Consider the following 72,089-nt stretch of genomic DNA (forward strand, 5'->3'; position numbering starts at 1 on the left):
TCGCAGTTGCGACCCAAAAAAACAACTATTTTCAACTCCCAGCTGCTCCCAACCCATCCGTTCTTGGCATTTAAAATCACTCCCCTTAACTCTGTTTCTTTCTCCACAGATGCTGCCTGATTTACTGAGTATGTCCAGCATTTTCTGTTTTTATTACTCCCCTCAACTCCTCCCAACCTCCTGTCCTACCCTCACCCTCTCATTCCCCATCCTCTCTCAAGCCCTTCGACCTTCTCCTCAATTCAATCAGCCCTCCCTCCTAATCGAACTCCCCATCCTTCTCATTGACCCTCCACTCCCTTCAGCTCCTCATTTCCAAACTGCATGAAGTCGCTGTTACTGCGCATGCCCATCGCCCTTACCAACATGGCGGCCGGATGCGGATGCCGATGGGACGTGGCAAACTACGGACCCACTTCCGGTGTAAAGGCCCTCATAGTGAGCGGGAGACAGCAAATAGGCCGCGGACCCTCGATCCGGAAAGGTAACCGGGGTGAGGGGGGAAAAGAGGACAGAACAGAGACAGAGGACCGGGACCGCAGGAAGGGGAGCTGGGCGATAGGCCCCAGTGAGAGTGAAATAGGTGGACCGGCGATAGGGACCCTCAGGGGGAGGGAGAGTAACTGAGAGCAGGGACCCAGAGAGACTGGGGATGGGAGTTCAGGATCCCATAGAGGGAGAGATGAGGGACACGGGCCAAGAGAGAGGCTGACTGGGGAAGAAGAGTTTTACAGCCAATGAAGTAGTTTTGCAGTGTCGTCTCCATGCATGTTGAGCTTGTGATGGTGGAGGGCAGTTCAGTGAGGGAAAGATTGGTTGACGTAGTATCAGAATAGAGAAAGGACTTGCATTTATACAGCGCCTTTCATGACCTCAGGACGTCCCAAAGTGCTTTACAGCCGATTGAAGAACTTGAGGTGTAGTCACTGTTGTAATAGAGGGAAACACAGCAAGCTCCCACAAACAGCAATGAGATTAGGATCAGATAATCTTTTTAGTGATATTGGTTGAGGGACACCGGGGAGAACTCCCCTGCTTTTCTTCGAATAGTGCCATGGGATCTTTTACATCCACCTGAGAGGGCAGACGGGGCCTCGGTTTAACGCTGCATCTGAAAGACGGCAACTCCGACATTGCAGCACTCCCACAGTCCTGCACTGGGAGTGTCAGCCTAGTACTTGGAGTGGAGCTTGAAGCCACAACCTTCTGACTCCAGAGGCAAGAGTGCTACTATTGAGCCAGGGCTGACACCTCAGGGGGAAGCAAGAGAAAGGCAATGGAGAGATTAACTAAGTTAGGGAGCAATACTGTGCATTGGTACTCCGTTGTGGGTGAGTAGAAATGAGGAAGATGGAAACAAATAGCCAGACCACTTCATTCCTGCCAGTTAGTGGAGTCAGTTGAGTACCGGCATCAGCTGATGATCTGCAAGTGGCCTAATGTGCTTGTTAGCTGGAGTGTATCTGGGTGTCACCTGTCTCCCCTGCCTCTCCCTCCTCCCTCCTCCCTAGTAACAATCCTGAACTTGAGTGAATGTGGAATGTTTTGCTTTTCAGGGATGCCATGTCCCTACAGAAGATTCTCTCTGAGAGGATCGGCGAAGCCTGGGAGTTGCTGGAGAGGGCAGAGGCGCTGTCCCGCTCTCGCGCGGGCGGTGTGCAGGGCGGGCCCAAGCTCTGCGGCAAGCTGAAGGCAGAGCTGAAGTTCTTGCGGAAGGTAGAAGCGGGCAAAGTTTCAGTGAAGGAGTCGCACCTCCAGAGCACGAACCTCACCCACCTGAAGGCGGTGATCGAGTCAGCAGAGAGTCTGGAGGATGTGGTCAGCCTGTTGCACGTTTTCAACTATCAGGAGCACTCTGGCGAAAAGCAGTCCCTGGTGGTGGATGTCGTCGCAAATGGCGGTCTCACCTGGGTCAAAGCCATCGGTCGGAAAGCTGAGGCACTGCACAGTATCTGGGTGGGGAGAGGCCAATATGGAGACAAAAGTATTGTCGAGCAAGCAGAAGATTATTTGGAAGCAAGCAAGCAGCAGCTGGTGCAGTACAGTAATCCACACATCGTGTTTGCATTTTACAATGGCATTTCTAGCCCCATGGCAGAAAGACTGAAAGAAATGGGGCTGTCTGTACGGGGAGACATAGTAGCTGTGAATTCAATGATTGCTTTCATGGAGGAGGCCGATGATAATTCATCCGACTCTGACGAAGATTTGGAGGAGCCTCTGCAGGTGACTAAAGTAGACCGGTCTACAATCGTTGCCAGTGTTGCCTTTCCCACTGAAGTTAAAGTGGATTTCTGCAACCGTGTCAATTTAGACATAACTACCCTGATCACCTTTGTTTCGGCAGTAAGTCATGGAGGTTGCTGCTTCATCTTTAAGGAGAAAGTACTGACTGAGCAGGCTTCCCAGGAAAGGGAGGAGAGCGTCTTGCCCAAGCTGCAAGCCTTCATGAAGGACAAAGAGCTGTTTGCGTGCGAGTCAGCAGTGAAAGATTTTCAAGCCATTCTAGAGACGTTGGGCGGCCCCGGAGAAAAGGCCCGGGCACAGAAGCTGCTGCAGGGAATCACGGTGGTACCAGACCAGCCTTCCGAACGAGCCTCGAAATTAGAAGCCAGTGCAAAAATTAACAGTCGATCTATTACTATCTTTGGCACCGGAGATGCTTTGAAGGCAATCACAATGACTGCAAACAGTGGGTTTGTTCGAGCCGCAGATAACCAAGGTGTGAAATTCAGTGTATTTATCCATCAGCCTAGAGCTTTGACAGAGAGCAAGGAACCAACAGCGACTCCTTTACCTGGGACTGCCCTTCATGAGATAGTCTGCGGTGGCGGTTTAGTAAGATAAAGTGATCTTTTGTAATGGAACGTGTACATTGTCGTGTCTTAAAGACTATGGGGGGTCATTTAAACTGTGGGCGCTGGTGTAAAAGTGCCGATGTTGAATTTACGGCCATTATTCGCCCCACCTCGATTTTTCCTTTCCATTGACAGCAAATAATGCAGGGTGTATAATGGGCGGCCAATTCGAAATTGTCAGTTTTACACCATCGCCCACAGTTGAAATTACCCCTGTCTCTCTATAGTGAGAGCCAAGTACCAACCAACAATAAATGAGTATTCAGACTGGCAGCTAACAGCCATTTTGGGCAGTCATTGACGTTCTCAATGTGCTTTACTCTATTTACCTCCATTGCAGCTCTCCGTCAATCAGTCAAAATAAATGAGGATCCAAATCGAATGATCATCCTACATGGTGGAAGATACAACTCCACTGCGGGTTGCTGAGGCCTACCTGTATGTCTGAAATAGTTAATTGAGGATACAAAAGGCTTTAAAAAAATGACTCCGCTATTCAAGCGAACTTTGATGATGCTTCACCAGAGTATAAAATATTTTGAATGATTTTGCAATTGCTAAAGTTGTGATGGAAGCAGATAGCTCCTTTCATGACCCATTTTCTATTACCGAAAAGTCAGCCCCTATTCAGTTCGATGAGGGGGGTATCAAGCTCAGTGGAATACCAGCTATGACCTTGAAACTGATTGGCAAGGAAAATCCTGGCTTGGACGTCTGATAGCAGAATGGATTAGTTTCCCATTACAGAGTGTGGGCACTGTCCTTGTTATTTGGTTCTAGCTGATGCCTTCACGTTCTGCTGGGAAGCAAAAGAAGTGTGGCAGGAAAAAAAGTAAAATAAACAATATTTAAGTACAAAGAACAATTTTTTTTTTGTTTGGGGGGGAAATTAAAGGATACAAATACAACAACTTGCATTAATGTAGTATCTTTAACGTAGTAAAATGTCCCAAGACACTTCACAGGAGCGTTATCAAACAAAATTTGACACTGAGCCACAGAAGGAGATATTAGGACAGGTGACCCAATGCATGGTCAAAGAGAGGTTTTAAGGAGCATCTTAAAAAGGAGGAGAGGGGGCGGAGAGGTTTAGGGAAGGAATTCCAGAGCTTAGAGCCTAGGGAGAGCAAAGTAGGAAAGGAGGAATTAAGAATAGGATTCAGTGGATTTAAAAAAAGAACAGCAAATAAAATGGCAAAAGAGTGGAAATGAAACTGGGGAGTGGGAGGTGTGTGGGCTAGCAAAATTGCAGGTAGAAGAAAAATATATAGTTAAGGAGGGAAAAATATAAAAAAGGGGAACTGAACTCTTACAAAATTTTTTTTGTTTATGGAGCAAGGAGGTACTGTTGGTAGAGTTAGGAGCAGGAATTTATTCAGTATGGATTTAGCTCCTAATATGATCGATATTCCTGTTTCCAATATGCGTGTAACAAGCTGAAGCAGGCTCTGGATCCAGTGGTCAATTAGACACGTAGACTGGAGCTTAATGTTCAAAACAAGTGAGGTTTACTCACCCACAACAGTTGTGTCTAAGTGCAGCAATGAACAAACTAAGTGCAGCAATGAACAAACCAGTAACAGGGATTACCTTCCAGCATACACTTTTAGCTTCTCCCTCCAACTGAACTATTTCCCTGCCTTTTATCCTTCCGGGCTGGGAGTCGTTTCTAATTGACCTTAATTACCTTTAAAGATTTCATATGTCTATAACTGCCTTGCCTTGGTTGTTCTGACATTTTATATAATTTCTTAAAGTTGTACCCCCTATAGTGGATACAGAGCTCTCAAAAGCCTACGGCTCAGATATCGTCCCTCTGTTACAGTGCACAATAAAAGTTTATCATATACATTGCAAAATTGGTGATGGTAGACAGTTACAATCTCTGTTGTTGCCCTATAATATCCACAATATCCATAGATCAATGCCACAAATCCTATGGAGTTGAACTTTTCCTACCATCTCTGAATATTCTGGATGCTGAAGAGGGGAGTCCCATTTCCCTGCCCCCCACCCCCAGCCTCAGTCCTCTGGCACAAGTTTCCAGAGCCTCTGCTATTCCCCAGCTTTCCTGCAGACCCTCTGTTCCAAACCAACAGGTCCTGGTGATTTGTCTACTGTCAGTCTAAGTAATTTCTTTAGTATCCTCTCTCTGAATAATAACCTCCTGCACTCACCTCTGATGGTTCTACAATCCCTGTGTCCATCACTTCTGTGAAAACTGAGGTAAAGCACTTATTATGTGACATTCCCTCGCTCTCCACTGCAAGTTTGCCTCCTTCATCTCTTAGTGATCTTGACTATCCTGTTACTACTGTGCCTATCAGTCTTTTTATTGCCCTTTATGTTTTTTTTCTTATTTTCTCATCTTTTTTTGTAACTTTTCAATGTTCTTGATATTTATCCTTGCTCTTTTATTACCTAAATGTTTTTCCATGGAGCCCCAGCCTTTGATACACATTTTTTCCTTTTGAAATGTACTTGACCAGTACATTTTTCATCTGTTCAAATATTTGCCAAATTTTCCTTCCATTTTAATCTTGGTACGGTCCTTTTTAAAATTTCACTGTAATTTGCTTTTTTTCCCCAGTCAAGTACCTTTATTGCCAACTTTTTTATACTTAATACTGAACCTAATTATATTGTGGCCACTGTTTCAAAATGTTCTACATTCCACCACCTTTTAGGTTGCATACTTCCTTTGCTTCAGTACATGGGACCAGATCAAGTAATGCTTGCTTCCTTGTTGGAATAGCAATATATTGATTGAGAAAGCAGTCTTAAGCACCCTTTGAAAGAAAAACAATTCTACCTTTTCACCACAATATTTTTCCTATCCCATCTATTTGGGATAATTAAAATCTAGAATTCCAGCTGATGTGTTTATACGTGACCTGTAGGTAACTGCTTCCAGTAGCTGCTATCCAAAGTCTTAGAATTTGTACAGTAAGGTTCAGGATACAGAACTTCTAGGCATAAATGTCCTTCAGCCCATATGTGAGATCCAGGACTAAGCTGAGAGGTGGATTTGTGGCATTAAGAGGAAATTGTGCAGGGAAGCATTCCATCTTGCACTGACCTGTTGCAGAGCCTCTTGGAGGAGGAATTAGCCTGCTGGAGGAGAAGTTAGCCCCCTGGAGGAGGAGTTGGCCTCCAGGTGGAGGAATTAGCTGCTTGGAGGAGGAGTTAGCCCCATAGTGGGCATGTCTCTTAGTCAAAGTTCTGACATGAGTTCCTGGTATGCAGCAATAAGCTTGACGATCTAGAATGTCGAAGTGGCTGCCATTGCAAGCTGTCCACACAAAGTAGCTGTCCATCATAGCTGATAAACAACAAATCTCTATCTATAGCTAAGTGCCACATCAGGCAATGCATTTATCCACTGTCATCATAGGAATGCAAAACAGTCTTATCTATTGGGATAAAAAAATGAAAATGCTGGAAATACTCCAGGTGAGACAGCATCTGCGGAGAGAAAAGCAGAGTTAACGTTTCAGGTCGATGACCTTTCATCAGAACTGGAAGAAGTTTAAGATTATAACAGTTTTTAAGCAAGTACAGAGCCGGAGGGAGGGGAGGAAAGAACAAAAGAAAAAGTCTGTGGCGGGCAGGAGTGATTAAATGACAAAAGGGATGATGGTGCAAGGAGGGTGGTAATGAGACAAGTAAAGAAACAAAAGATGGGTCTGGCGGAGCTGTAAATGGCAGCAGCAGAACCATTACCAGCACCTGCTGACTGAAAAAATGGGAACAGTGATTATGACCTGAAGTTATTGAAAGCAGTGTTAAGTCCGGAAGGTTGTAAAGTGCCTAATCAAAAGATGAGGTGCTGTTCCTTGAGCTTCCATCGAGCTTCATTGGAACAGTGTAGGAGGCCGAGGGCAGAGTGGGAGTGGGATAGAATTAAAACGGCAAGTGACCGGAAGCTTAGGGTCACACTTGTGGACTGAACGGAGGTGTTCAGCAAAGTGATCACCCAATCTGCATTTGATCTCCCCAATGTAGAGGAGACCGCATCGTGAGCAGCGGATACAGTTTACTAAATTGAAAGAAGTACAAGTAAATCGCTGTTTCACCTGGAAGGAGTGTTTGGGTCCCTGCATAGTGGGAAGGAAGGAGGTGAAAGGGCAGTGTTGCATCTCCTGCGCTTGTACGGAAGGAGCTGTGGGAAGGGGAATGGGTATTGGGGGTGATGGAAGAGTGGACCAGAGTGTCGTGGAGGGAACGGTCCCTTCGGAATGCTGAAAGGGGAGGGGAAGATGAGTTTGGTGGTGGCATCCCGCTGGGGGTGGTGGAAATGGCGGAGGACAATACGTTGAATGCGGAGGCTGGTGGGGTGGAACAAGGGGGACCCTATCGTGGTTTTGACAGGGGAAGGGATGAGGGCAGAAGTGCGGGAAATGGGACGGACACGGTCGAGGGCCCTGTCAACTACAGTGGAAAGGAATCCTCGTTTGAGGAAAAAGGAAGACATATCGGAAGTACTGGTGTGGAAGGTGCCATCGTCAGAACAGACACGACGAAGACGGAGAAACTGGGAGAATGGAATAGAGTCCTTACAGGAAGTGGGGTTGGAGGAAGTGTAATCAAGGTAGCTGTGGGAGTCAGTGGGCTTATAGTTAATATTGATTGACAGCCTATCCCCAGAAAAGGAGATAGAGAAGAGTCAGAGATGGACCATTTACAGGAGAGGGAGGGGTCGAAATAGGAAGCAAAGTTGATGAAATTTTCCAGTTTGGGGCAAGAGCAGGTAACGGCATAGATACAGTCATCAATGTACCGGAAAAAGAGGTGAGGGAGGAGACCTGAGGACTGGAGCAAAGAATGTTCCACGTATCCCATGAAAAGGCAAGCATAGTTAGGACCCAAAAGGGATGCTGAGCTCTTTCAACCCTTACCATGGGTTTCAGCTTAGCGACTTAAGCCTGTACTAAGTTTGGTTCCAGTAGTATCAAGACAGTGGCCATTGTCCTTGATGTCAAAGGCGACCAGCAACCAGTACCCAGAGATGGAACATAGTTTGATTCCAGTTAGCATTAAGTATCACCAATCATCAATCGAGGGTGCAGATGGCAAGGTTATGCTGGAGCTCAGTATCCAGGTTAATAAAGGTTAACTGGGGTGCTGAGCTCTGGTAGCATCAGGCAAAAGCACAGTAGACCTTGTCAGCAAGTTACATGCTATCTTAACCCATCAGTTCATGAGAGCTGGCTCCAGCTCTTGATGCTACTATTTCAACTATGTTTCAAAGCTAAAATCCATAAGCTGAATCTGAATTGGAAATTTCTTAATTGTGACTGGCATCAAGCATCAATACTTGAAGGATCTGTGCATCAGAAATTCACCAATCCTGCATAAAAAAAGTGAATGTAGGCTTTTCTATAAAAGATCCAGCACATGAGACTTTGTTAATTGCAAATCAGTGTTTACAAGCAAGCAAGGGGCTGCCTATAATTAGAGCAGTCCATGTTTATAAAGTGCCCATATCCATAGCTTTTGTAATTTGTCTGACAGACTCTTTGGTAGACTTCCATCTGCAACTCACGTTTGAAAAATTACCTCTCCAGTCAAAAATCTAGCTCCCGCAGGCCATGGAGAAGGTGCAGAGGAGATTTACTGAAATTATAAAAAGGTTTGAGGCACTTCAGTTATGTGGAGAGACTAGAAAAGCTGGGATTGTTCTCCTTGGAGCCTTGGAGCAGAGACAGTCAAGGGGAGATTCAATAGAGGTGTTCAAAATTATCAGGGGTTTTGATAGAGTACATAAGGAGAAGCTGTTTCCATTGGCAGTAGGTTTGGTAACCAGAGGTCACAGATTTAAGATAATTGGCAAAAGAATCAGAGGGGATATGAGAAGATTTTTTTTTACGCAGCATTATTATGATCTGGAATGAACTGCCTGAAAGGGTGGTGAAAGTAGATCCCATGTTTACTTTCAAAAGGGAATTGAATATATATTTGTAAAGGAAACATTTGCAGGGTTGTGGGGAAAGAGTAGGGTAGTGGGGCTAATTGGAATGCTCTGTCAAACAGCCAGCACAGACATGATGGGCCGAATGGCCTGTACTGTATGATTCTATGATAATTCAAATGGTTGCATAAATTTCAGAACAAAAAGAGTCATTTGGCCCAACAAGCTCACTCCATTCAGGTCAGTGTATCATTATTCAATCATGGACTTTCCTCCTACACCACCTATGAATTCTCTACTTTAGGGAAAGTTAAATTCCTTCCCCTAAAAAGTGAAATCAAGCATTGCTATTAATATCTCTAAATTCCTCATTCCCCCTTCCTGATGGAGATCGATCCATTTCCATTTTAAAGGTATCAATTCACCTTGAATCAATTAACTCTGGGAGTCTTCTCCACTTGAAGGAAAAAAGTAACCTTACTCGATGTTTGCGAATTGTGCCCTCAAATACTGTGCTTATCAACCAAGTTAAATAGCTTGCTTACTTCAACCTCATCTGTATTCTGTTGTTTTGAAGTCACGTGTTGTGTCTTCCTTCTATTTTGGCTTCAGAAAAAATAAATTTAATTGCTTGACTTTTTCTTCATAATTTAGTCTCCTCAGACCATCTCCAACAAGAGAGAGTCTAACCACCTCCCCTTGACATTCAACGGCATTACCATCACCGAATCCCCCACCATCAACATCCTGGGGTCACCATTGACCAGAAGCTTAACTGGAACAGCCATATAAATACTGTGGCTACAAGAGCAGGTCAGAGGCTGGGTATTCTGCAGCGAGTGAGTCACCTCCTGACTCCCCAAAGCCTTTCCACCAAGTACAAGACACAAGTCAGGAGTGTGATGGAATATTCTCCACTTGCCTGGATGAGTGCAGCTCCAACAACACTCAAGAAGCTCGACACCACCCAGGACAAAGCAGCCCGTTGATTGGCACCCCATCCACCACCCGAAACGTTTACTACCTTCACCACCGCGCACTGTGGCTGCAGTGTGTACCATCCACAGGATGCACTGCAGCAACTCGCCAAGGCTTGTTCAACAGCACTCCCGAACCCGCGACCTCTACCACCCAGGAGGTCAAGAGCAGCAGGCACATGGGAACACCACTACCTGCACGTTCCCCTCCAAGTCACACACCATCCCGACTTGGAAATATATCGCCGTTCCTTCATCGTCGCTGGGTCAAAATCCTGGAACTCCCTTCCTAACAGCACTGTGGGAGAACCTTCACCACACGGACTGCAGCGGTTCAAAAAGGCGGCTCACCACCACCTTCTCGAGTGCAATTAGGGATGGGCAATAAATACTGGCCTCGCCAGCGACGCCCACATCCCATGAACGAATAAAAAAAAATACAACCTTTTCATGTTAAAAACGTGATGTCTCTTAGGCATTACCCTTGATTTACCCACAATTAAATCCAGTGGCCAAATCTCAGCCAATAATTGGTCCAAGACTCTGAAGATGTTCTCCTTTCTGCTCATTATCTCATGTAGTTGTGTGTCAACAGCAAATTTCATGCTGCAGACACCCTGTCCCATATCGTGAATCAGCAGGGGTCTCAGAACAGACCTGTGTGATATGAAAAGGCCCGATTTTGCTAAAAGCATATCGAGCATGATATGGTGTCTACGCTGTTTCTCCAGGGTTTCTGCGGATCTTCTGTGGAAGTTATGGATGGTGATTGGGAGAATCCCCGAGGAAATTCAACTCCGTGGTATTCAGAGATTCATTTCAAGCATCCTGTCAAATGCCCTCAATCATTTTTCCCACTTTGGATAGAATCATAGACTCATAGCATGGAAGGAGGCCATTTGGCCCATCGAGTCTGCACCGGCTCGATGCAAGAGCAATCCAGTTAGTCCCACTACCCCGCCCTATCCCTGTGGCTCTGCAAATTTTTTCCTTTCGAGTACTTATCCAGCTCCCTTTTGAAGGCCATGATTGAATCTGCCTCCACCACCCCCTCGGGCAGTGCATTCCAGATCCTAGCCATTCATTGTGTAAAAAATTATTTCCCCATGTCACCTTTGGTTCTTTTGCCAATCACCTTAAATCTATGTCCTCTGGTTCTTGACCCTTCTGCCAATGGGAACAGCTTCTCTCTATCTACTCTGTTTAGACCCTTCATGATTTTGAATACCTCTATCAAATCTCCTCGCAACCTTCTCTGTTCCAAGGAGAACAACGCCAGCTTCTCCAGTCTATCCACATAACTGAAGTCCCGGATGTTAGGATAGCCAGCCTGTAATTCCCAGATTTTCTGCCTTACTCCTTTTTTTGAATATTGTGTTCTAATCCCTCACCCCTCCCTATCTCTGTCATCTCTTCCAGCCTACAACCCGCCAAAACTCTGCGTTCCTCCAACTCTCGCCTCTTGTGCATCCTTCACTTCCTTCACCCTACCATTGGCAGCCATGCCTTCAGCCGTCTAGGCTCTAAGCTCTGGAATTCCCTTCCTAAACCTTTCCACCTCTCCTCCTTTAAGATGCTCCTAAAAACCTACTTTGACCAAACTTTTGGCCACCTGTCCTAATATATTTTTCTTTGGCTCAGTGTCAATTTTTGTCTGAAGCACATTGGGACATTTTCCTATGTTAAAGGCGCTATATAAATCCAAATTGCTGTTGGAACCATGTTTGCCATTGTCTAGTTCTCAAGTACTACTCCTTATTTCTGGGACGTATCACAGCTAACCCAGCTAACCCAGGAAGCAGGTGGATATTTAATCCTTCCAGTTTCTGCATAACTTTCTTCACTAAATTCTGTATGTGCTAAGGGTCCCTTATTTACTACGACTACAATGTGTCTACAGACTTCCTTTGTGAAAACTGATATGAAGAATCCATTTAATATATCTGCCATCTCTGGATATTCAGTAATAGTTTTACCCAATTTATCCTTTCATGGACCACCTCTTTGCCTTCTACAGTCTACTCTTAATTTAAATTATCTGTTAATCTGAATTGAAATTGTGCAAAAATGCTTTATTTAAATTGCTTAATTCGAACTACTGGGCACTCAATTTTGAGCAAGAAACAACTGAATTAACAGGATACAAGGAAACAAAAATGAGGATCTGGGATTCATATAAAAGGCAACTGAAGAGAGCTAAATAAAGTACATATTACAAAAAGTAAAATAGACAAATCTTCCCAGGGCAGGAAGAGGTAGTTGAAAACATTTTATAATTATAATAATACTAAAATTGTAAAACATTTGCTGCCCTCAGATTTGTCTCTCTATTTTACTTTTTCTAATATTTTCTTTAACTTTCCTCAGTTTCCTCCTCCTCTTTGTAGGCCTACCCTTGCATGCATTCTCAGTTTCACCCCTTGGCCTTGTATTGCCATCATCTGTGCCTCTGAGCTGCCAATAATATTCTCGCTAGTTGTGAGAATATTCATGTAAAGGATTTTCTCATCAACAATTGGAAAGGACCCTAATCTCTGGTAAGGCATCCCCCTCTTCGGAAACGGGTGTTGGGATGATGCTATTGGCTTAGCATTTAGCCAGAGTGGGCAATGAGGTAATATTCTAATCACTGGACCTATTCCTTGGAGATTGCAGATCTCTCTTGAAGTTGGAGTACCTACTTGTAATATATCCCAATGGCTCCGCTTTAGAGACAGGAACTACAGAACACAAACTCCGGTGGTCTACTTCTCTCAAAGAAGAACAGATTCTTGCATGTATTCCCTCTGTTTCTAATCAGGGTTGATTTTTTGGAGGGGGGGATGGTGAGGATAAATTTTAACATGACGGTGGGAACTCAACGGGGAATGAATAGTCGTGTGAGAAACCCGGAAAAATCTTGCGTGCGTTGGCTCGAGCGATTGCTACTCAATTGAAAGCCCTTAATGTGACTTCCGGGTTTCACGTCTCCAAGCTGCGCAGTGGGCATACTGCGCACCCGTATGACGTGCTGGGAACTGGAATATTTAAAGGGCCGTTGCAACTATGGATTTTGAGGGAGAAAGGAGGAATTTGAAGAAATGGAGCATCAAAGGACTAAGCCAGCACCCCGGTTTAATGATTCTTTGCTTGAGTTGCTACTGGCCGTGTGGAGAGCAGTGGGGATGCACTGTACCCGGGTGATAGGAGGAAGTGCCCTGCCTCTGCCACCAAAAAGGCCTGGCTCCAGGTGGTAGGGGAGCTGAGCAGCAGGAGCACGGTGGCAAAGTCATGGGTGCAGAGCAGGAAGCACTTTAATGACCGAACCAGGTCAGGAAAAATGAGTACAGTTACAGATTCATCTACATCCTGTGGTGTACATCACCCCCCCTCACTCTGTCTTGCCAAGCCTACTCCATCACATCACTCCTCACACCCACTAAGTCTCATTATCAACTTACCTTCACTTTCTGTGCACTTCCTCACCTCCCCATTTGTGAACCCACTCCCACTCACCCCAATCATGAATCTGTCTGATACTCATCCTCTGATGCATCTCTTTCGTTGGCAGCCTCACCCAAAGCAATGCATCCATCAGGTGACCACATCTCCCTCACTCAGGCCTCTGTACTTCTTCCCCTTGTAGAAGAGAGCGCAAAATACATGGGAGAGTAGGTCTGAAGGGGGCCACCACAAGTAGTGCCGCTGACAAAGGTGTTGGAGCTCAGCCACACGGTGGAATGTCTGGGCTTTGGAGATGCTGAGACTGGCACCCCGCAAAGATCTGGTGACAGAACTTTAACATCCTTCACACACATCATAAATTGATGTTATCAATGATTGACCTGTTGCACACCTCAGTATACTCATTGCAAACTAACTTCTGTGATGATTCTTAATATTGCTTTATGTTCTCTTCCAGGGCCTTCAAGGATCAATGAGGAGGCACGCGCCATGGAAGAGGGTGATTCCTCAGAGGAGCTCCATTTCTCTGAGGGCGAACCATCACATTATATCCAGCTATGCACCAGCGCAGACACTCGCACTTTGGTGGGCCCTGTTAGGCAGATAATTGGGTTGTCACCTGGTGATTCACCATTCACAAGTGTGCACAAGCAGATACTGGTGGCAGGGGCAGCTGTGGAGAGTCTGCTTGGGGGGGGGGATGCACTCCTCTCCAAGCTCTGCTCAGCTGGACGCTGATGCTGAACCCTGGGGGCCATCGTTGAAATTGAGAATGATAGACGTACAGCTGCACCTTTGCGAGGTACGGGAAGATGTGCCACGCACAATCTCCACAATAGCGGAGAGGATGGAGGCGTTCACCTCCAGTATTAATGGATTGGTGGCGCAGGTAAGTGCGGGAATGTCTGCGACGGAGAGAATGGCAGTCTTCATTGAGCGTCAAGCATGGCTCACAAATGAGTCCATTCAGGCCATGATAATGTCCGTGCAGACTCTGGATCCCAACATGTCTGCCGCCTTAAACAGGCAGACAAATACTTTAGCCGTGGCTTTGAACGCATCACAGATGTGCTCCATGCTGTTGTCCAGCAGAGTGGTGGGAGTGATGTTGCGCTGGGCACTGGAGAGGGATGATGGCGAAAGGGGACATGGAAGTGGGGACCCCACTCAATGTGCTCCCATGTCTCACCCGTTGCTCCCCCCTCAACCAGTATCCGCAATGGTGTCTTCCCTCCCGATAGCCTAGTCTGCCCCTGTACTGGTGCAAGTGGAGCAGTCTTTGGCGGGGCCCTCACTGCCTCCAAAACCCAGAGCGCGTAGGCCCAGAGCATCTCAGCATTAAGGGGCCGGAGTTAACTGCACTACCTCTGCAGGAGCCACAGGGGATGCACCGTGTAGAAGCTGTGGGAAGAGGAAGGCTAAGGTTTTGTAATCACTAAAGATATGCACAAGAGTGTATGAGGAAATGTAATGTTTTTCACTTATTTTTATTTTTATTACATGCACATTAAATATTATAATTGTCACCACTACTGCCACGTCTTGTCCATTCTTGAGTCCCTTTTGTGAAAGCACTCTTTCATGGGCTTCATCACGAATGGCAAGACTTGATGCCACCCATTGGACGTGTTTACAATGGGTGTATGTGTGGTTGAAGGACTGGTTTGTGCAAGCGGAGTGGGGTCCTGGTGTTGGTGGTTGTTCCAGGTGGTCTGAGTAGTTCACTATCTTTAGTTTGCAGTTCTCCTTATGAGAACCTGTTAGATAAGAGTGACTCCCTGGCATCACGAGCAGCCATGTGTGCCGCTCCTCCGCTGATGGGTTACCCATCTTCGCATCATCCTTTTTTTATTCCTTCATGGGATGTGGGCGTCACTGGCAAGGCATTTATTGCCCATCCCTAATTGCCCTTGAGAAGGTGGTGGTGAGCCGCCTCCTTGAACCACTGCAGTCCGTGTGGTGAAGGTTCTCCCACAGTGCTGTTAGGTAGGGAGTTCCAGGATTTTGACCCAGCGACGATGAAGGAACGGACTTGGAGGGGAACGTGCAGGTGGTGTTGTTCCCATGTGCCTGCTGCCCTTGTCCTTCTAGGTGGTAGAGTTTGCGGGTTTGGTAGGTGCTGTTGAAGAAGCCTTATCGAGTTGCTGCAGTGCACCTGTAAATGGTACACACTGCAGCCATGGTGCACCGGTGGTGAAGGGAGTGAATGTTTAGGGTGGTGGATGGGGTGCCAATCAAGCGGGCTGTTTTGCCCTGGATGGTATTGAGCTTCTTGAGTGTTGTTGGAGCTGCACTCATCCAGGCAAGTGGAGAGTATTCCATCACACTCCTAACTTGTGCCTTGTGGATGGTTGAAAGGCTTTGGGGAGTCAGGAGGTGAGTCACTCACCGCAGAATACCCAGCCTCTGACCTGCTCTCGTAGCCACAGTATTTATATGGCTGGTCCAGTCAAGTTTCTGGTCAATGGTGACCCCCAGGATGTTCATGGTGGGGGATTTGGTGATGGTAATGCCGTTGAATGTCAAGGGGAGGTGATTAGACTCTCTCTTGTTGGAGATGGTCATTGCCTGGCACTTGTCTGGCGCGAATGTTACTTGCTACTTATCAGCCCAAGCCTGGATGTTGTCCAGGTCTTGCTGCATGCGGGCTCGGACTGCTTCATTATTTGAGGGGTTGCGAATGGAACATTGTGCAATCATCAGCAAACATCCCCATTTCTGACCTTATGATGGAGGGAAGGTCATTGATGAAGCAGCTGAAGATGGTCCTCATCATCTTCTTCAATGTTGCCGGCAGATGCTTCATGAGCGCAAGGGAGCTCCTCCACCTGTAACCCGCTCTGCTGAGCGATGTTGTACAGGACCCAACACATGACTATTATTCTACACACCCTCACTGGTGAATACTGAAGGGCTCCCCCAGATCGATGCAGGCACCTGAAGTGCATGTTCTACATTCCAATGGCTTGTTCAATGACAGACCTGGTGGTGATATGACTGTCATTGTACCGCTGCTGTGCCTCTTTGGTGATGTTTCTCACGGGTGTCATGAACCACCTCTGCAGAGGGTATCCCTTGACTCCAAGGAACCAGCCCTTAAGTCTGTCTTGTGTGTGGAAGAGGGCCGCGATGTTGGACTCAGGAAAAATGAAGGAATCATGGCAGCTGCCAGGGAATTTGGCACACACCTGCAGAAACCTCTTCTGATGGTCACAAACCAGCTGCACATTGATGGAGCGATATCTGTTTCGGTTGATGAACAGTCCTGGCTTATGTGCAGGTCCTCGGATTGCTACGTGTGTGCAATCAATTGGGCCCTGCACCCGTGGGAAGCCAGCCAGAGAGTGGAAACCTACTGCCCTCTCTGTTTGGCTGATGTTGATGTGGGGCAAGTTGATGTAGTCGGGTGCCCTGGCAAACAAGCCACCTGTGACCTGTCGTATACACTCACGTGCAGACGACTAAGAGACCCTGGTGATGTCATTGGTGGTGTTCTGGAAGGATCCAGAGGTGAAGAAATTGGTTACTTTGAGTGTGATGGGCAATGCATGGCCACCAGGCCAAGCCGAGAGCAGTTCTGCATGAAGGAACATACAGAGGTCTGTGACCACCTGATGACTCAATCTCAGCCTGCGTAGGCACTGCTCCTCAGAGAGGTGCAGGAAGCTCAGCCTCTGCCTGTTCACCCTCTCACATGGGTAGTGCGACCTCGACTCCTCTGTTGGTCCCCTCTCTGCTTCTCTGCAGGTCCCTGTGGCGCACCTCTGTCTTGTAGACCTGCAACTCCCAGAACTGCACACTGTGCCTGCTGCAGACGGTGATGTGCCTCCTCCTCAGAAGTACTGTGGAATAAATCCATTGCACCCCCAATCCTGATGTTGTCAGTTTGAGGGAGTCCAAAATGTAGGGAAATATGTTTGAACTGAGTGTGAAGAAAGAAATCTCAGTCTAAACACAAAGAACTCCCAGCCAAAGGTCACTGATCGTGGGTACGATATTCCATTATTCTAAGGTCACTGATCGTGGGTACGATATTCCATTATTCTATGGTCACTGATTGTGGGTACAATATTCCAGTATTCTATGGTCACTGATTGTGGGTACGATATTCCATTATTCTATGGTCACTGATTGTGGGTACGATATTCCATTATTCTATGGTCACTGATCGTGGGTACAATATTCCAGTATTCTATGGTCACTGATCGTGGGTACAATATTCCGTTTATTCTATGGTCACTGATTGTGGGTACGATATTCCGTTTATTCTATGGTCACTGATCGTGGGTACGATATTCCATTATTCTATGGTCACTGATTGTGGGTACAATATTCCATTATTCTATGGTCACTGATTGTGGGTACAATATTCCAGTATTCTATGGTCACTGATCGTGGGTACGATATTCCGTTTATTCTATGGTCACTCATTGTGGGTACAATATTCCGTTTATTCCATGGTCACTGATTGTGGGTACAATATACCATTATTCTATGGTCACTGATCGTGGGTACGATATTCCGTTTATTCTATGGTCACTGATTGTGGGTACAATATTCCATTTATTCTATGGTCACTGATTGTGGGTACAATATTCCATTATTCTATGGTCACTGATTGTGGGTACGATATTCCATTATTTTATGGTCACTCATTGTGGGTACCATATTCCATTTATTCTATGGTCACTGATCGTGGGTACAATATTCCATTATTCTATGGTCACTGATTGTGGGTACGATATTCCATTATTCTATGGTCACTCATTGTGGGTACAATATTCCATTTATTCTATGGTCACTGATCATGGGTACAATATTCCATTTATTCTATGGTCACTGATCGTGGGTACAATATTCCATTTATTCTATGGTCACTGATTGTGGGTACAATATTCCATTATTCTATGGTCACTCATTGTGGGTACAATATTCCATTTATTCTATGGTCACTGATTGTGGGTACAATATTCCATTATTCTATGGTCACTGATTGTGGGTACGATATTCCATTATTCTATGGTCACTCATTGTGGGTACAATATTCCATTATTCTATGGTCACTGATTGTGGGTACGATATTCCATTATTCTATGGTCACTCATTGTGGGTACAATATTCCGTTTATTCTATGGTCACTGATCGTGGGTACAATATTCCAGTATTCTATGGTCACTGATTGTGGGTACAATATTCCATTATTCTATGGTCACTGATTGTGGGTACAATATTCCATTATTCCATGGTCACTGATTGTGGGTACGATATTCCATTATTCTATGGTCACTGATCGTGGGTACAATATTCCAGTATTCTATGGTCACTGATTGTGGGTACGATATTCCGTTTATTCTATGGTCACTGATTGTGGGTACAATATTCCATTATTCTATGGTCACTCATTGTGGGTACGATATTCCATTATTCTATGGTCACTCATTGTGGGTACAATATTCCATTATTCTATGGTCACTGATTGTGGGTACGATATTCCATTATTCTATGGTCACTCATTGTGGGTACAATATTCCGTTTATTCTATGGTCACTGATCGTGGGTACAATATTCCAGTATTCTATGATCACTGATTGTGGGTACAATATTCCATTATTCTATGGTCACTGATTGTGGGTACAATATTCCATTATTCCATGGTCACTGATTGTGGGTACAATATTCCATTATTCCATGGTCACTGATCGTGGGTACAATATTCCATTATTCTATGGTCACTGATTGTGGGTACAATATTCCATTATTCTATGGTCACTGATCGTGGGTACAATATTCCATTATTCTATGGTCACTGATCGTGGGTACAATATTCCAGTATTCTATGGTCACTGATCGTGGGTACAATATTCCATTATTCTATGGTCACTGATTGTGGGTACGATATTCCGTTTATTCTATGGTCACTGATTGTGGGTACAATATTCCATTATTCTATGGTCACTGATTGTGGGTACAATATTCCAGTATTCTATGGTCACTGATTGTGGGTACGATATTCCAGTATTCTATGGTCACTGATCGTGGGTACAATATTCCAGTATTCTATGGTCACTGATCGTGGGTACAATATTCCATTATTCTATGGTCACTGATTGTGGGTACGATATTCCGTTTATTCTATGGTCACTGATTGTGGGTACAATATTCCGTTTATTCTATGGTCACTGATTGTGGGTACAATATTCCATTATTCTATGGTCACTGATTGTGGGTACAATATTCCAGTATTCTATGGTCACTGATTGTGGGTACGATATTCCAGTATTCTATGGTCACTGATCGTGGGTACAATATTCCATTATTCTATGGTCACTGATCGTGGGTACAATATTCCATTATTCTATGGTCACTGATCGTGGGTACAATATTCCATTATTCTATGGTCACTGATTGTGGGCACAATATTCCATTATTCTATGGTCACTGATCGTGGGTACGATATTCCAGTATTCTATGGTCACTGATCGTGGGTACAATATTCCAGTATTCTATGGTCACTGATCGTGGGTACAATATTCCATTATTCTATGGTCACTGATCGTGGGTACGATATTCCGTTTATTCTATGGTCACTGATTGTGGGTACGATATTCCAGTATTCTATGGTCACTGATCGTGGGTACAATATTCCATTATTCTATGGTCACTGATCGTGGGTACAATATTCCATTATTCTATGGTCACTGATTGTGGGTACAATATTCCATTATTCTGTGGTCACTGATCGTGGGTACGATATTCCAGTATTCTATGGTCACTGATCGTGGGTACAATATTCCATTATTCTATGGTCACTGATCGTGGGTACAATATTCCATTATTCTATGGTCACTGATCGTGGGTACAATATTCCATTATTCTATGGTCACTGATCGTGGGTACAATATTCCATTATTCTATGGGCACTGATTGTGGGTACAATATTCCATTATTCTGTGGTCACTGATCGTGGGTACAATATTCCATTATTCTATGGTCACTGATTGTGGGTACAATATTCCATTATTCTATGGTCACTGATTGTGGGTACGATATTCCGTTTATTCTATGGTCACTGATTGTGGGTACAATATTCCAGTATTCTATGGTCACTGATTGTGGGTACGATATTCCGTTTATTCTATGGTCACTGATCGTGGGTACGATATTGCGTTTATTCTATGGTCACTCATTGTGGGTACAATATTCCATTATTCTATGGTCACTGATTGTGGGTACGATATTCCGTTTATTCTATGGTCACTGATTGTGGGTACAATATTCCAGTATTCTATGGTCACTGATCGTGGGTACGATATTGCGTTTATTCTGTGGTCACTCATTGTGGGTACAATATTCCAGTATTCTATGGTCACTGATCGTGGGTACAATATTCCATTATTCTATGGTCACTGATCGTGGGTACGATATTCCATTTATTCAATGGTCACTGATTGTGGGTACGATATTCCATTATTCTATGGTCACTGATCGTGGGTACGATATTCCATTATTCTATGGTCACTGATCGTGGGTACGATATTCCATTTATTCAATGGTCACTGATCGTGGGTACAATATTCCATTATTCTATGGTTACTGATCGTGGGTACGATATTCCATTATTCTATGGTCACTGATCGTGGGTACGATATTCCATTATTCTATGGTCACTGATCATGGTTACGATATTCCATTTATTCTATGGTCACAAAGTGGGGGAGCCTCTTCACCGCCAGAACGAGTGGGAGACCTGCGCACTCTGCCAGTCGGTCACCCAGAAGTCAAACTACTTTCCTGGCATGTTATAGTTACAGTGGAGTTAACTCATTCAAAACTAACAATTTAACAACCGTGTGAAAATAGCGCACACAAAAATGTGGGCGTCGCTTTTAGCTTTTGGGCAGCTGAGTGGTGGAGTGCATTTGCTGGCAGCCAAGAGGCCGAATCCATTTTGAGGCCCAGACCTCTTTTCAATAGCACTGGCGAGCTGTCTGCGCCAAACAGGCATCCCAACATAGCTTGCCGGATTCCAGCTGGCCCAATATTTGGCAGCCCGGAGGCTGCCAGGTGAGTCCAGGGAGGGAGGCATTGTGATGGCAGGGGAGGGGGAGAGCTCAGGGCGTCAGCGACTCAGGTTATTTTTGGTGGGGCCCAGAGGACTGCTCCTGCTCCTCCCGGCAGCACAAAAATTATTTAAAACTTAATCTTTTCGGGGCCTCTTCAGCTGTACTGCCAGTAAAACTGGTCAGGGGTGCCCGGTGCATGCTCCAACCACTTCTGTCCTAAAATGGCAATCAGGGCCCGGTGTGTGTCGTAGGACTCCGATTTGTATATTAGAAGGGGCCTACTGCCTGAAACAGGCAGGTGCTTCAGTCGCCCATCGGTAGGACCCTGTAAAAGTGGCAGCGGGCACAGTGTCAATGTTAACAGGGTGGTGAGTTTACTGAGCCCATTACCACCCTCTTAACACCTCATTAAAATCGACTGCATCCAGCCATATTTGGTCCTGTGCAGAGGAGTGACAAGGCGATGTCGCTAGATTATCCTGGGGTTTAAACATAGCAGAAAAATGGCACATCAGGATTTTTTGCAAAATTGTGAATAGTTAAAAACAAAAGGGGTAGATTTCTGTCTTCACTGACTGGGCGTTAAGCATTGTTTAAGGGGGGTTCGCAGGAAGGAAAAATCTGGTGAGGGAGGATTGCATGCCGGTAACAGAAGCCACCAGATGTTGTATTCTACACTCTGCCCAGTTATCTCTGTAACCTCCTCCAGCCCTACAACCCTCCACAATCTCTGCGCTCCTCCAATTCCGGCCTCTTATGCATCCCGATTTCCATCATTGGTGGCCGTGCCTTCAGCAACCTGGGCCCTTAGCTCTCGAATTCCTTCCCTAAACCTCTCCGCCTCTCTACCTCTCTCTCCTCCTTTAAGATGCACATTAAAACTTACCTCTTTGACCAAGCTTTTGGTCACCTGTCTTAATATCTCCTTATGTGGCTCAGTGTCAAATTTTGTTTGATAATGCTCCTGTGAAGTGCCTTGGGACGTTTTACTACGTTAAAGGCTCTATATAAATGCAAGTTGATGTTGTGGTTAAGACGAAAATTTACCACACAGTTACTTGTAAACTTAACCCTGAGGCATTCGGATTCTTAAATAACGGGACTCGGGGGACATCACTGTTTTACTTTTTCTTTATTCCGGCACGAGCAGTGAAATGAATAACAATGATCACAGAACCACACATCGATACAGTACTTAGGTTACGACGCCTATCCTTAATGTTGAATTTATTTTGGTGCACATTCCACTTAATCGGAATAAAACGTGCCAGACTGTTGCTGCAAGGATAAGTAGAGGCCATGGCTTTAGATTAACTGATATAACATTTAATTTCACCTGTTAAAAGACCTGCAAATCCCTGTGTCGATTATATAGAACAGAGTGGAAAAGCATCTTCCGGCCAGTAGGTGGAGGAGTATTGTCCCTTGAGCATCATTCTGGATTTTATAATCTTTAATGCACGGTACATTACAAACACAGTTTCTCAGATTCGTTTTGGCAATAAAGCAACAGGATTTGTTCAAAAACAGAGCCAGCAGGAAGTGCTGGAGGCAGAAGCAGCGACACACAGGGTGAGGAGACTTGAGAGGAGTTACATAATTAAAGCAGGGTCACTTACACTGCATCACTGAAAAGACAGCTCTTCAGCCATGTGGGTGTATGAAGGAAATCAATTTGCAGCAATTTGCAGTAAACATATCAAAGATTAATAAGTATACATAGATTATTTGACTACTTGATAAACTAGTGAACTGTGATGCATTGCAACAAATTTACATAGTGCACAGTGCAAAACATAAATTTGTCGTCTGGATTACACTAGCATTATACTGATAGTAAGGGGTTCATTCAAGAATCACCATTAACTCCAGGAGAACACAATTAAACATGGTGTTGCACTTTGCTAAACAAATACATATTCATTTCCATAGCTGGTTCAAAACAGTTATATTGAGGTCAATGCCATGCTCCCTGTGTCTTCAGCTAATAAACGCCTCCTCTCTTCATTGTTGGTGTTCATTAGATGCTTTTAACCTTGCTGATTAACTTTTCAACTCAGATATTACACTTTGAAGATTCCAAGGACACAACTGCGCTGTGGGAGACCATGTGGTTTGGAGAGCAGAGTCCTGCTTTTTCTAAAAATTTCCACACAGACAGACAGCGGCTGAAGTCTATTCCAGTTGCTGAGTGAAATTTTTGGGGAACAATCCTTTCGCGGTGTTGGCAGCACCATACTGTAACCAGTCCAACTCCCTTATACCTGTCAGCCACCCAGCATCCTGCAAGGGAAAAGAACACATTCACAGCAGTCATCATCAGTTCATTAGTGAGGAAGTGATGCTTCAGTTATACAGAACCTTGGTCAGACTTCATCTGGAGCACTGTGTTCAGCTTTGGGCACCGAACCTCAGGAAAGATATATTGGTCTTGGAGAGGATACAGTGCAGATGCACCAGAATGATACCTGGGCTTAGAGGATTAAATTATGATGACAGGTTGCATAAACTTGCTTTGTATTACCTTGAGTTTAGAAGGTTAAGGGGTGATCAAATCAAGGTGTTTAAAATGATGAAAGGATTCAACGAGGTATATACAGAAAAACGATTTCCTCTGGTGGGGAAATCCAGAACAAGAAGGCATAATCTTAAAGTTAGAGCTAGTCCATTCAGGAGTGGAATCAGGAAGCATTTTTTCACACAAAGGGTAGTGGGAATCTGGAACTCTCTCCCTCGAAAGGCCGTGGATGCTGGGTCAATTGAAATTTCCAAGACTGAGATCGATAGATTTTTGTTAGGTAAGGGTATCAAGGGATCTGGAACAAAGGCAGGTAAATGGAGTTGAGGTAAAGATCAGCCATTATCTAATTGAACAGGCTCGAGGAGTTGAATGGTCTACTGTTCCTATGTTCCTATGGGTGCAAGGTGGGTTGGTCCATTTGGTACTTCAGGGCATTCTCCCCAGAGAACAGCAGTGTATCCACCCTGGCAGCAGGTGGTGCCAAACTGAAAGTTGTGTCCACCATCTGCAGAACCTGGATGCAGAAGAATACAGCACACTTTAAGGAATCTGGCAAGACTAATGGGTAAATGGCACAAGATTCCATGGCACAAAGTATGCCCTGCCAACCTATTTCACACTGACTGCTTGTGCATGCCAAACCTTCATACACCTTTACAGCACTTACATCTCATGTCGACCCATACATCTGTAGGGCACACATTCAAGATGCAACATACAACAGAATGCCTTGTCACAGTCACGAGACAAGAATCCTGCCCCTTTAATAATAGTCACTCATGCTCACTCAAACACACCCCTTTATCCCTCAGATACACACCCCTATAATAATAGTGAATCACACTCACTCAGATACACATCCCTTCAATAATAGTCACTCACACTCACTCAGATACAGGGAAAGGGCGGAGGAGTGGGACTAGCTGGTGTTCTGGCGAATATTTATCCCTCAACCAAAATCAGTAAATCAGGTTGTCTCATGATTTGTTTCGTGATTTATCTCATTGCTGTTTGTGAGACCTTACTGGTTGCAAATGTGCTGCCACAGATCACGCAGCACAGTGATTACCAATTTAGCACCAAATAGGACAATTCTGCACTCTTGTGCTTTCCACAGGCAACAGAACTTCTGTAGTGCACATGACGGGAAGCACATGAAGGAAAATCATAGATGCATAGTCCATGACTTCCTACCATAGGCACCCTACAAGCGCTGCTCACCGCTGGAAGTGTGGAAGGTGAGACTGTACAAATTCATTTCACAAAGGACTTGGGTTGAGACTGTGTAAGAAAACTGTGGCAAATGGATTTCAATGTAGGCAAGTGTGAGGTCATCCACTTGATCTTAAAAAGGATACATCAGAGTACTTTCTAAATGGTGAAAAGCTCAAAACAGTGGAGGTCCAAAGAGACTTAGGGTCCATATGCATAGATCATTAAAATGTCATGGACAGGTACAGAAAATAATCAAAAAGGCTAATGGAATGCTGGCCTTCATATCTAGAGGACTAGAATACAAGGGGGTAGAAGTTATGCTGCAGCTACACAAAGCCCTGGTTAGACCACACCTGGAGTACTGTATTCAGATCTGGGCACCGCAGCTTAGGAAGGATATACTGACCTTGGAGGGAGTGCAGCATGGATTTACTAGAATGATACCTGGACTCCAAGGGTTAAATTACGAGGAGCGATTACACAAACTAGGTTTGTATTCCCTGGAATTTAGAAGATTAAAGGGTGATTTGATCGAAGTTTTCAAGATATTAAGGGGAGCTGATAGGGTAGATGGAGAGAGACTATTTCTGCTGGTTGGGGAGTCCAGGACTGGGGGACATAGCCTAAAAATTAGAACCAGGAGTGAAGTTAGGAAACACTTCTGCATGCAAAGGGTGGTAGAAATTAGGAACCCTTTTCCACAAAAGGCAGTTGATGCTAGTTCAATTGTTAATTTTAAATCTGAGAATGATAGATTTTTGTTAACCAAAGGTATTAAGGGATATCGGGTTAAGGCGGGTATATGGAATTAGGTCACAGGTCAGCCATGATCTCATTGAATGGCGGAACAGGCTCGTGGGGCCAAATGGCCAACTCCTGTTCCTATGTTCCGAGAATATCGTTTAAAACTAGGAATAGTCAAGTATCCCAGCTCGCATAGGGCTCCCTAGCATCTAAGCAAGAGGACGGATGTTGGATGGGGGTGTTGTCATGTCTCGGGTGTGAACAAAGACAGCTTGTAAAAGATCGAGAATGCTGAAACTTCAGAACTGTAAAACACCCAAAGATAAGAGATGTGGTTGCTAAAAGACCGACATAGGTGGGGCTGTACTCAGATAAGAGCCACGAATTCCTCAAAGGAACAAACAGCTTGTAAACAGAGATGATGGTTGCAGTCATTAGCCATGTTATGTAAAACTGCTTATCTTGAGTTGCTAAGGTGGCATCAGCACGGTGGGATGACTTATGACTTGGAGATCAGACCAGAAATGCTTATAAGCAGAACAAAGCAGCCGAATAGTATAAAGATAGGGCATGCTCCCTCCCAAAGGTTAGAGCTGTTGAGAGGACAGTCGGAAATCCACCGCCCAGGCAGCCTATTGAGGTCAGATCTAGAAGTTTACAACATGGAAACAGGCCCTTCGGCCCAACATGTCCATGTCGCCCAGCTTATACCACTAAGCTAGTTCCAATTGCCTGCACTTGGCCCATATCCCTCTATACCCATCTTACCCATGTAACTGTCCAAATGCTTTTTAAAAGACAAAATTGTACCCGCCTCTACTACTGCCTCTGGCAGCTCGTTCCAGACACTCACCACCCTTTGAGTGAAAAAATTGCCCCTCTGGACCCTTTTGTATCTCTCCCCTCTCACCTTAAATCTATGTCCCCTCGTTATAGACTCCCCTACCTTTGGGAAAAGATTTTGACTATCGACCTTATCTATGCCCCTCATTATTTTATAGACTTCTATAAGATCACCCCTCAACCTCCTACTCTCCAGGGAAAAAAGTCCCAGTCTTTCTAACCTCTCCCTATAAGTCAAACCATCAAGTCCCGGCAGCATCCTAGTAAATCTTTTCTGCACTCTTTCTAGTTTAATAATATCCTTTCTATAATAGGGTGACCAGAACTGTACACAGTATTCCAAGTGTGGCCTAACTAATGTCTTGTACAACTTCAACAAGACATCCCAACTCCTGTATTCAATGTTCTGACCAATGAAACCAAGCAAGCTGAATGCCTTCTTCACCACCCTATCCACCTGTGACTCCACTTTCAAGGAGCTATGAACCTGTACTCCTAGATCTCTTTGTTCTATAACTCTCCCCAACGCCCTACCATTAACGGAGTAGGTCCTGGCCCAATTCGATCTCCCAAAATGCATCACCTCACATTTATCTAAATTAAACTCCATCTGCCATTCTTCGGCCCACTGGCCCAATTTATCAAGATCCCGTTGCAATCCTAGATAACCTTCTTCACTGTCCACGATGCCACCAATCTTGGTGTCATCTGCAAACTTACTAACCATGCCTCCTAAATTCTCATCCAAATCATTAATATAAATAACAAATAACAGTGGACCCAGCACCGATCCCTGAGGCACACCGCTGGTCACAGGCCTCCAATTTGAAAAACAACCCTCTACACCCACCCTCTGTCTTCTGTCGTCAAGCCAATTTTGTATCCAATTGGCTACCTCACCTTGGATCCCGTGAGATTTAACCTTATGTAACAACCTACCATGCGGTACCTTGTCAAAGGCTTTGCTAAAGTCCATGTAGACCACGTCTACTGCACAGCCCTCATCTATCTTCTTGGTTACCCCTTCAAAAAACTCAATCAAATTCGTGAGACATGATTTTCCTCTCACAAAACCATGCTGACTGTTCCTAATCAGTCCCTGCCTCTCCAAATGCCCGTAGATCCTGTCTCTCAGAATACCCTCTAACAACTTACCCACTACAGATGTCAGGCTCACCGGTCTGTAGTTCCCAGGCTTTTCCCTGCCGCCCTTCTTAAACAAAGGCACAACATTTGCTACCCTCCAATTTTCAGGCACCTCACCTGTAGTGGTGGATGATTCAAATATCTCTGCTAGGGGACCCGCAATTTCCTCCCTAACCTCCCATAACGTTCTGGGATACATTTCATCAGGTCCCGGAGATTTATCAACCTTGATGCGCGTTAAGACTTCCAGCACCTGAGTCCGCGGGCAAACCAGGTTGTATTAATTGCTTGCCGTTTAATGTAATTTGAAGACAGTTGTACTGTTGTGAGTCAATCTATTAAAGCTCGTTGTTTAATAACCACTCAGGCCCGAATCACATGCAGAAGTTATTGTTGAAGGATTAACAACCCTTTTGCTGTGACAGTAACGGAAATAGCTGCTAACAAATGGCATCTCTGGATGGGCACGAGAATTAAAGGTTTTAAAATAATTAGTGTTAAGAGATTGACTGAGTAATCCTGATAACACCAACCCCCACCCGCCCCCACACCACCTCCTCAGCAGTTAAAAGAATAGACCATGATGAATGCACCTGATGGTTTATGTTGGAGCAGAAAAGAAGGAAAGAAATTGTGCAGGAGGATGAGGGGTTAAAATACAGGAACAAAAACTGAAAATGCTGGTAATTCTCAGCAAGTCAGGTGGCAACTGTGGAGAAAGAAACAGAGTTAACGTTTCAGGTCGATGATCCTTCGTCAGAACTGGAAGAAGTTGAAGATTAAACAGTTTTTAAGCAAGTACAGAGCCAGGGAAAGGTTGGAGGGAGTGGAGGAAGGGAGAGGGGAGGAAAGAACAAAAGGGAAGGTCTCTGATAGGGTGGAGGGCAGGAGTGATTAAATGACAAAAGGGATGATGGTGCAAGGCAAGGAGGATGGTAATGGGACCAGTATAGAAACAAAAGATACCCTCTTTACAAAAGATAAAATGGCAAGCGACCAGCAGGTCAGGGTCACGCTTGCGGACTGAGCGGAAGTGTTTAGCAAAGTGATCAGCCAATCTGCATTTGGTCTCCCCAATGTACAGGAGACCACATTGTGTGCAGTGAATACAATATACATTTTAATTCCCCATTCCACTCCCACTCTGACCTCAGCCTCTTACACCATTCCAATGAACTCAACCGTAGCTCGAGGAACAGCACCTCATCTTTCGATTAGGCACTTTACAACCTTCCGGACTTAACAATTATTTCAATAATTTCAGATGATAACCACTGCTCCCATATTTTCCGACAGTGAGTGCTGGTATTGATTCTAATGTTGCCATTTACAGCTCCTCCAGACCTATCTTTTGTTTCTTAACCTGTCCCATTACCACCCTCCTTACCTTGCACCATCATCCCTTTTGTCATTTAATCACTCCTGCCCTCCATCCTATCACAGACCTTCCCTTTTGTTCTTTCCTCTCCTCCCCTTCCCCCCACCCCTGCCCTTCCCCCGGCTCTGTACTTGCTTTATACTGTTTAATCTTCAACTTCTTCCAGTTTTGACAAAGGGTCATCGACCTGAAACGTTAACTCTGTTTCTTCCTCCACGGATGCTGCCTGACTTGCTAAGTGTTTCCTGCATTTTCTGTTTTTATTTCAGATTTCCAGCATCCGCAGTATTTCGCTTTTGATTTGGTTTTAAAATACAGGAGTTGGAGGAAAGGTTGAAGCAAAAGAGAAGTGGGAAAGAAATTGTGCAGGAGGATGAGGAGTTAAAATGAGTCCTTTCACAGCGGACAAAGGCTATAAATGAATTATGTAAAAATCAGTAGAAAGTTACAAGCTACAGAATTCTTTTGTTTTCAGTTTATTGTTTGTGATAGAAGCCTGTAAGTGTTTTCTTTTCCCTTTTTCATGCTATGCCCCCTTTTCAATGTTTGCTTTGTGTTCTCTTTTGTGTTATGTTACAAAGATTTTGTTTAACGATGAAGGCTAATTCATCCTGTCTCTATGACAACAATAAAATAAAGAAAAAAATGTATTGCATCAATAACCAGACTGTAAACACTCTCTTAGATAGTAAAGTTCCTCCAGGGCTCATGAATGAGATGAAATGGTAATATAATGGGATGTGTAAAATTGGATGAGAAGAAGTGATTGAGAATATAAGATAGAAACAGGGAAACTACACCACCAAATGGGAATTTCTCTAAAGTCATTGACCTGGTTGATTATGGATAAATAAATCACCTGGGCATGATTTACCAAAAGATATCAATCTGGTTTAACATATAATCTAGTGAAAGTCAGGAAAGTGTAGTTGAGAATAGTTAATTGATAGGTTTCTCTTGGAGATGTTTGTGTCCTTGCCTGTACTAAACAATGAGAAAACTGCATTTGATATCCTGGCCACTACCTGAGATATCAGGACTATGCGGGGGGAGATAAGCAAAGTCCTCCAGACCCCCCACCCCCAATCTTTTGATAAGATAACCTGAAAGCCCACATATGAAGCATGCCATGGGAAACACATTCGTCAATACCATGAGGAAAAATAAATTGGCCGGCAGAAAGTTAATGTGATATGTTGTGTGTGAGGCATCTAGTATGCGGAAATGTGTGATGAAGATACACTGAAGAACGGGTCTCAGACATGCTCAGTTACTTGACAACAGCACAACATGAAATGGTTAATGTGGCCCAGGAGAGTGAGAAAACCTTTTAAACAAGGCACTGACACATGCTCCATACAGAAACCGACTAATTAATGAAATAATCAGGAAACAATCAGAGCAACTGGAATTAAGGTAAAGTGGGACAACATAATTTGGATTTCCAAAAATTCAAGATTAGGTTCCTTTCGGTTAACAATGAAATTGGGCACGGGAGAAAAAACACTTTGCAAAATTAGCCACACCATGGATATTACTAAAAGGAGAGCTGGAGAATCTTTTAAGTTCATGATTTCTTGATAATATGATACACTGTAGGTTTCTGTTTTAACCAAATGAAATTTGAAGCAATACATATATATTATGTGTGTTTATGTAAATCTAATGTTGATAAAATGTAAACTCAAGATGATTTTAGGCAAGATCAAGAAGAAAGTTGAGGGATAAAGTGAAAATTGAACCAGAGTGGTTTCACTCAAGTTCAAAAGGAGGGACTGTAAGAATATGGTTTAAAACTAGGAATAGTCAAGTGTCCCATCTTGTATAGAGTTCCCAAGCATTAAGCAAGAGGGCGGGTGTTGGAGGGGGCGGAGTCACGTCTCGGTGTGTGAACAAAGACAGTTTGTAAAAGACAGAGAATGCTGAAACTTCAGAACTATAAAACATCCAAAAGTCAAGGGATGGCCCGTATCTAGATACGTGGTTGCTAAGAGACCAACATTGGTAGGGCCAGAGATGCTTACATGCAGAACAAAGCAGCTGAATAATATAAAGATAGGGCATGCTCCCTCCTAAAGGTTAGAGCTGTCGAGAGGACAGTTGGAAGTCCACCACCCCAGGCAGCCTACGGAGGTCAGATCTGATCAACCTGTGTCCGCGGGCAAACCAGGTTGTATTAATTGCTTGTCATTTAATGTAATCTGAAAACAGATGTGAGTCAATCTATTAAATTTGTTGTTTAATAACCACTCGGGCCCAAATTACATGCGAAAGTCATTGTTGAAGGATTAACAACTCTTTTGTTGTGACAGTAACGGAAATATCCGCTAACAGGCTGCACAAACTCATTTTACATAGCACTTGGGTTGAGACTACACAAACTCATTTTACATAGGACTTGGGTTAAGACTACACAAACTCATTTTACATAGGACTTGGGTTGAGACTACACAAACTCATTTTACATAGGACTTGGGTTGAGACCACACAAACTCATTTTACATAGGACTTGGGTTAAGACTGCAGAAAGTCATTTTACATAGGACTTGGGCTGAGACTGCACAAATTCATTTTACATAGGACTTGGGCTGAGACTGCACAAATTCATTTTACATAGGACTTGGGCTGAGACTACACTGGCTCATTTCACATAGCACTTTATAATTGGCAAAGGAGGAGACTTTCATCTTGTTGATCTGAGATTGATTCAAACCCAGGTTAGGGGTGGAAGAGCTCAACTCACTGCCCAGAGAAAACTTGTACTGAAGAGGCAGAATTCATTTGTAAAGTTTTTATTTGCTGTTATACTAAAAAGCACTTGTGTCACTAAATATACAGCAAACACAAGTTAGTGGCATCAAAGAAATATAAAATGAAGATCCAAGATGCCAGTCAATCACATTAATGTACCACAAACCGCTCCTGGAACACATAAACTAATCTGGATTCTAGATGTTCAGTGCCAACTCTTAACAAGCTTTGTTATTGTAATTTATTTCTATTCTGCAGTCCAAACCTAGAGGTAAATTGTTTGGTTTAAAACCACAGAAAAGTACCAATTGAATTTCTACAAAGAACATCTAGAAACCACCAGTTCTGATGAAAGGTTATCGACCTCTGTTCCTCTCTCCACAGATGCTGCCTGGCCAGCTGAGTGTTTCCAGCATTTTCTGTTTTTATTTCAGATTTCCAACATCTGCAGTATTTTGCTTTTGTTCTAGAATCCAAAAGCTGACCCTGATCCTGTGATTCTCTTTCCTTTCCCTTAATGTTGGCATTTGTCACCCATTCTTATTGTCATGTTATCTTGCCTCAGTTGTTTGCACTTTTGCCTCAGCGTCAGGAAGGTTGTGGGTTAATGCCCCACTCCAGCAGATAAATGTAGGTTTACACTTCAATGAAGTATTGAGGGAGTGCTGTATTTTGGATGAGGTCCAACTACCTTATTTTCGGTAGACGTAAAAGATCCCATTTGAAGAAGAGCAGGGAGTTCTCCTGGTGTCCTGGCCAACATTCCTCCCTCAACCCACACCATCAAGCAGTTATTCATCTCATTTGGTGTTTGTGGGGTCTTGTGAATAAATGGGCTGCTATGCCACTTACATAACAACAGTGAACACACTTCAAAAGTAATTCATTGGATATAAAGCCCTTTGGGACACCCTGGAGATGTGATAAGACATTATATAAATGCAAGTTCTTTCCTATTGGAGGAAAATCCTCCTTGGAAAGCATGTGGAATGGCTTCTCCAATGCAAAAAAACTAACGCCCACCAGGACCCTACCCAAATTCTCCAACATTTGAACCAAAACTGAGTGATGACTACAGTACTAAAAAAAATCAGCTACTCCCACAAAATAGTGAAACTCACTAACACGTCGGCCCGGAAATTCCTCATGAAATAACGACGAGGCTAACAGGACTCACCGTTATTTCAGGGCAAATGGAAGAGCAAGTTCCGGTCAGCGCACACGCATAGTCAAACGCGAAAATCCGGAATTGCTCTACCATTTGCCCTGCTCATTTGAAAGCTGCGTGGGAAGGGCAGCTCGTCGGCTGAATGGATGGGCCAGCATGAACTTGCTGCACTGCCCAGCTGGAAGTGAACTAATCACTCCATAAAAAAGGTACACTGGTTTTTTTTTTTAAGGTCTAAATTAACTTTTAATGACGTGGTAAGTGTCAATGACTGCCAAACAACCTCTCTGGCACTGAAAATTAACTTTTAAAAATGTGGCGTCTCATTCCTCCCAATATTAATTGTTGTTGGACATTTACAAACAATTTTTAAAAAATTTACTGTCTCTTTTATCTCTGTCTTTTAATCTTACCGTCTCTTTATTTCGCTTTCACTAACTGATTTTATAGTGAATTTACTAATCTATCTGACACTTCCTGGTTCTTAGTCTGCACGGTTTGTGAAGGATGCTTCACTGCCTGGTTCTGACCACACGGATTGTCAAGCTGATTGGTTGAGGAGTGAGAGAGATCCTTTTCTCGCTCTCACAGCTCATTGAAGTCTGGGAAAGACAGCTGCACTTGTTTAAGCTCACCATTGAAGGAAATTCCCGCTGAAAAGCTTGCGGATACTTAGTGGGTGTGATTTGAATCTAATGAGTGGCAGGCTCTTTTGGTTCATCGCTCAGAGCAATTTCCGGGCCATTGCATCACTTCATAATTTTTTTGTACTAAACCATCGGAATTTCAGTTCTTCTTCCCGACCGACATCTTTCTTCCTGCACAAGAGTCAGGAAATAATAACTAAATTTCATTATGGGCAAACTTTCTGAAGTGAACATTTAGTGGATCCTTATGTTTCATTCACTTTGATTTTCAGATTTTCCAATTGCTTTTTCTCAGTGTGATTTGAAAATAGTGTGAAAAGAGCCTTCTAGAGAATTGTTGTGTGCAATTTAAGCAGACATGTTTAGTGTTTTGATTTCTACTTACCTGGTCTTCTTTTATCTCAGATGGAATCACTAACACAATGTCTCCACGCTGTAGGTTAAGCTCATCTGCATTGGCAGCTTCAAAGTTATGGACTGCTTCAACCTGTTGGAAAATTCAACCATGAAATGTCAGCTGCCACTGTTAAGGCATCCTCCACATCAAGCCAATATCAACAGCCATATACTGGATTACTACATCAACTTTCAGCCTGCAGGATTCTGAATGTCCAGGATACTCAACTCTAATATTTACAGAGAAAAAAAACCTCATCTTCAGCCAGAAGTGCTGAGTGGATGATCCATCTCGGCTTCCTCCCGATATCCCCACCATCACAAAAGCCAGTCTTCAGCCAATTCGATTCTCTCCACGTGATATCAAGAAACGGCTAACTGCACTGGATACAGCAAAGGCTATGGGCCCCGACAACATCCCGGCTGTAGTGCTCAAGACTTGTGCTCCAGAACTAGCTGCACCTCTAGCCAAGCTGTTCCATTACGCTACAACACTGGCATCCACCCGACAATGTGGAAAATTGCCCAGGTATGTCCTGTCCATAAAAAGCAGGACAAATCCAATCCGGTCAATTACCGCCCCATCAGTCTAATCTCAATCATCAGCAAAGTGATGGAAGGTGTCGTCGACAGTGCTATCAAGCGGCACTTACTCACCAATAACTTGCTCACCGATGCTCAGTTTGGGTTCTGTCAGGACCACTCGGCTCCAGACCTCATTACAGCCTTGGTCCAAACATGGAGAAAAGGGCTGAATTCCAGAGGTGAGGTGAGAGTGACTGCCCTTGACATCAAGGCAGCATTTGACCGAGTGTGGCACCAAGGAGCCCTAGTAAAATTGATGTCAATGGGAATCAGGGGGAAAACTCTCCAGTGGCTGGAGTCATACCTAGCACAAAGGAAGATGGTAGTGGTTGTTGGAGGCCAATCATCTCAGCCCCAGGACATTGCTGCAGGAGTTCCTCAGGGCAGTGTCCTAGGCCCCACCATCTTCAGCTGCTTCATCAATGACCTTCCCTCCATCATAAGGTCAGAAATGGGGATGTTCGCTGATGATTGCACAGTGTTCAGTTCCATTCACAACCCCTCAAATAATGAAGCAGTCTGTGCCCGCATGCAGCAAGACCTGGACGACATCCAGGCTTGGGCTCATAAGTGGCAAGTAACATTCGCGCCAGACAAGTGCCAGGCAATGACCATCTCCAACAAGAGACAGTCTAACCACCTCCCCTTGACAGTCAACGCCATTACCATCGCCGAATCCCCCACCATCAACATCCTGGGGGTCACCATTGACCAGAAACTTAACTGGACCAGCCATATAAATAATGTGGCTACAAGAGCAGGCCAGAGGCTGGGTATTCTGCAGCGAGTGACTCACCTCCTGACTCCCCAAAGCCTTTCCATCATCTACAAGGCACAAGTCAGGAGTGTGATGGAATACTCTCCACTTGCCTGGATGAGTGCAGCTCCAACAACATTCAAGAAGCTCGACATCATCCAGGACAAAACAGCCCACTTTGATTGGCATCCCATCCATCACCCTAAACATTCACTCCCTTCACCACTGGCGCACCATGGCTGCAGTGTGTACCATCCACAGGATGCACTGCAGCAACTCGCCAAGGCGTCTTCGACATCACCTCCCAAACCCGCAACCTCTACTATCTAGAAGGACAAGGGCAGCAGGTACATGGGAACAAAACCACCTGCACGTTCCCCTCCAAATCACACACCATCCCGACTTGGAAATATATTGTCATTCCTTCATCGTCACTGGGTCAAAATTCTGGAACTCCCTACCTGACAGTACTGTGGGAGAACCTTCACCACGCGGACTGCAGTGGTTCAAGAAGGTGGCTCACCACCATCTTTTCAAGGGCAACAAGGGATGGACAATAAATGCTGGCCTTGCCAGCGACACCCACATCCCATGAACGAATAAAAAAATTGTTTCGTGTCAGCCTTGGCTCAGTGGTCGCATGCTCAGCTCTGAGTCAGAAGGTTGTGGGTTCATGTCCCACTCCAGAGACTTGTGCCCTTAATCTAGGCTGACACTTCAGTACAGTACTGAGGGAGTGCTGCACTGTCAGAGGTGCCATTTTTTAGATGAGAGTCTGCATCTGCCCCCTCAGGTGGATGTAAAAGATTCCATGGCACTATTGCAAGAAAAGGAGGGGCATTCTCCCGGTGTCCTGGCCAATATTTATCCTTCAAACAGCATCACTAAAACTGATTACCTGGTCATTACCTCATTGCTATTTGTGGGACCTTGCTGTGTGCAAATTAGCTGCCATGTTTCCCTACACTTCAAAATTAATTAATTGGCTCTAAAGCTCTCAGGGACATTCTGAGGTCATGAGAGGTGCTATATAAATGTAAGTTTTTCTTTCTCTAATACTTACCCCTTCGTATGGAAAAAAACTCCTGTTTAAACAACTGACAGCTTGTCTAAAGGGAATAGAATTTTGGAAGTATGGGGGAGGGGAAAAGAGAATATTTGCAGATAATATGGGTTGGCTAAGTGTAAGAAGGTTTTAAAATGTATGTCCTAGTCAGGAAACACACTTCACACCTGCCCTATTTTGGCAAAACTTAGTGAACACAAACTGTTTTTCTCAGTGTGCAAGGTCTAATTTTGTCATCCCGCTCTCCAGCAGCGAGCCATGTTTGAAGGGAGAGCAGGTCAGAGATGTGGATCCAACACAGATTTAGTTGTGAAACATCGCTGATCTCAGCTGCAATTGGCCTCTGCAACACTGGGCAAACCACAGTGGGAGGGGGGATGTAGCCAGTGGAATATTATCCAGAGACCCGCCCGGAAAGTTATCGAAATTTGCTGATGATACTAAAGTAGGAGGTTTGTTTCCACTGAAGCAGAAAAGGCTAAGAGGTTTTTAAAACTAGGAAGAGTTTTGATCATATGAATAAGGAAAGACTATTTCCTCTGATTGGGGAGTCAGTGATGAGAGATTATCAATTTAAAATTCTCAATAAGAGAGTGAGGAGAGAGGTTAGGAGAAATTTCTTTATGCAGAGGGTTTTTGGAGCATGGAATGCTTTTCCACAGGGAGTAGCTGAGGCAGAGGCTGTTACATCTTTTAAATGGATAAATATTTGAAGCAGAGGCAGATATAGGGCTTTGGGGAGAGAGCGGGGCATTGGGATTGGTTTTGGATTGGTCTAGCAAAGAGTTGGCATAGACAAGATGGGCCGAATGGCCTCCTTCTTGTACTGTAAACCTCTGTTTGTGTGCGGAACGGATTTGCTTCCCCCACAGTTGAATAGCCTGTGAACACTCACTCGCACATTAAGAATTCCAGTCTGCGGAAGATACTGGAGCACGATTGGCTCCTGTGGAACTGGAGGAGAGGGCATTAAAGTAGGAATGAAAGGATCTGAGTTGAGCTATCTGCAGGAAAGCTATTACTGTAGAAAAACAAATCTCCATGTAACTGTTCAGTATTAAGTGATGTTTTATTTTTACACAAGCAAGCTGATTAAGATACAGATTCTTGCTTGTTTAGTAGAAGAATGATAAGCAAATCTCACCTTATACATGAACCCTGGAGGCATGCTCTGTGACATGGCAACTTCAGCCTCAGGTGCACTCTGTTGCTGAGGGGCACTGTCACTTTCAGCACTAGCTTCTTGCCCAGTGCCAGCTGTGCTCATTTCCTCTGTCTGTTCTGGTGCACTGGGTGCTGTGGGTGTCTTCACATCCGTGCCTGGCACCTGATCCACTTCTTGCACCACCTGAGCTTCGTTCTCAGCAAGGCCCTGATCATCTTCACTCTCATTGTTGGATGCAGGCTGAACGACCACTGAAGGAACTGCAACCTTTCCAAAGGGCACACAAGTCAAATTTAAAACATTGCTCATGTACAGAGGTCCCTCAAAGGTAATGTGCTACACTATTCCAATTATCCAAAGCAAATCGGATTGGGCTTTTGAGAAGTTGCGATACCTGCCATCTCTCAGTGATGGCGATTGTGCAATATTTGCTTCTGGTGTACAGTCTTGGCCAAAGGGAACACTTAAAGAGGAAATTGCTGCCTGCAGGCAAGACTCTGCATTCAGAAAAATAGTCCTTTAACATTGAGGTTAGGATAAATGCGCAGGTATATTATTAATTAGAATGGATGCACCTCTGCATATTGCCAAAAAAAGAGCATGCTCCAGACAAAGGATGGGACTGAACATCGAGTAACAGAACAAGGAACAACATTTCATTCTACAATTTCCACAGTTCTACTTTGGGTAAGTGACAAGGGCAGCAGGTGCATGGGAATACCATCACCTCCAAGTCACACACCATCCCGACTTGGACACATAACGCCGTTCCTTCATGGTCGCTGGGTCAAAGTCCTCTACCTAACAGTGCTGTGGGACACCTTCACCACATGGACTGCGGCGGTTCAAGAAGAAGACCCTCCACCACCTTCTAAAGGGTGACTATCGCTGGGCAATAAATGCCGTCCTTGCTAGTGTAAGATTTTGGACATTGGGTCAAACCCCATTTTACTCTTTTGAACTACTGGACAATTCAAAATAAAGGGTTAACCAGTCCCTTTAAGGATTTGGACATTCACTTGGACAGTACATTTATAGTACATTTGAAAGCAAGGGTTAACCAGTCCCTTGACATTACATTTGGGCAGTGATGTGCACGGAAGATTTACTGGACGACTCAAAGTAAAGGGTTAACTAGTCCTTTTAAGGATAGTACAAGTGAAAGCAAGGGTTAACTCGCCCCTTGACATTACCTTTGGACATTTGGATAGTATAAATTTACAATTATAAAGACAGCAAAGTGCAGTCAGTTTAAACTGGACATTTGAACATCAGTTTAAAACTGCAAAAGCAGCAGAGTACAGAAACATCAACAAGCTGCAGTTTTCAATAACAACTGATAAGCATGAAAGACAGAAGCTTTCAGAAGCTTCCAGAAGCTTTTCGATGCTCACGGAAAAATGCAAAGGACAAAGAACTGATAGGGCACCTGGCTTCACGTGGAAGAAGTTTCACCCGGTTCTTGAGTGGTCCAACCAACCATCCATCTTAATGCTACGATGGGTGAGTGGCCAAACTGGGCCTTCTCGTAACCTGGAGCACACCCTGTCAGCTAAAAAACCATATAATAGGATATCGTAGAAGCTTAAACAGTCCACATTACAGGAGCAACAGTTGCACAACTTCTGCAACGAGCTCCTCTAACAATACTCTGCTTCTAAACTTTGACAAAAAAACTCTACTTCTGATCTGCGACGAGCAGACTGTACTTCTGAACTTTGACAAAAAGCCTTTGCTTCTGAACTTTGAAAAAAGGACTTAGTTTCTAAAATTTGATGAGAAGACACAGGACTTCGATACTTTACTACTGAACTGGAACGAAGAGGCAAATTTTGATGAGACAAAGAACCCCGACACATCAACCCTCCACGACGCACCTGGTCTAGACCTAGACAGCTGCTTTGATACTTTACAAAGGTTGTATGTGCTACTTGCTCGCTTTGCTTCATGCTCGCTTATGTGCTCCTTTTTAAATCATTAAATAAAGAACGTTGCGAACCACCATTTGTATTATCAGGTAGAGTTATCCACATATTGATTGAGTTGCTTCATGCTTGCTATGTGCTCTTTTTGACTCATTAAATAAATAATCACTTTGATTAACAAAACTATCGTGTCAGGGTGGTCTTCTTTGTTTGAATTATTGTTCAGATCCATGAATCTCTGGGAAAGACCCCGAATTTCCTACACTAGTGATGCCCACATCCCAAGAATAATTTTTTTTTAAATTTGTCAGTTTGACCCAGTTGGTCGTACTCAGAAGGTTGTGGGTTCATGCCCCTCTCCAGGACTGGACAGCATGGGAGTAATTTTGTAAGGCTCCATTCCTGGAAGAGAGTCTCACTACGAATGAGCGTGGGACAGAAAATGGGGGCTACAATGTCACAGGCCAATATCAGCCACTGCAGTCACTGTTAGTGAGGGTCCACAGCCTCCATTACTAGTGTCAGCCTTGACTCAGTGGTAGCACCCTTGCCTCTGAGTCATAAAGGTTCAAGTCCAACTCTAGAGACTTCAGCACATAACCTAGGCTGACACTTCAATGCCTCACTGAAGGAGTGCTTCACTGTCAGAAGTGTCATCTTGCTGATGAGATATTAAAACAAGGCTTTCTCAGGTGGAAGCTAAAGATCCCATGGCACTGTTTGCAGTAGTTCCTGACCGACATTTATCCCGTAACCAGCATTCCTAAAACAGGTGATCTGGTCATTTATCTCATTGCTGTTCGTGGAACATAGGAACAGCAGTAGGCCATTCAACCCCTCAAGCCTTCAATTAGATCATGGCTGATCTGTAGCTCAACTCCATTTACTCGCCTTTGCTTTATATCACTCGATGCTCTTACCTAACAAAAATTTATCGATCTCAGTCTTGAAAATTAAAATTGACCTAGCATCCACAGCCTTTTGGGGAGAGAGAGTTCCAGATTTCCACTACCCTTTGTATGAAAAAGTGCTTCCTGATTTCACTCTTAAATGGCCTAGATCTAAATTTAAAATGACGTCCTCTTGTTCTGGATTCCTTCGCCAGAGGAAATAATTTCTCTGTATCTACCCTATCGAATCCCATTATCATTTTAAAGATCTCGATTAGATTATCCCCCAACCTTCTAAACTGAGGGGAATACAAGCCATGTTTATGCAACCATAATTTAACCCTTTTAGCCCTGGTATTATTCTGCTGCACCCCCTCTAAGGCCAATATATCCTTCCTGAGTTCAAATGCCCAAACTGAATGCAGTACCCCAGATAGGGTCTGACTAAATGCTCTGTACAACTAAAGCTTCACTTCCTCCCCTTTGTATTCAATCCCCTTGAGATAAAGGCCATCATTCCATTAACCTTTTCGACTGCTATTTGTAGCTGTGCTGTGTGCAAAATGGCTTGGTCTTCGGTTACATAACAACAGCGAATTCATCTCAAAACAATTCATGCATGCAAAGTGATGATGGGGCCTCCAGAGGAAGATGTGATAAGGCTCAGTATAAATGCAAGCTTTCTCTATACCACCAATTATTGTCAGATGAAATTTGTAGAACAAAACCTGTTCCATCTGTACACGCACGAAGATAAATCAGTTAATTAGCAAGAATGTGGCCTTCATCTGTTCAAACACAGCTCTGAACTTGGTTGAGATTGTGTTGTGCAGGAGCAGCAACGTGAGTGCTGCCTTAAGAAAAAGAGAAGGGGGCCAGAAGTCCTTGTCACTTCTAGCGTGCACCGGTGGGAGTGTCTCAAAGGGATGGCAATTAGACCCCAACCCAAACTTGCCCTGGCTTAATGCCGGGGATTCCGCAGGGCGCTGTAAGGGGTAGAACCTCTCCCCGTGCCTTATAGGTCCAGCAGCATAGTAGGGGGATGGGCTGGGGGCAGAGATTCCCAAAACTGGGAGTTCCTGCATCCCCAACCCTGGGAGGTACCCAGTGTATTGTTAGCAATGGTGCAGCTGGTAGGTGTACCAGACACTAACTAGAATACAGACAACACCCACCCCTCCAGGGGTCCATGCCAGGCTCGCGGCCTGAACCCATGAAGAAACAGTGAACACTTAAATGTGGCCCCCTTACAAAGCAGGTCACAGGGACACAACTTTCCACTTTTTTGGGGGGGGTGTGGTTACTGACAACTCGCTTCCCCATCCCACCCAACGGAACTGGGCAGACTTTGTTGCAATTTTCGGCTTCGAGAGCAGGTGGGTGCCCCAGGTGTGCCCCCAGTCGTGCAGGTACCCTGCTGGTGCAATGCAAGTAGAGAACCTCCCTTTGACCCGAGACACTTACACCATGGATTTTCAGCCCTGACAAGTTTCATTCTTGGTTCACTGGCTAGAAACAACAACAACTTGCATTTATATAGTGCCTTTAATGTAGGAAAATGTCCCAAAGCGCTTCACAGGAGCCTAATCAGACAACAACTGACACCGAGCCAAAGAAGAAGACAGTAGGGCAGGTGAACAAAAGCTTGGACAAACAGGTAGGTTTCAAGGAGTGTCTTAAAGAAGGAGAGAGATTTAGGGAGAGAATTGTAGAGCTCAGGGCCCAGCTCAAGGCATAGCAACTAATGGTGTGGTGAAGGAAATGGGATATGAACAAGAGTTGGAGGAATGCAGAATTCTTGGAGGGTTGTAGGGCTGGAGGAGGTTACAGAGATCAGGAGGGGCAAGACTATGGAGGGATTTTAACCTGAGGATGAGAATTTTAAAATAGAGGTATTCAGGAATCAGGAGACAATGTAAGTCAGAAATAATTTGAATTTCTAGGGCATCTTATCGTGTCCTCAGGACATCCCAAAGGACTTCACAGCCAATGAAGTACTTGTGAAGTGTCATCACTGTTGTTATGTAGGCAAATACAGCAGCCAATCTGTGCATAGCAGGGCCTACAAACAGCAGTGAGATGAGTGATCAACTAATTTGATTTTGGGGGAAGAGGGAGGAATTGGATTCTTTAAATCGTGCCACGGGATCTTTTACGTTCACCTGAACGGGAAGGAGGAACCCTGATTTAACGACTTATCTGAAAGACAGCACCTCCGACAATACTCAGCACTCCCTCAGTGCTACACTGAAGTGTCAGCCTAGATCGTATTCTCAAGACCCAGAGTAGGGGATTGAACACACACCTTCCTAACTCAGAGGTGAGAGTGCACCAACTGAGGCAAGCTGACACTTATACTAGTGTAAGTTGCACTTGTAATGACAAATACAGTTATTGTTGCATCGCAGTCCCCTTCCAAAATGTCTGATCTGGGGCTTGAATCTGGAACACTATATTTCCAGTGTAATGATCAGCTTCAACAATGGTCACGCGACCTGATTGTGAATGGATTGGTTGATTTCATACAATGTTGAAAGCAATGGGAAATGAACACAAGAACTGTCACAGCCGGACAAAGAATTGCACTATTGTTGGATCACTGGAATTGGAGGTAACATAACTGGCCTTTTTATCCTAATCTACAAGGTGACTATCACCTTTTGGATGGAGCTGTAATAAACTATAAACTGGGCCTTTTCCTCTTGGTTTCCATTGTATAATTGCACATAAAATGCTGAATATGGCTCGCCTGCAAAGCTGACAGATGCACTAGAGGAATCAGGATTAGAGGTTGGGTCTGTACCTGGGATGCCTCCAAGTCTTCAGAAAGTGCCTTGTCTTGTTCAGTCTCCGCCTCAGGTGTCACGTTCTGTAAGGTAAAAATCAGAACAGATTTGAAAGCATGTCTTCCTGGCACTTGAGTTGCTCCATACGTTAGTCTGGATGAAGGGGTTCGGTGTGGTACACTCTGGCTGGATACCATTCTTACAGCAAGCCATTGCACAAGCTGGATTATAGCACCTTGGCATGTAACTGTTGGAGGAATCTTATTTGACTTTCCACTGGGTCCATTGATTCTAGGTTTTGCTGCATTTTTCGAATGTGCTGTTGGACGGTATCTGCATTGCACTACACTTATGACTGTGGAGGTGGACTGGCAGCGATGTACTGTGTGGTGAGGAATAATTTTTAAAATGAAGACCAAAAGGCTTGTATATTTCTCAAAAAGCATTGAGTGCCACACACTTAATAAACTCACTGAATCACTTGGGGAGTTCTGATCTATATTTATTGTGGAGGCCCATATCTGAGGCATTGCAAGCACAGTAATATTGAAGAGGAAACAATTTGTCCTTTCATATCTTTCAACTTCTTGGTCAAACCCAACCAACCAAAATATACATCCATTAATCATAAATGGAAGGATGTTGCTCTATAGCACTTACGGTAACATCTGTTAAAAGTTAGTGAATAAAATATTGAACCAGGGGGTTGAAATCATTTTAATTAAATATCAGTTTTGTAACAGTGTATGTCATTGTTAGAGATTAAGATTGAGATGTAGTTGAGAAATCCATTTTGCATGGAAGAATCATTTATGTTATGTTCCATTTTATATTTCTGTAGTTTAAAAACACCTAAAATCGAATGACTGACAATGTATCTGCACCAAACGTTATTACAGCAGTCTATAAGGGTATCTGGCACATATTTACATTTAGATTTGCCTGGAGACTCAGTTCTATCCTCCGGCCTTTCTAACCCAAACATCAGCGCTTTGTGTGCAACTTTGAGACAACACACAGACCTAGGACATTTTGATATGGGATGGTATTGAGAGTGGGTAAAGGGTGACAGAATACCGAGTCCTACAAGATTAGCGCAGCAACATCAGTATAAATGGGGTAAAATCCTAGCCATAGTTTGGGAGATCAAGAAGGGAGATATATGGGGTTGAGCTGTAATGTGTACATCTTCTGCGGCAAACCATTCTTTGTAACCTCAGGTATTGATTATGAGTATGGGTAACATTTAACAATTAGTAAATCTTCAAGTGTTTGACTGAGTACTGAATTCAACCTTGGCACATAGGCACAGGGCTGCAGCCTTTTGGCTATATTATTACAAAATTCACATTCCTAACACCGTTCATTGTAAAACAGTTAGAAAGGTGAGCATTCACACTGAAAAAACTATAGATACATGTCACGGGTCAGGACAGAAACACCAGAGGTTCAAGCCCTGAAACCACGAGACTCTGCTCCCGGTGCAGACTTCCACTCAACAGGGTCAGAGGTCAGAGAATTGGGCATGGAGGTCAGTGTGCCCAGCTCTTGGTATCCTTGATTGTCCTCTCACGGAACTCTACAGCCTCTGTGATCGATACTGTGCTCTTGTCGGGCGAGGCAACTTACTGGGAGAGGTAGCTCACTCGACCGAGTATTTCATTGAAGGGATGGGTGGGGGTGGGAACAGGACATTTTCATAAACTGTCAGTACTCCAATAGCTCAGGATTAAAGCTATTACAAAAAAATATATATTCTTATACAGTTGTGATAAGTATACCTGCCCTAACAAAAAACAAAATGAGTGCAACGTCCATTATTTAGAAAACACGTTATTAAAGACTTTGGGCTGGAATTTCCTCAATCTAACTTAGCCAGTTTCTAACCCAAACTTACACCCCAAAATGTCCTGAGAATCTCATCAGCATATGCCCGAATGTAAACAAGAGAATAAAACAAGTGGAAATCAGCGCAAACATGTTTAAGAAAATGCAATTGTGGAAGGTTTTCTCTTTTTAACGTAACAGATTCTGATGCTATAAAAAATAATTCAAAGATATAAAAGGTACAGTGCAGGTCTCAGTAAGGAGAAATAAAAAAATAAATCGCTATAAAACACCAGAAATAGTGACTTTGGGATACTGCTGTGCCTAAATGTTTGGGTGTAAGTTTATACCCGTTCAGAACTGGCGTAAATGCAGGAAACTCACATTCTCTCTCCTTTTTCATGCGGGGGCAGGGGCGAGGGGGAATGAAACTATGATAATGAGCTCAATGGGGTTTCAGAGGGCGCAACCCAGGAAATCATCAAGAAAATTTGCGTGCAGCGGTGTTTTGGTGTAAGACTGCAGTGAATTGGTTTCACGTGAATTTCTTCGGTAAAAACAACGCCGCATCTCCGCTCTTATGCCAGAACTTTCCGGGAAATTCCTGGCCTTCGAGTTAGCATTTTTTCTGTAAAACACATTACGAATTGGCACCCCCAGCATGGAGTTTCCGTCCTGGAAGCACGGACTCTTAAGTTGTCTAAACAGAACACTCATTTTGGAAACTGCAAAATACAAATTCCACTGAGCATGTTCGAAGTGCAATCCCGCAGATCTCAAAACATAACCCGCTGCACTATTGCAGCATGCATCGCTGCTGTGCAGGAAACAGTTCTGTGTAGTGATAAACGGGGTGATTAGGGGCGAGAGCTGATGACAGACATTTAACTGTGATGAGCAGATGATGTAAGTTAAATTTAACCCAGACCTGAGGCAACATTTACGTACCTCAGTGCTCTCATTCTCAGCACTTACAGCTGGCTCCTGCACCTCTGGCTCTTTAATTTCCTTTATGGGGAATAAAACAGGGGATTTATTTCATCTGAGCAGAGAATCATAGACTGCTACAATACAGAAACAGGCCATTCGGCTCATCAAGTCTGCACTGGTGGTTTGCTCTATGAATCTAATCCTACTCACCTGCTCACTTCCCATATGCTTTAATATCCTCTTTTTCAAACAGCTATCTGATTCCCTTTTAAAAGAATTTACAGACTCTGCTTCAGCAATGGTTTGTGACAGAGAATTCCCCATTTTAGCCACCCTCCATGTAAAGGAATTTTTTCTAACCTCTTCTTTAATTCTTTTTGTGATTATCCTAAATTTGTACTTTCTCGTTATCATCCCGCTGATTAGAAATTATCAATCACTATTTATTTGATCATAACCCTCCAGTATATCTTGCTTTTGCAAACTATAGCAATGAAGAGAGACTGGGAAGATTGGGTTTGTTTTCCTTGGAGCAGAGGAGGCTGAGGGGGGACATGATTGAGGTGTACAAAATTATGAGGGGCATAGATAGGATGGATACTAAGGAGCTTTTTCCCTTCATTGAGGGTTCTATAACAAGGGGGCATAGATTCAAGGTAAAAGGCGGGAGGTTTAGAGGGGATTTGAGAAAGAACTTTTTCACCCAGAGGGTGGTTGGAGTCTGGAACTCACTGCCTGAGAGGGTTGTGGAGGCAGGAACCCTCACAACATTCAAGAAGCATTTGGATGAGCACTTGAAATGCCATAGCATACAAGGCTACGGACCAAATGCTGGAATATGGGATTAGATTAGACTGGGCTTGATGGCCGGCGCGGACACGATGGGCCGAAGGGCCTCTATCCGTGCTGTATAACTCTATGACTCTATGACTCTAAAATATTACATTATGAGATTTGAAAGGATCACAAAGGTGATTTAAAAACAGGACACTCAAAGAATGAGCCAGTGAGAACCTGTCCTTCATAATAACTTGAGTCGGTAATTATACTTCCCCATTGCAAAGTTCTACAGGGTTTAACACTCACTGGAATGTGAAATAAAGGAAGTTTTCAACTGAGTGAAATGTTTTATCAAATGCGCAATAATCGTCTAAGGAAATAACTGTGTCTCTTCTTCCTTCATCCATAAGAGACTTAGCTAAAATTAAAGCTCATGGAATTGAAGGCAAATTACTGACCTGGTTAGGAGGTTGGTTAGGTGGTAGAAGACAGAGAGTAGGGATAATGAGTATGTACTCGAATTGGAAGGAAGTGACCAGTGGTGTCCCACAAGGATCTGTGCTGGGGCCTCAACTATTCACTATATTTATTAATGACTTAGATAGCACAATAGAGAACCATATATCCAAGTTTGCTGACACAAAGATTGGTGGCATAGTAAGTGTAGACGGAAGCATAACATTACAAAGAGACATTGATAGATTAAGTGAGTGGGCAAAACTATGGCAGATGGATTTCAACACAGGTAAGTGTGAGGTCATCCATTTTGGACCAAAAAAGGATAGATCTGAGTATTTTTTAAATGGTGAAAATCTTGGAACAGTGGAGGTCCAAAGAGATTTAGGGGGTCCATGTACACAGATCACTAAAATGTAGTAGTCAGATACAAAAAATAATCAAAAATGCTGATGGAATGTTAGCCTTTACAACTAGAGGGCTAAAATATAAGGGGAGGAAGTTTTGCTACAGCTATACAAAGCCTTGATTAGACCACATCTGGAGTATTGTGCACAGTTCTGGGCACCGCACCTTAGAAAGTATATATTGGCCTTGGAAGGAGTACAGCGCAGATTCACCAGAATATTACCAGGGCTCCAAGGGTTAGATTATGAGGAGAGATTAAATAAACTAGGCTTGTATTCCCTGGAATATAGAAGGTTAAGGGGTGATTTGATTGAGGTGTTTAGGATTTTAAAAGGAATTGATAGGGTAGATAGAGAGAAACTTTTTCCGCTGGTGGGAGAGTCTTGGACAAGGGACATAACTTTAAAATCAGAGCCAGGCCATTCAGGAGAGAAGTTAGGAAACACTTCTTCACACAAAGGTGGTAGAAGTGTGGAACTCTCTCCCACAAAAAGCAATAGATGCTAGTTCAATTAATAATTTTAAATCTGAGATTGATAGATTTTTGATAGTCAAGGGTATTAAGGGATATGGAGCCAAGACGGGTGGTTGGAGTTAGGATTTAGATCAGCCATGATCTCAATGAATGGCGGAACAGGCTTGAGGGGCTGAATGGCCTACTCCTGTTCTCACGTTCTTAGCTTAAACAACTACTCCCTCCAGCACCAGCGCATCTTGACTGCTGTGTGTACTATCTACAGGATGTACTGCAGCAACTTGGCAAGGCTTCTTTGACAGCAGCTCCCAAGTCCGTGACCTTCATCACCGAGAAGGACAAGGGCAGCAGATGCATGGGAACTAAATCACCTCCAAGTTCCCCTCCAAGTCACACACCATCCTGACTTGGACATATATCACCGTTCCTTCATCGTCACTGGGTCAAAATCACTGTATCCCGAGAATGAATATTAAAAAAAATCCTCCCTAATCTGGGTGGGAGAAACATATTTCTCATCGGCTGTGCTAGTGTCACTCCAGAACTATAATTTCATAGTGAGATTTAAGATTTTAAGTCAGTGTTTAAATAGCCAAAACAGTAGAATAGAAGTCAGAGGAGGTAATGGTCAAACTGTACAGGGCCCTGGTCAGACCAAACCTTGATTACTGCATCCAGTTTTGGTCACCATGAAACAAAAGAGAAACAAAAACTGGAGGCAGAGCAGAGAAGAGCCACATAGCCGATCCCCAGTATCAGGGATCCGAGTTATGAGGAAAGACTTGGGCTTTTCAGTCATGAAAGGAGGCGTCTGAGTGGTGATCTGATAAAGGTATATAACATTGTTATGGATATAGATAAAGTTAACCCGGAATATTATTTTAAATTAAAGTGTGAAAGTAGAACTGAGAGACACAGGTTCAAACTAGTAAAAGGTAATGTTAAGTCAGATATCGGGAAATTCGTCTTCACACAGAGGGAATAAACTTTCAGATACAGTATTGGAGGCCAAAACTTTAGAATCACTAAAGAAACAATTGGGTGCTACAATAAGGGGGCATTGGGATCTTTCCAGATGGATGAATTAAGATGGGCCGAATGGCCATCCTTGCTCGTAATTAGAATCGTAGATTCTTACAGCATAGGAGGAGGCCATTTGGCCCATCATATCTGTGCCGATTATCTTGTGAAACAGCTTCTGAGTGGGCACTCTGCTGTCCGGTATTCATTCCTTTGTCCTGCTACCACAGATTGTCAAAACCCTTGAACTAGTGGGCACGGGCTCAGGTTAGAAGAGGGAAGGCACACAAATTCATAAGATGACTCTTTATTTATGCACAGCCAGTGGTTTTTACATTTTCACAGTGAAAAAAACTGGTAGCATCATTCAATTTGATCTGCACAACAACAATTTAAAAAAATCTCAGCATGTAATAAAACCACAATTTGACTTTATTCAGTCATTGCAAACGAGTGGCCCTGAGGATGAGTCAAATGGAATCATTACTTGCTTCCTTTCTCAAGCCCAGAATTACCACCAGTGTTAGTTCAGTATTATCACACAGTAAGGGTTGGCTATCAACTACACACGATTATCTGCTGGCAGGAATGTCACAGTCCTTTTTCATAATATTCATAAGCATCTCTGACGCACATGAAACAGTTTCATTTACGGGGAACTAATTATAGAGGTGAGATTTGATAACAGATATTTAACTGCTATGAGCAGATGATCTATGTTTTCGCCCAGCTATTGAGGCAACACTTACGTACCTCAGTGCTCTCAGTCTCAGCACTTACAGCTGGCTCCTGCACCTCGGCCTCCTTAATCTCCTTTATGGGGAATAAAACAGGGGATTTATTTCATCTGAATATATCTCCAGTATCATATTTTAAAACCAGTAGTGTAAAATATTAGAGCATGATGTGATTTGAAATGATCAAAGGGACAGTTATAACCAGGATGGTTTCTCTGATGGGATTCAAGCAATGGGCACTTCTTATAAACATGCCTACAGGGCCATAGACCAAAAACACTTTAATACTGAGGGGACTCCACAATCTGATAGGGAGTGCAGTCGTAAGGAGTGCATCTTTGAAACCATGAACATACAGCCCATGATTTCCTGCCAGGACAAAGCCAGTGTGACAGTGCCTTGAAGCAGCAGCCTGCAGTGCCATAGGGCACTGGGATATGGTCCTTTACCTGTGGGAGTGTTGGAGCAGCAACCAGCAGTGCCATGGAGCAGTGGGATACGGTCCAAACCTGTGGGAGTGTTGGAGCAGCATCAGAGGTGCCATGGAGCAGTGGGACATGGCCCAAACCTGTGACACTCCAGATTTCTGTGCTTTTAATCTCAGGCATGTCACTGTGAGAAAGTCTATTACAAAAGCCAGTCCCTTCTCTCCTGGGAAGCAAGGGAAAAAAAATCAGAGGGAAGGCGATTCCCAGACTACACTCTCTTGTTCCTCTTTTTCCATGGGGCACTGGTGGAGATCAGCCACCTACCTTCTGGTGACAGGGCAGAAAATACCATACCATAAAAAACAGAGGCCCTCCTACACTAGTAACAGCACTGAAATCACTTCGCCTGTGGATGTGCACTTGTCTTTAGCTGATTTTACATGGCGCTTGTGAGCCAGATTCTGCATTTACACAACTAAATCAGACTCTCATCGCATTAGCAGAATTACAGACCCAGTTTTTTTGAGGGGTGGGGGGGGGGTGGAATTTTTTTTTTTTATTCGTTCACGAGATGTGGGCGTCGCTGGCAAGGCCGGCATTTATTGCCCATCCCTAATTGCCCTTGAGAAGGTGGTGGTGAGCCGCCTTCTTGAATCGCTGCAGTCCGTGTGGTGACGGTTCTCCCACAGTGCTGTTAGGAAGGGAGTTCCAGGATTTTGACCCAGCGACAATGAAGGAACGGCGATATATTTCCAAGTCGGGATGGTGTGTGACTTGGAGGGGAACGTGCAGGTGGTGTTGTTCCCATGTACCTGCTGCTCTTGTCCTTCTAGGTGGTAGAGGTCGCGGGTTTGGGAGGTGCTGTCGAAGAAGCCTTGGCGAGTTGCTGCAGTGCATCCTGTGGATGGTGCACACTGCAGCTACTGTGCGCCGGTGGTGAAGGGAGTGAATGTTTAGGGTGGTGGATGGGGTGCCAATCAAGCGGGCTGCTTTATCTTGGATGGTGTCGAGCTTCTTGAGTGTTGTTGGAGCTGCACTCATCCAGGCAAGTGGAGAGTATTCCATCACACTCCTGACTTGTGCCTTGTAGATGGTGGAAAGGCTTTGGGGAGTCAGGAGGTGAGTCACTCGCCGCAGAATACCCAGCCTCTGACCTGCTCTAGTAGCCACAGTATTTATATGGCTGGTCCAGTTAAGTTTCTGGTCAATGGTGACCCCCAGGATGTTGATGGTGGGGGATTCGGCGATGGTAATGCCGTTGAATGTCAAGGGGAGGTGGTTAGACTCTCTCTTGTTGGAGATGGTCATTGCCTGGCACTTATCTGGCGCGAATGTTACTTGCCACTTATCAGCCCAAGCCTGGATGTTGTCCAGGTCTTGCTGCATGCGGGCACGGACTGCTTCATTATTTGAGGGGTTTCGAATGGAACTGAACACTGTGCAATCATCAGCGAACATCCCCATTTCTGACCTTATGATGGAGGGAAGGTCATTGATGAAGCAGCTGAAGATGGTTGGGCCTATGGGATAGGGGAACCAAATTCACTAGTGTAAATGCAGATAGCCTGCTCATGTTTGCCAATACCCCAGAATCTGACCCTAAACAAGTGCCAGTATGAAAACCACCTGAACACAAATATACCTTGGACACAGGGATAAGCTGTCCTTCAGATCACACATTCTTTTGGTTGAAGTTATTTTCAGATTTAAGCTTGTTCAGAGTGCTAGAGGTTCGATAAGTACGTACATGTGCAGACACAGACAAACATGTACACACGTGCACGCATACATCTACACACACAGATGTGGACACACACATACACACAAATGTTCACACACGTACACTCACAGGCACATGTGAACACACATATACTACGCACATACCACAGATTCATTGCTTAATACTGGGTCGGGGAACACTGCAGACAAATAAACAAATTACTATTGTGATGTCAGTGCTACACAAAGTTTGGTTATACCCAAATCATGTCTATAATAACTGGTCATTGCTGCAGTTTGGACATCCATTTCTGAAGTTGTTTCAATGACAGGGACAAACTTGTCATTACAGTCAGAGAATGAATACTTAGACTTAGCTCAGTTTAAATGAAGATGGAAAACAGATGGTTAATAGGGAGGGGGGTGGGGGGTAACTTCACAGGTGACACCATGATCGGGGTGGAGGGAAATGCACACGTGCAACACTGAACAGAAAAACCATCTCTACTGTCGAGCAATAACAAAGGAGATGGCTGTGGTGATGGGATGAATGAAGCACTTACTGTTAATGAAATCAGACTGCAGTCAAACAGTGGACTCACCACAACCTCCTCCACGGCCACACTGGGCACAGCAGAGAGAGCATCCGGGGGTGACTCAGTGCCTGCTTCAGGGACTTTGGGCTCCTCGGCAAGAGTGGATTCTGCGTTGATCTTTTGAGAGTACAAGAAGTCAACTGTGTTAGTGCTTCATGTACACGCAATAAATAAACTCGGCATAGCATGAAAAGGTAACGAAAATCCCAACTAATAAACTAATTTGATGAATTCTGCTGCAATGTACCAGCAAGGGTGCTGATTTATAGTTTTTATGGAAATTCAATCCTCACAAATCCCATGCAATGAAAATAGATTTTGACTTATTCAGTCAACGTAAACCAGACTACCTGGCTTTATCAGTCCTATGCACAGATCGACTGCGAGTAAAGCAGCCACGATCACAGTACAGTACTTGTATCAAATATTCCATCTCCTGTGACACTACTATGTAGCTAAACAGCTTCGAAATGCAGACTCAGTAAGAAAGATAACAGAAATGCTGAGTAATCTAACTCAAATACTCTTCATCAGAAGGCTGGCATTCTCAACACCTAAAGAAAATCAAAGAAAAGATTCTTTCTAAAATTTGAGTGTCCACGACACCAGCTGGGATCGTTGGTCACTTTCAAAACTAACAAGGATTCCTTTGGTTCTGAGCCAATTTATTTGGTTTCCCTTGGTTTTATTTCCATGCCAACACTGATGAATTACTGTTACAGTGTGAATTCACAGTTCACTATCTTATCCTGTTTAACCTCTTTGAACTTTTCTACCTCCTTATTCCCTATATACCTAGAGCTGATTTAACCTTCCAAGCTGACTACTCTACTTCTTTGCTTTCCCTTTCCCACCCCCACAGCTCTAGTCACTCTACCCTGGGGGATGTTGGTCCCAGCTCTCTTCAGCTGCAGACCGTCCATTGGTACAGCTCACTCCTGCCCCAGAGCTGCTTCCAATGCCGCAGCAATCTGAACCCTGGCCTCCTACACTATACCTATAACCATGCACTTACCTCCCTTATCAGGCTAGTATATATTGGCTATCATGGTACACAGGTCATTACCCTGAAAATATACCTTTGCTCTCCTGCTACTTAAGCTACCTCTTAATTCCCAGAACTCTTTTTTTGCAGAATATATATCCTCTACTTTCCTATGTCATTAGTTCCTACATGAACCATGATTTCAGGCCGATCCCATTCCCTCTCCAAGACCTTCTGCACTTGCTTCGCTTCGTCCCCTCCCTTGGCATCTCAGAGGTTCACTGAGAAGGCTGACCGTACATCACATTGCTTCTTGCACTCCTCATTTTGATGCCCCTCCCATCGCTGCCAGCTCTGTAGCTGCACAGTCATAAAACACTTTCCTCTTCTGCAGCAAGGGATGAATTCTGTTGGGTAGGCGATTGAGGCAAGCCTATGCCAGCCATAAATAGAGTGTATGCTCATCTTAGATCTCCTAAAGTGGGGGTACAGTTCAACCTATTGTAAGGGGAGCTGTTGAGGACAAAAATATTCAAGTTATGAGCTGGTGGCACCTTTCGGAGCAGCTTGCCTTCGCCTCATTTTCTGGCACCCCTGCTCACTATGGGTGCCCACAGTGATATTGGGTGCAAACCAACAATACAGAAATAGGGGAAAAGTTGAGCACAATTCTGCCGCCTGGGTGGTTGCTATGCTGCTATCATCTATCAATCCAGCCACCAAGCAGATCCCAGATCAGGGTTGAGGAAACGCCAAGGCTCTGGAGGCCCTTTATCCCCGCTCATGCACCCTTTGACATGATGTGGAAACTCTGGCTGAGTAGGCAGCATAGTGGACACGTGTCAACACTTACTCTGGGATCGCACACCGTGCATTTTCAGGCCCTCAGTGATTAAAGGAGGGAGGCATTTATATTTTTATTTGGAGCGCATATGAAAGTGAACTTCAACTTTGGTTGTGAGTGCTGGATTTTTTATTTTTGTTTTTTGCAGTTTGCTTCTTTTTGGAAGTCTTTGTCCCTTTGGAGATCTTTGGAGGTTGTTGACAGCACGATTTGTTATTGCTACAAGTGTACACCTTCAAACATTTCCCTGAAACCTACCTGCACACATAGCGGTGCCATTTTGCATAAAAGTATTAATCTGATTCTTGTCATCACACTCAAAAATACCAAAGTATACGCCAGTTTAGTTTTGCATTTACGCATTTCATACAAGGACGTAAATGACCACAAATGCAGAGTCTCCAGGTGAAAATGATTGATTTACACGAGGAATCGAATCACTCATTTCTAGGAGCAGATCGATGTTGTGCTGAGCACAAGATAAACTGGAAAATGTAGCAAACGTCATTTTGAGAACAGGTTATGTGACATTCAGTGCAACATGAGGGTTATAATCCAAGTCTGAAAAGTTCATCAATTGCTGCACTTTCACCTGGTAATAACTACTTAGTCGCTCACTGTGATTACCGCGCTGTTACAAACGAACATAGGAACAGGAGTAGACTATTTAATGCCTCAAGCCTGTTCCGCCATTCAATTAGATCATGGCTAATCTGTACCTCAACTCCATTTAACCATCTTTGCTCCTTACCTAACAAAAATCTAACTATCTCAGTCTTGAAAATTTCAATTGACCCTGCATCCACAGCCTTTTGGGGGAAGAGAGTTCCACATTTCCACTACCCTTTGTGTGAAGAGGTGCTTCCTGATATCACTCCTGAATGGCCTGGCACTAATTACAAAGTTATACGCTCAATTCAAAGTCACCAGCACAATATAAAGCTCTAAATCAATTACTCTTCCACTCACTGTTGAAACAGTGGTGATGGAGAGCATACTGAGGGTACTAGCTATTGAGGAGTAGAAGATGCAGTCCAAGTCTTCAGCAAGTACTGTTGAAGATTATAGAACTCATTATGCTCTTCATACTCATTCAGGACAAGACGGCTATTTCTGCTCCCCAACCTTCATATTCAAAAAAAATGAAAATGCAAACCTTCAATCTCTAAAATCGCTGAAATCATTTTATTTATGATGATTTTTAAAATTTCATTCTCAGGATGTGGGCATTGCTGACAAGGCTGTCATTTATTGCCCATCCTTAGTTGTTCTGAGAAGATGGTGGTGAGCCGCCTTCTTAATGTGATTTGATATGACTGAGTGGCTTGTTAGGCTACTTCAGAGGGCAGTTAAGGGCCACGTTAGCGTGCAGCTGGAGTCATATGTATGCCAAACCAGGTAAGGACGACAAGTTTCCTTCCCTGAAGGACATTAGTGAACCAGTTTTTACAACAATCCAACAGCTTCATGGTACTTTTACTGATACCAGCTTTTTATTTCCAGATTTCCTTTTAAAACTGAATTCAAATTCTCAAACTGCCATGATGGGATTTGGACTCACGTTCTCTGGATTATTAGTCCAGGCCTCGGGATTAGTAGTCCAGTAACATAATCACTACACTACCATACCCAAATCAAGTTTACAATACAAGTTTTACAAGAACTGCCAACTTCCAGAGCAAAAACTAATATCACAATCGTCACGATCCATCTCTTTAAGACACACTATGTGCTCCGCAGGACAGAAGGTTTGAAGACAAGACTGTGTGATGGTGAGATTATGGAATTACAACTGCGCAGATGGATTATAGAAAGCTCCAAAGGAAAGGTGACTCACCACTGTATCAAACACACTTTGGTTGGGCAGCTCCGTGGTTCCCTCAGTGACACCTGTATCCAACTTTATTAAGGAGGAGACATCAAAAGGAAAAGTGTGAGTCAGAAGAAGAAAGGAATACAGGGGAAAAAATACTTCTCTCCAGGCCTAAGATATGACAGCCGTGATTCTGTTAAATTAATCCATGTATTAACTTTCAAGGATTAATCAAATTGTGTAGTATAGGGTAAGGAGCACAGCTGGAAGATACTTTCATCTGCCAGAAGCCCCATTAATATTCATCTGCATAAGCTCCAGCACTGTACTAGCAGCAGGAATCCTTAATCAAGGACAACAGCCTTCCAAAAAGATGAAACGCTATTAAGTGTCAGAGTTGGTAGCATTCTCACCTCTATGTCACAAGGCTATGGGTTCAAGCCAAACTCCAAGATTTAAGCATATAATCTAGACCGATACTTCAATACAATACTGAGGGAGTGCTGCATTGTTGCAGATGCTGTTATTCGGATGTTGAACCCATGGTTCCCACCTGCCTGCTCAGGGTGAATGCAAAAGGTCCTGTGGCACAATTCAGAGGTACAGGGAGTTCTCCTGACATCATGTCCAATGTTCATCCCTCATCCAACACCATCACAACAGCTCAACTGGTCATTCATCTTGTTGCTGTTTCTGGGACTTTACCGTGTACAAGTTCGCTGCAGTGTTTGTCTATATAACACTTCAAAACCAATTCATTGGCTGTAAAGTAATTTGGGACATCCTGAGGATGTGAAATGTTCAATCTTCATTTCTAACTGATGCTCAAAACAGTTTTATAAAGAAAAGACAAATTAAATAGAGTTTGTTGAATAAATGACTGATTAGATAAACAAAGGGGTCACCGCAGGGTCACCATGTACAACCCCCCAGACAAAGGGGGGAATAGCGTCTCAAATGCTGCTCTGATCCTAATGGCCACCTTTGTGTGTGGTTGCCTCAGGGTGTGTGTACAGCCTCAGTATGCAAACACCAAGTGTCATTATGTGCTGAGTTTCTACCTGTCCAACACACTGAGAATGCTGGGTCTGGCCACACTGGTCGAGCAGGCCAGGATGTCCCGTCCAGCTGGACCGTCCCCCCCCCCACCTGTCCCAGGTGGCGAAGTTCCTGAGTAGACGTCATGGACATGAGCTTTCAGAAGGAATTCAATAAGCTGCTGCACTAGGGGTTGTTAGAAAAATTAATGTATAAGAGGAAAAGTGTAAGTATGGATAGAAAGTTGGTTGACAGACAGAAACCCAAGAAATAGGGTACTGGGTGTTGCTTGGATTGATGAAGCATTGACAGTGGTGCACCCTAGGGGGCAGTGCTGGGTCCACTCAGTATATATAGAAAATTTGTATTGGGAATAGAGAACACAATCTCAAACTTTGCTGACGACTCAAAAGTAATACATTTTGGCAGGTAATACAAGGAATGGGAGTATAAAATCAATGGAAAGCCTTTGAATGGGGTGAATGAGCAGAGGCCATGGGGTTCAAATACATAATTTTCTGAAAGTGAGTACAGGTAGATAAAGCTATAAAAAAGAGCAACAGCATCTTGGGTTTCATTAGTAGGGGTCAGAATACAAGAGTAATGAAATGATGATAATTTTTTACAAAATAATGTGAAGAGGTTACAGTAGTTTTGTGGTTTTGTTACTGGGCTCATTATCCAGAGAGTGTGAGTTTAAATCCCACCATTTCAGTTTGAGAATTTGAATTCAGTTTAAAAAAATATCTGGAAACATGACTATGAAGCTGTCAGATTGTCGTAAAAACCTAACTGGTTAACTAATGGGCCTTTAGGGAAGGAAACGTGTTGTCCTTACCCAGTCTGGCCTATAGATGACTCCAGTGATTTGGTTCGGGGTGCCCTGGCCCACACAAAGAACTAGGAGGAGTGGATTGCCAAGGCCGGAGCGGATCGCCAAGGCCAAACAGAAGCTTGGTATGTGGGTGGGACGATCCCTCTCCATAACCGGCAAGAACCTGGTGATAAGGTGTGAGGTACTCGCAGTGTTGCTCTACATGGCCAGGGTCTGGTCCATTCCCCACAACTCCGCCATCACAGTCACTTGAGCTATCTTCGGACCAAGGTAGAATGCGTCCGCAGGGTCACCATGTACAACCCCCCAGACAAAGGGGGGAATAGCGTCTCAAATGCTGCTCTGATCCTAATGGCCACCTTTGTGTGTGGTTGCCTCAGGGTGTGTGTACAGCCTCAGTATGCAAACACCAAGTGTCATTATGTGCTGAGTTTCTACCTGTCCAACACACTAAGAATGCTGGGTCTGGCCACACTGGTCGAGCAGGCCAGGATGTCCCGTCCAGCTGGACCGTCCCCCCCCACCTGTCCCAGGTGGCGAAGTTCCTGAGGATGAACCCTTTCGACCACAAGGCCATTAGGCAGAGGCCGACATGGAATGTTCTGAGAGTCCTGCAAGGAAAGAAGAGGGTGGACTCGATCGTGCTTTTCCCTGACCAGACTGTCAATGCCATTTGGCAGAACATCTTGTCGCCAGGATGTAGCCTGGATGGTGTTGAGAAAGGCTCTCTCAGTGCGGTCCTTCCTACACGCTCGCAATCTCCGCGCCACCGTGAGTTGCCCTCAAGACTGCGGCGGGGAGGAGACCGTCATCCACCTCCTGATGGATTGCCCCTTTGCTCAGAGAGTGTGGAGAGAGATGCGTTGGTATCTGTCCCAGTTCATCCCCAACAGTTCGGTAACACAGGACGCAGTGCTCTACGGGCTGTTCCTCGGGACGCACACAGAGACAGATATCAACAGCTGCTGGAAGACCATCAACTCGGTGAAGGAGGCCCTTTGACCCACCCAAAACCTGCTGCTCTTCCAGCAGAAGGAGCTGTCCACGACCGAGTGTTGTCAACTGGCATTCTCCAAGGTCCAGGAGTAAGTACATGCTGCGTGATGCACTGAAGTGAGGTGCGACCTACGCAAAGGATCTATGGGGAAAAGCCACCGTATAAAGCCACTCTGCCTTGTATTGTACAGAATGTATTAGAAAATATGTACTGGGTTTTAAAATTGTAACAATGAGATCATAGTGTATACAATCTGTACTGTATCGCTTTGAATGCTGTGCTGCATTTTGTGCCCTCTATTTGAACTGTGTGTAAACCGTGTGTATCCTTAAATTTTATGAAATAAAGTATATTTTGAAATATAAAACAAAATGGGTGACTCCAGTCCAGTGGATGACTCTTAACTGCCCGCTGAAGTGGCCCAGAAAGCCACTAAGTTGAGGCAATTAAAGATAGGCAATAAATCCTGACCTTGCCAGTGACACCCACATCCCAAGAATGAATTAAAAAAGAGTGGTGGGGGGTGGAGGCGAGAGTTTGAAAAATAGTGACAAAGACTGTAAAAGTCTTCAGAAAGATACAGATATAGTAGAGTGCCTTTCAGCTATTCAAGTGGCATAACTCTGAAGATTGTCCTGAGATCACAATAGACAAGAGCAGGTCAATGTTTGATGCGTTAGTTTCCATTCAGATAGAAATGTACTTCCTCTGAATAAGTTATCTTGTAATTGGTGCTGTCAGCCCTCACAGCATGGTGGGGCAAAGAGAGAAATGATAATCTTTAACCTATCTAATGATGGCAGCGCATCTCCAGCAATGGTTTCTCTTCTCACCCCCGCACCGTTAACTCTGGAGTCCATTAAGTTCTATTCTTGGCCTCTTCCTCTTCCTCAACTGCATGCTGCCCATTGGTGACATCATTCGAAGACATCGGGTCAGATTTCCCATCTATGCTGATGACACCCAGCTCTATCACTCCACCACCTCTCTCAACCCCTCCACTGCCTCTGGTTAAACACTGGGAAGATTGAAGCCATTGTCTTTAACCCCCACCAGAAACTCCATACCCTCACCACTGATTCCATCCACTGCCCTGGCCACTACCTCAGGTTGAACCAGACTGTTCGCAACCTCGGCATCCTATTTGACCCGAGCTGAGCTTCCAATTCCATATCCTCTCCAGCACAAAAACCTCCTCATTCCACCTTCGTAATATCATCCACCTCCGCGCCTGCCTCAGCCCACCTGCTGCTGAAACCCTCATCCGTGCATTTGTCACCTCCAGACTCGACTATTTCAATGATCTCCTGGTCGGCCTTCTGTTCTCTACCGTCCATAAACTTCAGTTCATCCTAAACTCTGCTACCCGTATCTTATCCTGCTCACCCATCACCCCTGTGCTTGCCGACTATATTGGCTCCCATCTCCCTAACACCTAAGATTTAAAATTCTCATCTCCACGTTTAAATCCCTCCATAGCCTCACCCCTCCCTATCGCTGTAACCTCCTCCAGCTCTGCAACCCTCAGAGAACTCTACATTCCTCCAACTCTGGCCTCTTGTGCATCCCCCACTTCCTTCACCCCATCATTGGCGGCTGTCCCTTCAGCTATCTAAGCCCAATGTTCTGGAATTCCCTCCCTAAATCTGTCTGCATCTCCACCTCTCTCTTCCTTTAAGACCCTCCTTAAAAACCACCTCTTTGAGCAAGCTTTTAGTTACGCCTCTTACTATCTCCTTCTATGGCTCAGTGTCGATCTTCTCTGATTATGCTACCATGAAGCATCTTGGGGCGTTTTATTATGTTAAAGGCACAGTATAAATGCAAGTTGCTGTTGCTGAATAGAGAAAAAGAACAGAGAGTATGGAACAGAGATATTGGAGGTGCTGTCGAGGAAGCCTCGGCGAGTTGCTGCAGTGCATCCTGTAGATGGTACACGCTGCAGCCACAGTGCGCTGGTGGTGAAGGGAGTGAATGTTTAGGGTGGTGGATGGGGTGCCAATCAAGCAGGCTGCATTGTCCTAGATGGTGTCGAGCTTCTTCAGTGATGTTGGAGCTGCACTCATCCAGGCAAGTGGAGAGTATTCCATCACACTCCTGACTTGTGCCTTGTAGATGGTGGAAAGGCTTTGGGGAGTCAGGAGGTGAGTCACTCGCTGCAGAATACCCAGCCTCTGGCCTGCCCTTGTGGCCACAGCATTTATGTGGCTGGTCCAGTTAAGTTTCTGGTCAATGGTGACCCCTAGGATGTTGATGGTGGGGGATTCGGCGATGGTAATGCCGTTGAATGTCAAGGGGAGATGGTTAGACTCTTTCTTGTTGGAGCTGGTCATTGCCTGGCACTTGTCTGGCGCGAATATTACTTGCCACTTATCAGCCCAAGCCTGGATGTTGTCCAGGTCTTGCTGCTTGCAGGCTCGGACTGCTTCATTATTTGAGGGGTTGCGAATGGAACTGAACACTGTGCAATCATCAGCGAACATCCCCATTTCTGACCTTATGATGGAGGGAAGGTCATTGATGAAGCAGCTGAAGATGGTTGGGCCTAGGACACTGCCTTGAGGAACTCCTGCAGCAATGTCCTGGGGCTGAGATGATTGGCCACCAACAACCACTACCATCTTCCTTTGTGCTAGGTATGACTCCAGCCACTGGAGAGTTTTCCCCCTGATTCCCATTGACTTCAATTTTACTAGGGCTCCTTGGTGCCACTCTCGGTCAAATGCTGCCTTGATGTCAAGGGCAGTCACTCTCACCTCACCTCTGGAATTCAGCCCTTTTGTCCATGTTTAGACCAAGGCTGTAATGAGGTCTGGAGCCGAGTGGTCCTGGCGGAACCCAAACTGAGCGTCGGTGAGCAGGTTATTGGTGAGTAAGTGCCGCTTGATAGCACTGTCGACGACACCTTCCATCACTTTGCTGATGATCGAGAGTAGACTGATGGGGCGGTAATTGGCTGGATTGGATTTGTCCTGCTTTTTGTGGACAGAACATACCTGGGCAATTTTCCCCATTGTTGGGTAGATGCCAGTGTTGTAGCTGTACTGGAACAGCTTGGTTAGAGGCGCAGCACTACAGCTGGGATGTTGTCGGGGCCCATAGCCTTTGCTGTATCCAGTGCACTCAGCCGTTTCTTGATATCACGTGTAGTGAATCTAATTGGCTGAAGACTGGCTTGTGTGATGGTGGGGATATCGGGAGGAGGCTGAGATGCATCATCCACTCGGCACTTCTGGCTGACGATGGTTGCAAACACTTCAGCCTTTTCTTTTGCACTCAAGTGCTGGACTCCGCCATCGTTGAGGATGGGGATGTTTACAGAGCCTCCTCCCCCCGTTAGTTGTTTAATTTTCCACCGCCATTCACAACTGGAAATAGCAGGACTGCAGAGCTTTGATCTGATCCGTTGGTTGTGGAATCGCTTTGCTCTGACTATAGCTGGACGACGGAGGAGAGGCGGTGGCGGAGGATGGTGTGGTCAACCATGTCAAAGGCTGCAGACAGGTCGAGAAGGATGAGGAGGGATAGTTTACCATGGTCACAGTCACGTAGGATGTCATTTGTGACTTTGATAAGGGCCGTTTCAGTACTGTGGCAGGAGCGGAAATCTGATTGGAGGCATTAAAATGTGGTGTAGCGGGAAAGATGGGCACGGATTTGGGAAGCGACAACACATCGGATCAAGGACTTTGGAGAGGTGAGGGAGGTTGGAGATGGGGCAGTAGTTTGCAATGACAGTGGGGTCAAATGTGGATTTTTTGAGGAAGGGTTGATGATGGCAGATTTGAAGGGGAGGGGGACAGTACCTGAGGAGAGGGAACCGTTAACAATATAACCTAACACGGGAGCCAGGAAGGGAAGTTGAGTGGTCAGCAGTTTAGTGGGAATGGGGTCGAGGGAGCAGGAGGTGGGTCACATGGACAAGATGAGCTTGGAGAGGGCATGAGGGAAGATAGGAGAGAATCTAGAGAAAGATGTGAGTTCAGGGCTAGTGCAGGGGGGAACCTTAGAGGAAATTTGGTTTGGTAGGCTGGGGGAGGGAGGGAAGCGGCAGAGGCAGCTGAATGGATGGTCTCAATCTTAATGGCAAAGAAGTCCATGAGCTGCTCGCACTTGTTGTTGGAGATGAGGGTGGAGGAGGCATGGAGAGGGGTTTAAGAAGATGGTTTGTAGTGGAGAAGAGAAGCCGGGGGTTATCTTTGCATTCTAGGATCCTGGAATAGTGAGTAGTTTTGGCAGAGGCGAGCAGGACCTGATAGTACTTTGCGATCCAGCCAGATCTGGCAATGAATGACTAAACCAGTTGTCCGCCATAAACATTGAAGTCTGCTTCCCTTGGACTTAAGAGAGAGGAGGTGAGGGCCGTACCAGGGGGAATGACTGGGGTGAAAGGGAGTAATGGTTTGAATCGGGACAAAGGCATCAAAGGTGGAGGTGAGGGTGTGATTGAGCAGATCGGTCGCTGCAGAAATGTCATTGTGAACGGAGGGCGAAAGGTTAGACAGTTGGGAATTTGAAAGTTCCGTTGTAAGTGACTTGGGGGAGAGTTTTTTCCAGGGGCGGATACAGAAGGAAGTGAGGTTGGAAGGGAGTAGGGGGTTGTGGGGGGAGAGGGATACAAGGAAGTGATCAGAGATGGCCTTATCCATGATTGACATGATGGGAGTGGAGGCCACTTGAGATGGCAAGATAAAGGGGGCGGCCGTGAGCATGGGTAGGGGAGTTTATATGGAGGGAGAGATTAAGGGAGAAAAGGAGGGCAGTGAACTCAGAGGAGGAAGGGCATGATGAGTTGAGATGGAGGTTGAAATCACCGAGGATGAGAAGTCACTCGGTGCAGAGGCTGAGAGAGGAAAGCAGTGAAGATATCTCGGTGAGAAACTTGGCTTGGTACTTGGGTGGGTGATAGAGAACGAGGGTTTGGATGGAGACATGACAGAGGAGGAACAAGGTGAGATGCTCAAAAGAGCAGGAGGTGCCAGAGGAGTAGGGGGACAGACTAAGGTGTGATTTGGTGATAAGAGCCACACCACCACTGTGGCAGTTTGGGTGGGGCAAGTGGTGGAAGATATCGTCACGCAGGGAGGCTTCATTAAGGGCGAAGGTTTCATCACCAGTCAGCCAAGTTTCCGTCAAGATCACAATGTCAATGTAATCATCCACAATAAGCTCATGGATGGTAAGGGCCTTGTTCACAAGTGAACAGACATTCTGGAGGGAGGTACGGAGAGTGGCAGTGATAGCTGAACCGCTGGCAGAGCCCACAGGGTCAGCATTGGGAGGGGTGAGTGGGACAGGAAGGAGATTGGCAAGATTAGCCCCCAGTGGGCGTGCTGGACGGGGAGATCGGCAAGAGACTAGGATTGGACAGTTGGGTTGCTGCTCATAAGGAGGCAGCGACGAGTACCTTGATGGGCCCTTCGGAGGATGCCAAGAAAGGCACTGAGGGAGACTGTAGGTTTATCTAAGAGGGAGTTAAGCCTGGGATGGTGGCAGGAGAGTTGGAAGGTTGAGGAGTGCTGAAGGGTCAGGATAGGGATTTGGTGGGGGGGCAGAGTACCCAAGAAATAAAAGGAGACATGACGATAGAAGAGAGCGTCCTAGAGGGGTAAAGAGAAATGAAGAAAAAAGGGGGAAATAGAAGCGATTGGCTCGGGTCCAGAGCGGCAGACAAAACGCGTTCGGGAATGAACACAGGGAAACTCAAGTTACATAGGCGTGGTTACATAGCAAGATTAGGATAGATGGGCGCTAAATTGGGCCATGTAGCCCCGTTGTTTTGGCGCTACACGGCCTCTCCGACATCCAAGATGGCGTCTTGGATGTGCATGCACATTTCCTGCATGACGTGCGCCAGACGCCATCATGGTATAGAGTTAGCGCAGGCGCAGATAACGAACGCTGAAATCGTGTAAAGTAGGGAGAAAATGGCTTCAATCAGTGTGCAACGCTGATTTAAAGTGATAGACACCATTTTGGGACTTAACACTCAACTCAACGCACAGTCTTAACCCCGACCATCTGAACATGTCTTAGAGTCCCTGGAGGACCCCCACCAGCGCTATTTAAAGGGACTATGCAGATTTACAGGTTAGTGGCTGAATTATTGCCTCTGGCTGCCAAGACATTTGGAACTGTTTTTAGAGGTTTCCTCCACTAGGATGCCGGGACATAGTCTAACATTTAGAGTCAGGACATGCAGGAGTGAAGTTAGGAAATGCTTCTACACGCAAAGGGTGAGAGATGTTTGGAACGCTGTTCTACAGACAGCAGTTGATGCTAGCTCACATGTGAATGTTAAATCTGAGATTGTTAGATTTCTTGAGGGGCTAAATGCCACTGCCACTTGCTGCCTCTTGATATGCGCCACCTTCTCTTGCAAGAAAGCGGGACATGTGCCTGGGTGATGTGCCTGTCGTGGTTGAATAGCTGCCAGTGTGTGTGGCCTGTGAGTTGTGGGTCGGCAGCTTGAAACAGTGGTAATGTGTAAGGGTGAGAGGAAGCATCTAATTGGAAGAGTTGAGTACTGATGGAAAGAGTCTATTGGTATGTGGGTGATGGGGGGTGTAGTGCGTGGTGCAGTTGGTAGGAGACGCCACTTGACAGTTGACCTCACTCACCTTGACCACTCATGTCAAAGCATTGAACTTCTCCCTGCACTGCATCCATGTTCATGATGCTGTGCACCTGGCATTGACTTCGTCCCCCGCTGCCTCCCACTGCCTTTTGAGCATATGTCTGGAGGGCCTCTTGCCCCTCCTCCCCCCGCGGATATAGGATGTCCCTCCTTCTGTCCTCCTCTTGCACCCAAGGTCTCTAGAGCATCAGCAGAGAACCTTGGTGCATGCACTCTTGCAGGCCTGGTACCAACTCAGGTCGGCAGATTGGTGAGGTCTGATGTGCAGATTGGAGGACGCGGGATTTAGTAATGCGCAACCTTTATTCAATGTTTTAACATAACTCATCAGTGTGTAAACATAGGGATGGGATCTGCAACTGTGTTTTACATGTGTGATGTCTGATCTCTGTTCAGACTCCATTCAGACAGTAGATTGTTATTTTCAGCAAATAACAGGTACCAGCTACCTTTAAGAGATTTCTAAGAAACATCCTCCCTTTAAGAGATGGAGCTCCCTCTGGTGGTGGAAAGTGCAAATTGCATTGATTCCACGTGCAAGGCCTGGAAAGAATCACTGATTGCAGGTAAGTGCTTCCTTGGTTCCAAACTTGCGTCCTGACTGCACAGGGTCCATCGGGCGCGGGGTGGTAGTGCATCGCGCTAACAGCCCCCAAAATGGACCCTCATTGAATTTTTCCCCCGATATGTCATGGTAATAAATGGTGAATAGAGAGGATGCAATAAGATGGGAGTCCAAAGTTAAAATCAGAAGTCCTGTGGCGGGATAAAGTTGACGTAGACAGGGTAGAGTTAACTTGGACCCGGAACTGATGTCCAGGTTCGGAGACAGGTGTGGAGGGCGAGTGAGTCCAGAAGCTGTTTGACGGGTAGAGAATTGGAGGACACACTGCTGAAGGTATATCCATGGGAATGAAGAGCCAGGAGGTGTGCAGGGAAACAGTGCTGAAGTTGGAGGTCACTATTCGATCCAGAAGCGGTGGAGAAATGGATTACAGCCCAGGAGAGTGAATTTCTGACCAGGAACCACACTAGCAAAATAAAGCTGAAAAACCAGTCCTAAGCACAGCAGGTAACAGTTAACCTCGTTGTTCTTTTTTTATTCGTTCACGGGATGTGGGCGTCGCTGGCAAGGCCGGCATTTATTGCCCATCCCTAATTGCCCTTGAGAAGGTGGTGGTGAGCCGCCTTCTTGAACCGTTGCAGTCCGTGTGGTGACGGTTCTCCCACAATGCTGTTAGGTAGGGAGTTCCAGGATTTTGACCCAGCGACAATGAAGGAACGGCGATATATTTCCAAGTCGGGATGGTGTGTGACTTGGAGGGGAACGTGCAGGTGGTGTTGTTCCCATGCGCCTGCTGCCCTTGTCCTTCTAGGTGGTAGAGGTCGCGGGTTTGGGAGGTGCTGTCGAAGAAGCCTTGGCGAGTTGCTGCAGTGCATCCTGTGGATGGTGCACACTGCAGCCACAGTGCGCCGGTGGTGAAGGGAGTGAATGTTTAGGGTGGTGGATGGGGTGCCCATCAAGCGGGCTGCTTTATCTTGGATGGTGTCGAGCTTCTTGAGTGTTGTTGGAGCTGCACTCATCCAGGCAAGTGGACAGTATTCCATCACACTCCTGACTTGTGCCTTGTAGATGGTGGAAAGGCTTTGGGGAGTCAGGAGGTGAGTCACTCGCCGCAGAATACCCAGCCTCTGACCTGCTCTCGTAGCCACAGTATTTATATGGCTGGTCCAGTTAAGTTTCTGGTCAATGGTGACCCCCAGGATGTTGATGATGGGGGATTTGGCGATGGTAATGCCGTTGAATGTCAAGGGGAGGTGGTTAGACTCTCTCTTGTTGGAGATGGTCATTGCCTGGCACTTATCTGGCGCGAATGTTACTTGCCACTTATGAGCCCAAGCCTGGATGTTGCGAATGGAACTGAACACTGTGCAGTCATCAGCGAACATCCCCATTTCTGACCTTATGATGGAGGGAAGGTCATTGATGAAGCAGCTGAAGATGGTTGGGCCAAGGACACTGCCCTGAGGAACTCCTGCAGCAATGTCCTGGGGCTGAGATGACTGGCCTCCAACAACCACTACCATCTTCCTTTGTGCCAGGTATGACTCCAGCCACTGGAGAGTTTTCCCCCTGATTCCCATTGACTTCAATTTTACTAGGGCTCCTTGGTGCCACACTCGGTCAAATGCTGCCTTGATGTCAAGGGCAGTCACTCTCACCTCACCTCTGGAATTCAGATCTTTTGTCCATGTTTGGACCAAGGCTGTAATGAGGTCTGGAGCCGAGTGGTCCTGGCGGAACTGGGGTCACATATAGGCCTGACCAGGTAAGGACGACAGGTTTCCTTCCTTGAAGGACGTTAGTGAATCAGTTTTTATGACAATCCAACAGCTTTATGGTCACTTTTACTGATACCAGCTTTTTATTTCCAGATTTCCTTTTAAAACTGAATTCAAATTCTTAGACTGCTATAGTGGGATTTGAATTCACCTCCTCTGAATTCCAGGCCTTCTGGATTACTAGTCCAGTAACATAATCACTACACTACCATACCCAAATTAAGTTTACAATACAAGTTTTACAAGATCTGCTACCTTCCAGAGCAAAAACTAATATCACAATCGTTATGATCCATCTCTTTAAGACACACTATGTGCTCCGCAGGACAGAAGGTTTGAAGACAAGACAGCGTGATGGTGAGATTATGGAATTACAACTGCGCAGATGGATTATAGAAAGCTCCAAAGGAAAGGTGACTCACCACTGTATCAAACACACTTTGGTTGGGCAGCTCCGTGGTTCCCTCAGTGACACCTGCATCCAACTTTAATAAGGAGGAGACATCAAAAGGAAAAGTGTGAGTCAGAAGAAGAAAGGAATACAGAGGAAAAAAATACTTCTCTCCAGGCCTAAGATATGACAGCCGTGATTCTGTTAAATTAATCCATGTATTAACTTTCAAGAATTAATCAGATTGTGTAGTATAGGGTAAGGAGCACAGCTGGGAGACGCTTCCATCTGCCAGAAGCCCCATTAATATTTATTTGTACAAGTTCCAGCACTGTACTAGCAGCAGGAATCCTTAATCAAGGACAACAGCCCTCCAAAAAGATGGATCTTTTAGTGACCTTCAACCTCAGCACTGTTTCTCTGCACACCTTATGGCTCTTCATTCCCATGGATACCTTCAGCAGTGCGTCCTCCAATACTCTACCCTTCAAACAGCTTCTGGACTCACCCGCCCTCCACACCTGTCTCTGAACCTGGACATCTGTTCATCGATGTTCCAAGGTGAAGTGTCAGAGTTGGTAGCATTCTCACCTCTGTGTCACAAGGCTATGGGTTCAAGCCAAACTCCAAGATTTAAGCATATAATCTAGACCGATACTTCAGTACAATACTGAGGGAGTGCTGCATTGTTGCAGATGCTGTTATTCAGATGTTGAACCCATGGTTCCCACCTGCCTGCTCAGGGTGAATGTAAAAGGTCCTGTGGCACAATTCAGAGGTACAGGGAGTTCTCCTGACATCATGTCCAATGTTCATCCCTCATCCAACACCATCACAACAGCTCAACTGGTCATTCATCTTGTTGCTATTTCTGGGACTTTACTGTTGGCTGCAGTGTTTGTCTATATAACATGTCAAAACCAATTCATTGGCTGTAAAGTAATTTGGGACATCCTGAGGATGTGAAATGTTCTATCTTCATTTCTAACTGATGCTCAAAACAGTTTTATAAAGAAAAGACAAATTAAATAGAGTTTGTTGAATAAATGACTGATTAGATAAACAAAGGGGAAGCAGCAGACGTCATCGACATGAGCTTTCAGAAGTATAAGAGGAAAAGTGGAAGTATGGATAGAAAGTTGGTTGACAGACAGAAACCCAAGAAATAGGGTACTGGGTGTTGCTTGGATTGATGAAGCATTGACTGTGGTGCACCCTAGGGGGCAGTGCTGGGTCCACTCAGTATATATCGAAGATTTGTATTGGGAAGAGAGAACACAATCTCAAACTTTGCTGACGACACAAAAGTAATACATTTTGGCAGGTAAAACAAGGAATGAGAGTATAAAATCAATGGAAAGTCATTGAATGGGGTGAATGAGCAGAGGTCATGGGGTTCAGATACATAATTCTCTGAAAGTAGATAAAGCATCTTGGGCTTTACAAACGTAAAGAAATTATGATCATTTTTTTAGAAAAGGATGTGAAGAGGTCACAGTAATTTAGTGGTTATGCTACTGGACTCATAATCCAGAGAGTGTGAGTTCAAATCCCACCGTTTTAGTTTGAGAATTCAGAAAGGTGTAGTTATAGTAGAGTGCCTTTCAGCCATTCAAGTGGCATAACACTGAAGATTGTCCTGAGATCACAATAGACAAGACCAGGTCAATGTTTGAGTATATCAAGACTGAGATCAATGGATATTTGGACACTAAGAGAATCAAGGGATATGGAGACAGGGCAGGAGAGTGGAGTTCAGGTAGAAGATCAGCCAGGCTAGAGGGGCCGTATGGTCTACTCCAGCTCCTATTTCTTATGCTCTTAATGTTTGATACGTCAGTTTCCGTTCAGATAGAAATGTACTTCCTCTGAATAAGTTATCTTGTAATTGGCACTGTCAGCCTTCACAGCATGTTATAGGATAGAGTGAATAATAATCTTTAACCTATCTAATGATGGCAGCGCATCTCCAGCAATGGCTTCTCTTCTCACCCCCGCACCGTTAACTCTGGAGTCCATTAAGTTCTATTCTTGGCCTCTTCCTCTTCCTCAACTGCATGCTGCCCATTGGTGACATAATTCGAAGACATCGGGTCAAATTTCCCATCTATGCTGAAGACACCCAGCTCCATCACTCCACCACCTCTCTCAACCCCTCCACTGCCTCTGGTTAAACACTGGGAAGATTGAAGCCATCGTCTTTAACCCCCACCAGAAACTCCATACCCTCACCACTGATTCCATCCACCGCCCTGGCCACTACCTCAGGTTGAACCAGATTATTCGCAACCTCGGCATCCTATTTGACCCGAGCTGAGCTTCCAATTCCATATCCTCTCCAGCACAAAAACCTCCTCATTCCATCTTCGTAATATCATCCACCTCCGCGCCTGCCTCAGCCCACCTGCTGCTGAAACCCTCATCCGTGCATTTGTCACCTCCAGACTCGACTATTTCAATGATCTCCTGGTCGGCCTTCTGTTCTCTACCGTCCATAAACTTCAGTTCATCCTAAACTCTGCTACCCGTATCTTATCCTGCTCACCCATCACCCCTGTGCTTGCCGACTATATTGGCTCCCATCTCCCTAACACCTAAGATTTAAAATTCTCATCTCCACGTTTAAATCCCTCCATAGCCTCACCCCTCCCTATCGCTGTAACCTCCTCCAGCTCTGCAACCCTCAGAGAACTCTACATTCCTCCAACTCTGGCCTCTTGTGCATCCCCCACTTCCTTCACCCCATCATTGGCGGCTGTCCCTTCAGCTATCTAAGCCCAATGTTCTGGAATTCCCTCCCTAAATCTGTCTGCATCTCCACCTCTCTCTTCCTTTAAGACCCTCCTTAAAAACCACCTCTTTGAGCAAGCTTTTAGTTACGCCTCTTACTATCTCCTTCTATGGCTCAGTGTCGATCTTCTCTGATTATGCTACCATGAAGCATCTTGGGGCGTTTTATTATGTTAAAGGCACAGTATAAATGCAAGTTGCTGTTGCTGAATAGAGAAAAAGAACAGAGAGTATGGAACAGAGATATTGGAGGTGCTGTCGAGGAAGCCTCGGCGAGTTGCTGCAGTGCATCCTGTAGATGGTACACGCTGCAGCCACAGTGCGCTGGTGGTGAAGGGAGTGAATGTTTAGGGTGGTGGATGGGGTGCCAATCAAGCGGGCTGCATTGTCCTAGATGGTGTCGAGCTTCTTCAGTGATGTTGGAGCTGCACTCATCCAGGCAAGTGGAGAGTATTCCATCACACTCCTGACTTGTGCCTTGTAGATGGTGGAAAGGCTTTGGGGAGTCAGGAGGTGAGTCACTCGCTGTAGAATACCCAGCCTCTGGCTTGCCCTTGTGGCCACAGCATTTATGTGGCTGGTCCAGTTAAGTTTCTGGTCAATGGTGACCCCTAGGATGTTGATGGTGGGGGATTCGGCGATGGTAATGCCGTTGAATCTCAAGGGGAGATGGTTAGACTCTTTCTTGTTGGAGCTGGTCATTGCCTGGCACTTGTCTGGCGCGAATATTACTTGCCACTTATCAGCCCAAGCCTGGATGTTGTCCAGGTCTTGCTGCTTGCAGGCTCGGACTGCTTCATTATT

At 44.9% G+C, this 72,089-nt stretch overlaps 2 protein-coding genes across 2 annotated transcripts; one reads left to right on the top strand and one right to left on the bottom strand.

Annotated features, from left to right (window-relative positions):
- Positions 1-391: 391 nt before the first annotated feature.
- On the top strand, positions 392-4,717 carry c3h7orf25 (chromosome 3 C7orf25 homolog). Its single transcript, XM_067980949.1, is given in 3 exon segments — positions 392-484; positions 1,557-2,791; positions 2,794-4,717. Coding segments are annotated over 2 exon segments (1,251 nt in total). The 5' UTR covers positions 392-484; positions 1,557-1,563; the 3' UTR covers positions 2,817-4,717.
- Positions 4,718-23,249: 18,532 nt separating this feature from the next.
- On the bottom strand, positions 23,250-46,317 carry LOC137308529 (amphiphysin-like). Its single transcript, XM_067977183.1, has 7 exons — positions 46,204-46,317; positions 46,012-46,071; positions 45,018-45,022; positions 43,144-43,219; positions 37,615-37,902; positions 34,052-34,153; positions 23,250-23,536 (listed from the first exon to the last, which is right to left on the bottom strand). The coding sequence occupies exons 1-7, from the start codon at positions 46,315-46,317 to the stop codon at positions 23,429-23,431; spliced, it is 753 nt and encodes a 250-aa protein (XP_067833284.1). The 3' UTR covers positions 23,250-23,428.
- Between the last annotated feature and the right edge of the window lie 25,772 nt (positions 46,318-72,089).

The sequence above is a fragment of the Heptranchias perlo genome, chromosome 3 (assembly GCF_035084215.1).
Source record: "Heptranchias perlo isolate sHepPer1 chromosome 3, sHepPer1.hap1, whole genome shotgun sequence".
Taxonomy (NCBI): Eukaryota; Metazoa; Chordata; class Chondrichthyes; order Hexanchiformes; family Hexanchidae; genus Heptranchias; species Heptranchias perlo.

Bases quoted from the DNA above. Each gene is read 5' to 3' on its own strand.
- LOC137308529 (XM_067977183.1), bottom strand. From the start codon at position 46,317: ATGGGGAATTCTCTGTCACAAACCATTGCTGAAGCAGAGTCTGTAAAT. The intron at 46,072-46,203 runs GTGAGTAGGATT...TTCCCCATAAAG, and splicing joins AGCATATGGGAAGTGAGCAG to GAAATTAAAGAGCCAGAGGT. The intron at 23,537-34,051 runs GTAAGTAGAAAT...TTTCCCTTGCAG, and splicing joins CTGAGATAAAAGAAGACCAG to GATGCTGGGTGGCTGACAGG.